Genomic DNA, 57671 nt, shown 5'->3' with positions numbered 1-57671 from the left:
ATAGAGTTAATAAAGATAGAGTGTAACCTACACAGAGTACTTCACTCCTGAGAGAGGTGTCCCTTAAGGAGGGGTAGCTAGCCCTATTTTATTTACCCTATATGTCAATAACAAGACCTGAATTGTGAATATGCATCGCAGTTTGTAGACGATATTGTAATTTGGAAGAGTGTACCAATCCAAGCAATAGTTGTCACCAATCTACGATTGAATGGAATAGTAGAATACTGTCAAATATACCGTATGAAAATAAATGTTCCTAAATATCAACTAGTAGTTTGTACAAAACTAACGAGACTCAGAAATATCTCTCTGAACTTTACACGAATGGTTCACTCTTCCAAACAACAACATAAGCTAAATCATTGGTCTTATCTACGATTAGAAGTTAATGTGGGTTAAATAAATTAATAACATCCAAACAAATGTTTGGCAGCGTAGAACTATATGAGGTGCCTAATAACCAAAAAGATGGAACATTAGCCAGCAATATACTCAAACTATACAAAACATACATCCGCCTAGTAACAAAATACGCATGCCCAGCTTGGATTAATGCAAAACAGATACACGTAAGAAGACTACAAACAATACAGAAGTCAGTACATACAGTATCTGACAGAGTACCAAGGTCCACATCGTCAGTCTTTATACATACATATGCAAACATACACACACTGTCTGATAGAGTCGTATATGGTTCTCTAAATTACTTTAAAAATGGCATACAAATTACCTGTTTTGTGAATTAGACCATTTTTGCATACAAAATGAAGTTAGTCGTAAGGACTCTCAGTATTTAACTTCTGTATTAGAAACAAAAACATGATTTAAGGCCATCTGTGTGTTTGTGTTTTTCTTATAGCAAAGCCACATCGGGCTATCTGCTCAGCCCACTGAGGGGAATCGAACCCCTGATTTTAGTGTTGTAAATCCGGAGACATACCGTTGTACTAGCGGGGGGCTTAAGGCCCTTTAGAGCTAATACTATATCCGTCCTTAGTTTGTTTAACTCTGAGAGCATTGAGAAGGATAATTTATGTATAATGTTCCCACAGTACTTAAACAAATGAGAAATATGTGAAACGGAACTGAAACTATTGGTGATGTGTGTGACTTTTATGCCGTAACAAACAAAATGAAAGTGTATTCTTCGTATACAAGACATGGATATGGCCTTGAAAGGAGTGAGAGTAGATGCAGTAGAATCATATCTGATTCTCATTTTAAAAAATCAGCTGTAAATTAACAAATGCAGGGGTGGGAAGAACCTGACCCTCCCAGACTTATATGGATACAAAAACTACCACGAGGTATTATTCTCAGGCCCTTTAATTTTCTTGACATCTTCTCAGAGTATTTTACAGCGGATACAGGTGTTAAAAAAGTTAACACTATTCTATTCATCATTATGTGTGAGTGAAATGACACTGTCTGATCGAAATTTGTGCTTCTGCTCCCAGTTTGTGGATGATGTGGCCATCTGGAAGAGCGCCTACACTCCAGCTAGAGCAGTGACAAATCTGCAATCATTGTTAAATGAAATGGAAAACTACTGTAACAAATGGAGAATCAAAATAAATGATCCTAAAACATAAGATATATTATTCAGAAAACCAAACAGCCTCCAAAATTATACCTCTAAGGAACTTTTATCCGGGTAACCACACACGATCCAAATTCTTGGGTGTAGCTTACGATTCTAAACTAAATTGGATTATTAAACATATAATTGAAATCATAAACAAAATTAGGCAAAAATCGAAATATGATTGGCAGCAATAGGGTTAAGATCGAAAACAAGCTTAAAAAAAAATGTAAAATCTGCATATGTCCAGTGACAGAGTTACGTCTGCCCAGCATGATTTAATGTAACTAAATTACACGTAAACAAGCTACAACCAATACAAAATTCAGTAATTACTGAAGCATATAAAGTTCCTAGATATACAAACACAACATTCTTATATAATTACCTAAACACCCGTAATTTGTTAGACAGACTCCAAAATGTATGAATAGAAAACTTTCGCAAAATTCTTAACAAAAATAAATCACTACGAACGATGAAAAATGTGATCATAATAGACTTAATTAAATCTAGTGAACTTCGTAAGTAACATATGGTCACTAGCTACTGGGCAATCCGGTAGCTAAATATAATGTTAATTTTATTTTAAAAGGGTTTATTTATGTGAAAATAGGGTTACTACTGTATGTTTTCAACTGATCTTTATGGAATTGTTTATGTGAACAAAATGTTATGTTCACAATCAGCAAAAGAAAAAGAATTATATCAAAGAACTCAAAAACTTGATGCCATACTTTCATGGACATGACTTGAATAGGGTCATTCGTGTGTGTGAAAGAACGTGTTTTTCTAGTACCGGATTATATCCTACGGAAGAATTAATATAAGCTTCAACTAACACTTAAGAAGTAAATCAATGGTCAAAAAGGGGGTTGAAGTTCCAGGTTTATTTGATCCTCCTAGGTCACATGACCAAACAATCAACGTGGAATGTCATTATAACAGACACTAATTTATAACCCATGTTGAAAGATATAGTAGAATATCACTGCACAAAGAAAATAATAAAAGTTAATACACCAAAACCAACAAACACAAACACTAGTGCTTACAAAATTAAACAAACTCCTTTAAACCAATCCCTAAACCTACTACCTCTATAGGATCCTTCTTCAGACTGTTACATTAGCAAAATTTCTAGGCTTCACATATGATACAAAATTAACATGGCAATCACACATTAGTGAAATTAAAAACAAAATTTGGAAATAATACAGGTATTTCACCCCAGTTCCCCTCTGGTACAGCGGTAAGTCTATGGATTTACAACTCTACAATCAGGGATGCGATTCCTCTCGGAGGATTTAGCAGATAGTCTGATGTGGCTCTGCTGTAAGAAAACACACAGACACATTTCATGCCAAAATACAATAAAAATCCACAGACAGTGACCAGTAGAGTATGCTTGTCCGGTATAGATTTAATGTATTACCTAATAAAATAAAAACCGAACTACAAAACTCAGTCCTTACTAGTGCACATGAAGTTCCTTGCAATAAAAACACATTTTTTTTACATAACTATACAAACGTACAGCCACTCTACAAGAGACTTCTAAATAGTTCATACACTTACTTCCCGAAAGTATTATTTGTGTACTATACATATTTTGTATTAAAGAAAAGGGCCTTATTGTCTCAATACATTCCAGATATATTACAAAATGAATAAGAATTGGGTATAATATGACTTTTATTGATATGTGAGACTGTAACACACCGATTGAAGCTCCGTGTATTCCAGTGTAACTGTCAAACATTGCTCATAAATAGACATAGCTCTGACAGGGTATTATAACCATGCAAGTGGCATTACATAAAAAAAAAACACCCTCATTTATGAAATGTTCAGTATTCAAAAATGCTACTAAATACTAGTGAGGTGGGAGAAAAAAGTGGAAGTATCAAACCTCACACTATAGATCCTGATGAATAAAGTACCTCTCTCCATTAAATCTTGTAGATTCGTTATTTAACCTATAGCTATCTACTATTAGCGTACCCCGCTGGAACAGCGGCAAATCTACGGATTTACAACGCTAAAATCAGGGGTTCGCTTCCTCTCTGTGGACTCAGCAGAAAACCCGATGTAGCATTTCTATAAGATAACACACGTGTACCCTAATATTGGATAAACATAGATATAGTGTTAATTTTATTGTAAAAGTTTTATGTAAAATTAATATTAGTAATTCATGTTTTTATATCGGTCCTTACGGAATTGTTTGTACGAACAAGACTGAATGTTTACAATGAACGAGAAAAGCAAAATACTTACTGGAAAAAATAATCAATATATGCACATCCATTTACATGGAGCGCATATAGTTCTCGTGTAGCTTTGCGCGAAATTAAAAACAAACAAACCATTTACAGGGCCTGAAATTGGTCCCTCGCGTGTGCGATAACTTAAGTACAATTGTAGCGTGCATTCAGTGGTTACGCGATGGTTAAACAGATGTTCCTATACACCGGAAGGAGCAATATATGAGAACTAATGTGCTACATTCAAGAATCAAAGCAACATTCAAGGAAAGAGTTAGAGGTCCAGGGTGTACTTGATCCAACGGGATCACATGACCAGAGAATCCATGTGGAATATCGTTTTTTCAAGTTTTATCTGAATCTGTTTATCATATCGGGACCAAAGAACGATTAGAGAATTCGTGTGAGATATCAGTTTACCAAGTTTGATATGACTGTGTCAATTTTCCATGTTCCAACTTACACTTACAACCGATAGACGAATCCGTAAAAATGAATTGAATTCCCAACAATCATGCTTACGAGGAAATACAAAACAAAACTTTCAAATAACGTAGAAATGCTGCTTGTTTGTTAAGTAGTTAATGAATGCAGAGCGTTTTGTAATTCTAACATAAATAAAACTATTTCCAACGTTCTGACTTGCAAATGACCGAATTTATTTAAATGTTTCCACAGCTTCTCTTGCTAGAGATGTCACAAGGTCGTGATACATACAGTTGAAAATTAAGTCATATAGTGAATAACAGACTATTATGGAAATAGTGTAATTACTTTTTTTATACGAAGACATAAAATATAAATAAAGAAACAAATAGCTTTTCATTAATTACAATTTAGGATTGAAAAATCGTTTTAGACTTTCATCTAACAATTTTGATTTTATTTTACGTAACTCTATCTGAATATAAGATATAAGCATACTTACAAAATGCAGAATCCAATTGCACTAAAAAATTCTAAAGTCATCAGACTATGTTAATTTCTAAACATTGATCAGATTGATCAAGTCCATTGATTTTTATTTGTAATAAGAAATTCGTAACGTTATCTAACGTAAACTGTTAACTGACAAAATTCCGTGTTCACTTATAACCAGTAAAATGCTAGATCGATTGTCACCAAACAATGCATGTATTTATAAGATACCCCAAGGAGTGACATGGGGGAGGTGGAGTCAATGATCTAATATGAACCTATTATGCTACCTCGGTGGTTTCTTTGTTTTCCTCGTGTTTTATATCCGCTAATAATTGTCGAATTGGTGAACCTATACATTATAACCAAATCTAGCATGCACCTTTAGATTGGTTTGGTTTGTTTTGAATTTCGTGCAAAGTTACACGAGTACTATTTGTGTTAGCCGTCCCTAATTTAGCAGTGTAAGACTAGAGGGAAAGTAGCTAGTCATCACCACCCACCGCCAACTCTTGGGCTACTCTTTTACCAACGAATAGTGGGATTGATCGAAACATTATAACGGCCCCACGGTTGAAAGGACGAGATTGTTTAATGTAATAGGGATTCGGGCCCGTGACCCTCGGATTAGGTGTCGAGCGCCTTAACCACTTGGCCATGCCGGGCCTGTTACCTACAGAACTCCCCTGAGGAATGTCGTAGGTGAGGGTCAGACGTCATCACGGAAGGTTTATAGGTCTTCTTCATACACTGAAAAAGAATACCAGTTAGTACTCATTATGCGGAGAACTGGATATAAAGAAGAAGAATGATAATAACTTCTCGATCCTATCGAGTTAGGACAAGACTTGAAACATGGTGGTTGATTTGTTCTGTACTGTACTCGAATTTCTACTTAATTCTTTTAGGTAAACGTGGATTTGTGTGGTTTATACAGAACGAATTAGTTTGCAGATTAAATCAATTTTCCTAGGAGTCTCGATAACGTAATATACATTCGTAGACTGACCTGATCCACATGTTTAGAAAATTTGCAGATGGCCATATTTACACACGATTTGTATTATTTAGAACACGCAAGGAGATGATCCATTCTTCTACAGTGTAATGCATGAACTTCGAATAATTACAGGAATCTATTATAGTTTGACAACTGCCAGTTCTTGTGTATTGTTTCAACCTGCTTGAAGACTAATACATAAGTAACAAATTTTATTTCTGCTGAATAATTATATTGTGCATATATTTAATTATTGTCCTCTGAAAAAGCTACGAGATTAATTAAGAAATGCAGATTCAAACAAAACATCTTTCAAATTTCCTCAGTGGAGGCATTGTTTTTAAAGTATAAATAATCACCCTTGACAGGAATTGGCTTCACAGTGTATGGAGTATGAAACTCAGTATCTACAAATTAATGGTTATTCTTCATGCATTATTCAGTTTGAACTTCCAAGTAGTATAATAAGTAACGGAACCCATTACCAGTTTCCTAAAAGAAAGTTACATTTCATTTCTGTCTTGAAATTTTAAAACGAACCAGAACTCAGTTACGGGTTGTACCATCCAGATTTCACTCATGCTTTAATCATTACTACCAAGGAAATAAAACATCAATTACTGTTGAAGTTATGGCTCACACTGCTATTATTCATTGTATAGAAACTGATATTCTACCATTCTTAAAATTATGCACTAATATACAATTATTTAATAAAGATTTGTTTTAAATTTCGTGCAAAGCTACACGAGGGCTATCTGCGCTAGGTGTCCCTAATTTTTCAGTGTAAGACTAGAAGGAAGGCAGCTAGTCATCACCACACACCGCCAACTCTTGGGCTACGCTTTTACCAACGAATAGTGGCACTGACTGTCACGTTTTATCGTCCCCACAGGTGTGTTTGGTGTGACGGGGATTCGAACCCGCGACCTTTGGATTACGAGTCGAGTGCCTTAATCACCTGGCCACGCTGGGCTATTTAATAAAGAAATGGGAGATACACGACTGTTGGTGCTGTAGCTTAATGTGCTACTGATGTTACTATTACAGGAACCACAAGTTAAAGCTAAAGCTTACTGTGCTGTTAGTATTAAAGCTGAAGCTTATTGTGCTCTTATTGTTAAAGCTAGAGCTTACTGTGTTCTTGTTGCTTCAATTAAGTTAATGAAATATTCTCACTGGATGGAAACACAATCAGGTGTGTGTTAACAATATTCAATTTAAATAACAGAATGGTTAAACAATTGTTTTGATAGTATGATGATAAATAAATATAACTGAGTAATTCTAAGCCATCTTTTAAAAGTAACTTTAATGGCCTAACTAAGGTTAACTTTAATATTGGAAGGTTAAGTATAAGCTTTTACTAATAATGACAACAACTTTTCTTACATAACGTTAACAACAACAGCATAGCGAAACTCATGTAACAGTAGATCATCTATATTATTCTGTTAATTGATCTATACGATTAAAATAGTAACGTGTGTATGTGTGCGAAGCTTTTTAAATTTCATTAAATTATAAGAGAATGAAGTACGGACGTCGTCACCATGTGTGTAAAGAAGGGGTTGGTCTACATTATATTATGCACTGCTGAAGGAAATATATTTGGGGAATAGATCTGACATACCTCAGAGAACCATCTCAGGCAACAGTGTATACCTGTTAAGATTTTGTGTGTGTATTCTTCATTTGTGAATAGACACTTAGAGTACTGACACTACTGTTCTGTTGAGTTTTAATACTTCCCACACCCAAGTTTTGAAAGTTTTGCTAGATCTGACATTTCTTACTTTGGTCAGTTTGTTATTTTTGATCAGGCCATTCTGCTCAAAATTCCTTTTGTGCTAGAGATGTTTGGTGGGATTATTGCATTGTGTAACAGGCTAAACTCATTTAGGTTTAAGCTATCAGTGATTGAAAACCCTCTTGCAGCAATTAGATTAGTTCATAACTCTGTTTTTCTAACTTCTTACGTCATTAGTCTAGGCAGGTCACTTAACTGTGTTAAGTGTTTTAATATTTTAAATACATAGCACCGCCGCATTTACATATTATAAACTTTGTGCACTGAAATATAAAATACGACAAAAAATGTTTTGAACTCAAAACATAAATTTTTTCCCTTGTATATAAATTGCAAGTGAAATGATGAATATGTTTGTTAGGCAGTAGCAGTTTACTGTTATTCCATAAATAGTTGATTGTTACAAAAGTTAAAATATATTGCATTGTTTTGTAGTACAATTATTTGTTGATTGCTATTTGAGCTGGACTATGGATCTCCTAGTTTAGTGTTTGAGTCCCGTTAACAAACTGAAATCTATGCTTTCTCGCTTGGGGTTCCTACACCAAATCCCATCATTTGGTCCAATAAGAGTAGTTTAAGAGTTGATGGTTGATGCTGTTGACTAGCTGTCTTCATTCTATTTCAAATTTAGGGACGATAGGTGCAAATAGCTCTTGAGTAGTTTTAGAACACCCTAAAAAACAAAACAAAAAAACCGATTTGAATTTATGTGATGTGTGTTTGGTTGAAAGTAACATTCCAGTGATACAATATGTGCATAATTAATATTTAGGTTAAAATGAACCACTTGTTAATATATAGAAGAGGTTATTATTTGGCAAGTTCTTGTTTGGATGGCACAACTGAGTTGCTAGAACTTATTTAGTTGTATTTCTTCAATAAACCATAATATGTGAGATTTTAATGGGCATGCTAGCTGTCTGTCAACTCTTTCCCTCAAAACACAACAATAAACAATTGTAACAGAAAACAATGTTAAATCCATTGTGGTAACATTTAAAGGCATATTTGTCAGGGAAGGTAGATATAAAAGGCAGTGTGGATCATTCCTGTTGTTATCACTGTGCTATGAACTGTCATCTGATGTGTAATACTGTCAAATGCTGCATGTTTTTCAGATATACACATCGTTCTAATTATTGATACGTGACATTATATAACAATATTAATTTGTAAGTTTACACAAGGCTAGCCTTAAATCTCGCAATGTTGCTTCTTTCTTCATTAATATCTATTAATGTGAACTACAGAAGCTAAACACGAGCCTCTATAATTAGGCATGACTGTAAGGTGAAAATGTTCTAAACATTTCTCTGTTATCTACCTCTTTTTCATTCGTTGCGTCAGTAAAATATGCACCTTTCTTAACAACTGGATAAAAACAACAACAACATATATTTCACGTCAAACTATGTGTTCTTAGTGTGACTGTACAATTTCAGTACGAACAAAAATCTTATTACCGGATTTTCGAGGTCGTTTATTAGGTTTGTTAAAAGCCGCACGTGCCAGTTGTTTTTTTTTTTTCTCATTCTGTAATGCATATAGAAATTAGTTACTATGGCGACGTTGCTACCTTACGGTTAACTACGAAAATTTTGATTTGCGCTATTCATTGATTAAAGGAAAATCTAGCTAGTTTTTCAAATATATTCAATCAGATTTAGAACTCAACGTTTTTTGTGATCACGACTGTAAGCAACGGTACACATTTGTATAAGATTAGTTAATAAACAAATTAGCTTGAGTTATAACTATCGTTTCATGTGGTTTTCCATGTAAAAGTGTGTTAATTATTTAATTAGAATCACTTGTTAGACAATGAACTGCAGTTAGACTGATGATTTGTAAATTGACTTTCCACAAGGCTTTTTGTTATACGTTGGCTAGCAGTGATTTAGTTGACAGTTTTATGTTTGCTGGTCGTGACATAATGGTTAGTTTTATGTTTGTTGGCCGTTACCTATTGATCAGTTTTATATTGGCTGGTTTTACGGGTTGTTGTGTATTAAATAGTTTGTAATTCGAGACTTGGTGATTGCACATAGTCTATAGCTTTTAGCCGTGAGCGCGTTACAACAGTGACAATGAATCCTATCATTCGGTTGAAAGAGCAAGACAAAACTACATATACTGTTTACTGGTTGCCTTCTATCTGGCCATTAGGGGCCTGGTAGCGAGGACACTCGATTCTCAATCTTCAGGATGCGCGTTAGAATTCCAATACCGAACACAGTTGCCCTTTCAGCCGTGGAGATGTTGTAATGTTAAGATCAATACCACTTTTTATTAATGGTGGATAGCGTTGAGTAGCAGCACTCCTTCTAGTCTATCACTTCTAAAGTAGGGACGGTTAGCGCAGATAGCCCTCGAATTTATTTGCTGAAATGCCACAAAACAAATAAACTAGTTATTTGTTAAAGGGACTTCTTGTCTGGTCGTTGAACCCATGCGCGCAAAACGTGATATTCGAGTTCACAATTTTAGTTCTTGTTTTATATTAAACAATTTCAGAAGTGAGAAATTTTGTTTTTCTAGTAGTTTGTTAAGCTGCTTTAGGCGTAACTAAGGTATTGCGTAATCAACATTACTAGCTATTTTGTTCTTTATAGAAGAGTTTAAATAGTTTTAATACTATCTGTAGAGTCCTTCATGAAGGAATCTGTTATACCGTTATCAAGTAGAGATAACACGTTTAAATCTGTTATACCGTTATCAAATAGAGTTAACACGTTTAAATCTGTGTATTACGCCACGCAACATTAGTTTAGTGATAAATCATGATACATGTTTGAATTTGTATTAACACTGATTTCAAATGGAAGAAGGCTACTTCCATATATAGATTATAATTAAATATCAATCCAGTAATAAGCATATCTGAATAAATGTATTATTCTTACGTACTTACATCAGATGTTGCAGCAGTTGGGTGCTCTCGTTAAACTAAAGAGCTCAACATATATTTATTGGGAAACATGATGCACTTATTGGATGTGCACATCTTCCTAATTATTGATACGTGACATTATATAAAACTAATAATCTCTAGCATTACACAAGACTAGCCTATACAATAGGCATGACCAGCTGGGAATGTATGACTTGCATAGGCGTCCGCAGTATATATTACAGAGGGGGCCAAATGATTATTTTGTTTGTTTTTGAATTTCGCAAAGCTACTCGAGGGCTATCTGCGCTAGCCGTCCCTAATTTAGCAGTGTAAGACTAGATGGAAGGCAGCTAGTCATCACCACCCACCGCCAACTCTTGGGCTACTCTTTTACCAACGAATACTGGGATTGACCGTACCATTATAACGTCCCCACAGCTGAAAAGGCGACGGGGATGCGAACCTGCGACCCTCAGATTACGAGTCGCACGCCTTAACCCACCTGGCCATGCCAGGCCGGTGCCAAATGACATCAAAATTATAACTAAGGAATGCAAAATTTCTAATCTAGGTAAAATGCCACCCCCACCATCTTTGCTGATGCCCACGCTGACGTGTATCTTTTCCGAGAACCGCAAATTCCGGCAGTTTCATTTAATGTTTCGTTTGCTTTGATGAATATCTATATAGAACACTATGTGTCTAAAGACTGTACGTGTTATTTTCAATTTTACTGAGTGGTCTGGTTCTGAAACATAAAATTTTATCAGTTACAAATCATTTTGAAAAGCCAGTTTTCAGTTGATTAATGTGTTTGTTTGTTTCTTTTGAATTTCGCGCAAAGCTACACGAGGGCTATCTGCGCTACGCATTCCTAATTTAGCAGTGTAAGACTAGAGCAAAGGTAGCTAGCTAGTCATTACCACCAACCGCCAACTCTTGGGCTACTCTTTTACCAACGAATAGTAGGATTGACTGTCACAGTATAACGCCCCCACGGCTGCAAGGGCGAGAATGTTTGGTGTGACGGGGACCCGCGACCCTCGGATTACGAGTCGAACGCCTTAACCCACCTGGCCATGCCGGACCTTTATTAAGGTGAGAAAGGTTGTTGGTGTAGAATATTCACAAGTCTAACCTGAAACACGTACTCGTCTTAGAAATTTTGTATAAGGACACAAATGTTAAAGAAAAATAGAATAATAAAAGTTTGTTCTTTAATTTGAAACACTGGTGCTAGTCCTTTCATTGGTTGATTACAAACATTTGTTCGTGAATAGCAAAAATGTCTCTCCTGTTTATAACTTTTGTTCCTTGCCACTTCGAGAACATAAATTTAAAATTAGAATAGTAAACTGATAAGATGTACAGTACACTGGTACGACTCTTGAATGCGACATCTTTACTGTTGTGTTACCGATCAATACGAAAGGACATCCCTTTCTGACATGTGAAGCAAGTTTGTGTTTTTAAAATTCTTCCAACCATACACGGCCCGGCATGGCCAAGCGTGTTAAGGCGTGCCACTCGTAATCTGAGGGTCGCGGGTTTGCATCCCTGTCGCGCCAAACATGCTCGCCCTCCCAGCCGTGGGGGCGCTATAATGTGACGGTCAATCCCACTATTCGTTGATAAAAAGAGTAGCCCAAGAGTTGGCGGTGGGTGGTGATGACTTGTTGCCTTCTCTCTAGTCTTACACTGCTAAATTAGGGACGGCTAGCACAGATAGCCCTCGAGCAGCTTTGTGCGAAATTCAAAAACAAACAAACAATCCAACCATACACATATATGTAAAACGGACGATGCGCTACTTTGATATTTAAGGGTGGGTTGGCAAAGGTTGTGATGAGTAGTAAAATTGAATCGGTTATAAGCGCACCTGGACTTGAGCGCACAAAAATCATAATCGTTGGGTGAAACTGCTCATAACGTTTGCTTGGTTGTCAATGGGACATAGTGTCACAACATCACCAAATGTTGTTTAGTCGGAATCTTCAGGCACAACTCTATAATAATCCGCATGTTTTACTCGCAGCACATTTAAATTTTGAAGAGGTCCAAATTAATGTGCGCTTCTTCAGCTTACCAGACTAAAAAAGCTAGAAGCAGGAATGCAATTCAAAGAAAAGACCAGAAATTCATAACAAAATTCACAATTCACTTCATAATTAATAATTTGCATGACCAAGTATGAATATGTCTTTTAGAATCAGTTTTTCACATGTTACAATGTAACATAAGGATTTATCAAAAGGAACATTTGAACTTAAAATTATAGAGAGATCAAGTAACACGTAAAGTAGATGACTAAATATACCTAAAAAATGCTGTTTTCGTGAAATACCAGAAATATGACAATTATTATACCTACATGTATTGTTACTAGATTATAATTTGGTTTGTTTTGAATTTCGCGCAAAGCTATACGAGGGCTAGTTGCGCTAGCAGTGTAAGACTAGAGGGAAAGCAACTGGTCATCACCACCCACTGCCAACTCTTGGGCTACTCTTTTACCAACGAATAATGGGATTGATCGTAACATTAAAGCTACCCACGGCTAAAAGGTTGAGCATCTTTGGTTCAAGGTGATTCGAGCCCGCGACCGTGGGATTAGGAGTTGATTGCCTTAACTTCCAACCATGTCAGGCCAGATTATGATTAATTTCCAAAAGCTATGTTTCTAAAAGATTTATTAAGATATGATTTTGAGAATAAAAATTGAAAACAAAATCATTGGATGACTGGCATTTAATTTGTTAGACATAAACTGCTGTAACGAAAAGAATCTGTATTTGAATATATTCTTATTTGAACTTTTTAATTTCCTCTTCCCATATAAGGAAGAATCTACATTAATTCTCCATATAAAAGTCGGTCTGACCCAACGGCTGACATGCAGAGCTTCGTATCGAAAGATCTATGGTTTGAGGCGTGTTATGCCTCTGATCACGTTTAAGATTTACGGCTTTGCAATTCTAGAAAGTTTCAAAGTGTTGTGTTGTTTATCCTCGTAGGCAACTAAAGTCATTTCTTACCACGTGGTTTTCATGAAGCGAATCTATCTGAACAACCACAAACTAGATAATTCAGCGGTTTTATCCACCTCTAAAATACTACGTGAAAATATTGAAAAGTTGTTGCTAAAAACTTTTTATTTAGTTTATTTTAAATCACAATACTTTATAAAAAGAAAAAGGAAAGTTGGCGCCATAGCATTGACACTTTTTTATCGACTTTTAATATGTGTTACCTTTTTCTCATTCAGAATATAGTGGAAGAAAATATAATCAGTACTTGTGTTCATTGTTGTGAATTTCAAATTTATAAAAGGTAAGATAAAAATTATTAATTAAATAACTAGTAATTAATGCTTCGAGAATATCCAGAATCTTACTCTATGCTGTGTATAAGTATTTGAAAAGTTAGGTTGTTTTCAGAGAGTTATAATATATCGGAAGTAATGGGCACATCTTGGGATCTGACATCATGCTTTAACTGAGAATTCCCGAGAAGGCCGAGTCCACTGCAGGAACAACTGCCACGTGTAGAGTGCCTTCAAGATTGTAAGGTTACTAAATTCATTTAGCTTTTGTCATTGATTTTCTGTTACACGGAGAGAGAGAGAAAAAAAAGAGATCTGTATGGGAAATGGTTGCTTTTGTTGTCCGTTATAGGCTGTAAATGTAGAGTAAACGGTTGGAGCTTTGAGGAATTATTCTCTGAGATGAAATAAACGTTAGGGTTCTTAAGAACAAAAAATTAGTTAATAAAACGGAAGAGAAAATGGCGTTATGATTGTTTTGTTGTTTTAAATTTACCTTAAACGTATTAAGTTTTATTGGTGTGTTGGAGAAAGAATATTATTTATAACATATTGATTTTCATTGGTGCGTTAGAGAAAGAACATTACTTATAAAGAAACTTTACACGTAGTAACAAATTATTTTGATTGGTACACAATTTTCACGTGTTAATTTTAATCTTCCATATTAGGTTAAATACGAGTTATATGTGAATATTTTAGACAATAATCGTATCCTTTGATCATGCCAGTAATTGTTTATGCCTTTATTAAATAATTAATTTCGTCTCTTCATAACAAGTTAATTACTGCTTCCGTGTGCTCATGATAAGTAAATAACGTGATCTCCCTGCGGCCCCTGGTGAGTCAATCATAAGTTTACGGACTAGCAGCACTGTAGAACAGGGTTCGATTTCTGATGCTGACAAAGTGAAACTAGTTCAATGTTTTATTTTGCGCTAAAATGCAGCATATATATGGTAAATAATATTCATTCTTGAATAGATTAGATTAATGATTACATTTCTGGACCGTATTAATATTTCTGCACTTGTTTTGATTTTGTTCAGTAATGTTCATATTAGGCTAAGCATTGCTTTGATTGTGTTAGAAAATATTGAATTGTCTTGATCAAGTACTAACGGTTCCAGTGTTTAAGTTGAATTAGAGAATTATGACGTGTTTTAATACGGATAGTGTTGATGACCGTAAGTTGCTTGCCTTCTATAAAGCAATTTTAGTGTTTCATGATTGTGTTAAAATATCCTCTTATGAAGTTATTAATTCTTTAAGCGCTTATGTAGCAGTAAGTAATGTTGAGGTGGTTAACATTGTTCACATCTTAGATTGTTTATGAGATCTCTGAAATTGATTGACTGGTTTTGTTTCTCTTCTGCAACAATGTTGAGCAGTTTTGGGTCACCTTTGTATTTTGGCAAAAAAACAAAACAATAACAGAGAAACGTTTTGTCTGCAACAAGGTTTACATGTATTTTTGTTAAGATTACACACTTTTAAGTAAGGATACTTTGATATTTAGATATTCGAGGATGTTAATATAAATATATAATAATACAAGTGATTCAAAGTGATAGCATAAAAATGTTCCCACAATTTCATAGCATTTCAAACATATCTCGTTTTTCGGAACATTTCAGTAGAAAAGTGTGGAAATTAATCAGTTCTAAAATGATTATTTTTATAACTTATTTCACCGAAAAGTGTGGAAATTAATCAGTTCTAAAATGATTATTTTTATAACTTATTTCACCGATAAGTGTGGAAATTAATCAGTTCTAAAATGATTATTTTTATAACTTATTTCACCGAAAAGTGTGGAAATCAATCAGTTCTAAAATGATTATTTTTATAACTTATTTCACCGAAAAGTGAAATGGAAATTATATATATATATATTTCTATGCAGCTAGTCACTATATTAGTACCGAACCTCAGATAATCAATAAACATATATTACTGAAACAGACCAATGGGAATGAAAACCAGGTTTTGTCTCTCCAGCCTCCAGCATGTGTATGTATGTTTATTTTAGCACAATATATCATGAAATGGACTGTCTGCGACCTATCCACCAGGAGAGAGCCTGGTATGGCCAGATGGTTAGGGTGCTCGATTTGCAATCTGCGGATCGAGGGTTCGAATCTCCTTCCCGCCGAACGTCATGCTTCTTCAGCTGTAGGAGTGTTATAATATGACGGTTAATCCCATTGGTTTCTAGTAAAAGAGTAGCCAAATAGTTGGTAGTGAGTAGCTGCCTTCCCTCTAGTATTTCACTGCTAAATTAAACACCCCTAGCGCAGATAGCCATCGTATAATTTTGCACGAAATTCAAACCAAACTGAGCCAAGTCACCCTGGGGAAATCGAACTCCGGATTTTAGTGTTATAAATCCGCAAGTTTATCCAATGGGGGAACACTGTATGGACTGCGTAAAGTAATATACGATGAAAGAGATTAATAAGTAATAACAGTTTAATAAATAACTGTACCACGCTGGGACAGCGCTAAGTCTTCGGATTTACCACGCTAAAATCAGGGATTCGATTCCTCTCGGTGAACACAACAGATAGCCCATTGTGGCTTTGCTATAAGAAAAACACATACATTAAGATAGAACTTCTAGTTGGAAGGACCACTCGCAATGTAAAACTCCGATATATAATAGAATTACAACAGATGTAATTAAATTAATACAGATTTGATAAATTCTGAAAATATAGTAAAAGTCCTATAATGTTAAATTCAAGAATTGCTGTTTTGTTTTTCCTTCCTTTTAGGAACAACTATCTTCTTACAACTGGTTGCATGCTCTAAATTTAGTCCTTCGTGAGCTTAAGCACCTATGTATACTTCTGCAATTTTTAAGTTTCAGTTTATTCAACATATTACGATTGGAAAAAAAATAAAAAACTACTTGACGGTTAGTTTCCATTACATAATTTGTCATGCTAGAAAACATTATATCATTCCCACTGCATAGTTTTTATAATAAGCTTGTCCGTCTTGTATGTGTGCGACGCTACATATGAATGGATATCTTTACATTGTGTTTATACTGAAATGCTCGGAATTCTGTAGTTGGACCTTAGGATCCACATAAGTGGATAAATACAACGTTTTATACAAAAAGACAATCCGTATACACGTCACAGATCAATATGTTTGATGGAATGTATTCTCACTTCTTCTCATGGTAACACTGCGTCTATTGAAAAATAGAAAGCTTTTATTTAATACAGTATCTATTTTTTCTACTTAATATTACAAAGTGCCAAAAATATTCATTCTCTTCCAGTCAACTAAAAAAAATCACATTCCATATAAATGTATCCACTAGAAAGTAATAAACAAGAAGTTTCATATGAATTTCTTTAACATTGAAAATTAATTAGTGAAAGATAAGTTTTTGTCTCCTTACGCCATTAGTTCTTTCAATTCGAATTTCCTTCCCTTTGAATTCTGATAGAAACATTATGTGAAATATCTATTTTTCAATTTTGGATTCTACCACGGTACCATAGTATAGGGAGTAGGTAGTCTACTTTGAAGAATACACATTTTATGGCATCTTCAAATAAATAAAACAACGAGTAAAAGGAAATGAACGAAACGCTACGTGCAATATTACAACCTGACTTTTGAACGGATGTAATACTGAAACATGAAAACATATCTGTTCATATTGGATAACAAATACCATATCGTGACTAACTGTGATGTAATTTCTAGCTGTGTAAGCTTTCATGAGCCAAACTGGATCGATGAGAGAGAACATTATCCAAGTTTTATATGTTTAGGTATGGAAAACGAAATCTACCACAAGGACGTAACATTACATTAGGAACTGATGGTTTGTTTGTTTGTTTTTTGAATTTCGCACAAAGCTACTCGAGGGCTATCTGTGCTAGCCGTCCCTAATTTAGCAGTGTAAGACTAGAGGGAAGGCAGCTAGTCATCACCACCCACCGCCAACTCTTGGGCTACTCTTTTACCAACGAATAGTGGGATTGACCGTCACATTATAACGCACTCACGGCTGAAAGGGCGAGCATGTTTAGCGCGACGGGATGCGAACCCGCGACCCTCGGATTACGAGTTGCACGCCTTAACACGCTTGGCCATGCCAGGCCCAGTAACTGATGGAAGTCCAGTTTTCTACTAACCTCATGATTGGTCTACAGTAGGTCTGCATACGTTGGACAACTAGTTCAGCCACCAGTCTTCTGTCCTCTTCTTGACTTTCTCCCAGAAAAGTCATACCAGAACCGTTAACCTAATCAAAACTTGCCATTAAAATACGTTAATTGAAAAACTTATACGAAAAGATAATATCTGGAAGAAACTTCATTTATACTATTTGACATTTCCCAAACTGAATATGTTTCTCGATTTCTATACGTTTGTTAATCAAAATCTTTCCTATACAGAGTTTTACGTACACGCTGTACTTTCACAAATCTTCTGGTACCCTAATTTCTTCCTTTAACCAACACGTTAGTTTTTCTCTGCGTATTCAAGAACTCTGGCAGAAACCGAATATTGGATTCAGGCGAGATAACAACATGGAACTTTTCTCCGTCAAAAATGACAAAAATAATTTCCTAACCGTGAATGGTGTTTTCATTGTAACGAACTAAAGTCGGATGAAAAAACTACTGAAACTACACCTTAACATCTACAAATAACAATCGTAGTTTGGAGGTTTTAATCCTTAATAAAGCTTCTTTTGTTTTCAATAAAATAGTAATATTACTCGATTTTACGGATGGTTTTTCTTTGGCAAGATCTTTAGTATCCATGAAGAAAAATAAGCAAATTACAGGAATATCTTACTCCTTTCCGCTAGTTAACCTGTCTACATCTTTAATAATCTTTATCAGGGTGGTTGCTAACCTACCTACATGTTTAATATATTAACTTCCTGGCCAACTTTCACGACGACTCTTTTTATCTAACAATTATCTTCCTGATAACTTCAATGATACGCTCTTAGTATCCTATCCTTGGGTGTCCCTCTATATCTTCTTTCCCCCCCCCCCTCTTTCTAAAGTGCAGCTGTTTTCTAATGACGTAAGTAGTATATTTTAACATTCTTTCTTAATACCGATTCATTTTTTTATTATTTCTCTTCGTTTTCACCATCCACCTTCCTGATGATAATCTAAAGGATATTCGTCCTCGTTTGACCTTTCTACTCCGCCCTTCATTCCTGTCAACCAACTTTCCTTCCCAGGAATTCTGTTGCATCGTGCTCTTTTCTTATACTAGATTCTATAATACGTTTATGGTCATATTCTCCCAGAGCGCTTCTACTGTGAACATTTTTCCCCGTCCTTCCCTGTGTATCTTATTACAAACCTCGATTATATATTCCCGCCCGTCTTTCCCTTGAATGGCTTCAACAGCACACATATCCAGTCCACCAAACAATTCCGAGACTGCGTCCACCCATTGCCTGTAACGGTCCGTCATCTGAATCTGTTCCAACATGGCGGATCCTGTGTTAGCCTTCAATTTCCAGAAATTGACTTCCTCCTGATTCGTCAAATATACAAAATATAAAGTTATATTCTGATATAGTAGTATATAACCATAATTATATTTAGACCGATTACTTCAAGGGCAAACTTAGGTGCGTGTATGTTTTCTAATAGCAAAGCTACATCAGGCTATCTGCTGTGTCCACAGAAGGAAATCGAACCCCTGATTTAGCGTTGTAAATCCCAAGACTTACCACTGTCCCACCAGGGGACAGGCAAGGTTAAGATCATTCACTGGGGCTCATTTTACTGAAGTCCTAGTAAAATACTGCCACCTACCGAGTAAAATACTTTAAAATCCTCATTAAATTTAGCATACATTGTGAAATTACATTTTCAGGCACTGAATGATATAAAATCAACACAAAACCACATTAGGCTACACCTTTTAGAAAGTTAAAACGGTATATTGTAAAAAACTCTATTATTTTTATAAATTGTATCATTAAATGTGCAATAAAAATTTGTCACAAAGATAATTTTGCTCCGTGGTGTAATATTTGCGCAAGATTTTATCAAACACAATGTCGTGAAATGTGCTAGTTCGTTCATACGAAGTCCAGATAAACATCTTATTGATCGCTTGTGGTTTTTTTTTTTATTTAGTTTTGTGTAACGTTCCCTCGGGCTTTTCGAGTTCACCCAGAACTGCCACATCAAAGCGTTCTTTAGTTCCCGTTTCACTTGCACTCACAGGTTAAAAAGAAATGTTGAAGGTATGTCAATTTCCAGCGTATATGAACCATTACGATTAGGGGCGCTGACAAAAGGCCGTTAAGCCCTTTTTAAAGAAGCTTTAAAGCAGTCTTGACACGCACGACTGTTCTCATTAAGAAAGATTTCAACTTCAGTATTTCTATCAACAAAAGCGTCGAAAAGGTGACATCTTCTAGTGTATACTCACTTTGATACTTTGACAAGTCTGCACTTAAAGAACACCGTCTGTCTACTTCCGGGTTAGAGATTATTATTATAGTTTGACAAATGAAAATCATCCAGTCTTAAGAAATAATTTTACCTCCTCTTGATAAAGTGTTTTTCTTTATTCATAAAAATGTCATTCTTTGTCAGTTTCTTGGCAAAAAAGCTGACGTTTGTCAAATGTTACAAGTTGCTATGAAAAATTAGTTTATTTATAAAATGCTAATGCGAAACACGAGAAATTGTTTAATAAGCTGTAGTTACATTAAACGCCAACGCAGATAGCCCTTGAGTAGCTTTGCGCGAAATTCAAAACAAACCAAACCAAACGCCATCTGTTGTCTCAAACAACTCAGACGCAGACTTGGTTTGAAAATTAAACAGTAAAAATTACGTTTAAATAATAGTAAATACAATCGTTAATAGTTAAACTTAATATACTTAATCAAGTTAATACCATAACAGTTGTTCTAAAACAACTATGACATGTCAGTTGTATATCAACATGGTAAGACCTGGTATTAAAACTATGACATGTCAGTTGTATATCAACATGGTAAGACCTGGTATTAAAACTATGACATGTCAGTTGTATATCAACATGGTGAGACCTGGTATTAAAACTATGACATTTCAGATGTATATCAACATGGTAAGACCTGGTATTAAAACTATGACATTTCAGATGTATATCAACATGGTAAGACCTGGTATTAAAACTATGACATGTCAGCTGTATATCAACATGGTGAGACCTGGTATTAAAACTGTCAGCTGTATATGAGATTTCTAGATGTATATCAACATGGTAAGACCTGGTATTAAAACTATGACATGTCAGCTGTATATCAACATGGTGAGACCTGGTATTAAAACTATGACATGCCAGTTGTATATCAACATGGTGAGACCTGGTATTAAATGAAATCTTTACCGACACTGGATAGGGCAGATATAATTTCGTTGACATATTATCATATTATTTCTCCTTTCTTATCTAAGATTTTAGAATTTATCCAAAGTTACTGTGCTATTAAATATATATGTATATATTTTAAAATACTAAAACTTTATAACAAAAATGGTGATCATTACCAAAGCCTCCCTCGTGGCTCACCAGTAATTTTACGGGCTTATAATTCAAATAATAGGGTTTTAATACCATAGTGGGCACGACAGAGGTAACCCACTATGCATCTTTGTACAAAGTTATTGCGGTAACACTGATCAAATATAATTATACGAATATTAAAGCCAAGTGATGTGTTTGAAAATTACGACTATAAAACTGGATTTCGATACCCGTAACGGGCACATCACAGATAGCCACTTGTGTAGTTTAGTACTTAATTACAAACAGCAAAAGTGGTAGTCGCGCAAGGTTACCATGACAACTGCGATTAGATATAATTTTAAATACTTGAAAATTCCTTCACTATATTTTCTCTCTAAATAGAAAACATACAAAGCATTTAAATATAATGTAAGTATTATTCTAATGCTCATTTTTCCTTAGGAAAACATAAGTTACAAAGGTTTTGTTTGATACGCAAAAGTAAAAAATTACTCTTGGAAATTAAAATCTCGAAAAGCCTTTCCTCACTAAGGTAAATCATAGAATTATCTCTCATTGTTTTGGTAGTCCCCCCAGTGGCTCAGCGGTATGTCTACGGACTTGCAACGCTAAAAACCGGGTTGCGATACCCGTGGTGGGCAGAGCACAGATAGCCCAGTGTGTAGCTTTGTGCTTAATTCAAAACAATAACAACAACTCATTGTTTTGAAACTCTAAAATAGTAATTTGCTCATCCATTTTATTACGTTTCTTTCTAAAGGAGTCAGAAAGATCTATAATTAAGGTAAACTCTTTTTAAATACTGGTAGTTTATTTAAAAATTGATTCTACCTTACCGAATGTTAATACTTTTGACCTATAATATAGGAATATTTATATTTGTGCATAGACTCTTGTAGCAGTTAAAGGTTGTATGGCTTGGTGATTAAGGGGAGCTTGATTCGCAATCTCTGGGTCGTTGGATTGAAATTGTATCCTAACACACTTGTTTTTTCAGCTGTGGAACGTAACGGTTAATCCCATCATTCGTTGGTAAAAGAGTTGACGATAGGTGGCGTTGAGTTCTTCCTTCAAAACTAGAAACATCTAGCGCAGTTATCCCACGAGTAACTTTGCGTCAAAATTCAACAAACTTCCAGTGGTTACACTCGAAACCATCGCTTAAAAATACTTGTTTTTGTTCAGAACGGTCTCTTTGTGTATTCTATGTTATATTTTCTTTATTTGATAGATGAACTGCCACAGTTTAACATACGTTTGTAACGGGTCCGGCATGGCCAAGTGATTAAGGGCTCGAATCCACGTCTCACCAAACATGCTCGCCCTTTCAGCCGTGAGGACGTTATAAGATGACTGTCAATCCCCCTATTCGTTGATAAAAGAGTAGCCCAAGAGTTGGCGGTGGGTGGTGATGACTAGCTGCTTTCCCTCTAGTCTTACGCTAAAAATTAGGGATGGCTAGCGCAGATAGCCCTCGTGTAGCTTTGCACAAAATTAAAAAAAAAACGGGTTTGTAATAATAAATTTTAATAACTCAAGTCTTCATACACTGCTGGCCAAAATCTTAAGGCCAAAAAACATAAAGACAAATATGCATTTTGCGTTATTAGACTCAACCACTTATTTGAGTAGAACTTCGAAAGATGAAAATAAGAAAAGGGAAAATAGAAAGAAAAAACGTTTATAGCATTTGATAGGGTAAATGTGAACACTATGAAATTAGCCTAAATACTAGCTGGTCAAAAGTTTAAGACCATACTGAAACAAAGGGTTAATCGGTAAACACGTAACAAAATTTAGTCATTTGTGTTCAAGCATTAGCGTTGTCAACATTTCCTACTGACATCTCCTGTGCTACATTGGGTAAAAACATGGCAAAGGCTAAAAAGTTGATAGAGTTTGAACATGGTATAATTGTTGAGCTGCAAAAGCAAGGTCTCTCTCAACGTGCCATCGCTGGTGAGATTGGGCGTAGTAAAACTGCTGTTGCAAATTTCTTAAAAGACCCTGAGGGATACGGAATGAGAATTTTAAGTGGTCGGCCCAAGAAAATTTCGCCGGCGTTGAGCAGGAGGGTTCAACGGGTGTCCGGCAAGACACCAGCCAGTCATCGAACCAGATTAAAGCCCTTACAGACGCAGAATGCAGCTCAAGAACAATAAGACGGCATCTACGAGAGAAAGGCTTTTAAAACCGTGAACGTCTTCAAAAGCCACGCCTCCTTCCACGCCACGAAACAGCTCGGTTAAATTTTGCTGAAAAGCACCAAACATGGGACGTAGAAAAGTGGAAGAAGGTTTTATTCTCTGATGAGAAAAAATTTAACCTGGATGGTCCAGATGGCTTCCAACGTACTGGCACGATAAGGATATCCTACCTGAGACATTTTCTACACGACACAGTGGAGGAGGTTCCATCATGATCTGGGGTGCTTTCTCCTTCCATGGAACAATGGAACTTCAGGCTATACAGAGTCGTCAAACAGCAGCTGGCTACATTGGCATGTTGGAGAGAGCATCCTTATTGACTGAAGGCCCTCGCTTGTGTGGAAATGACTAAATCTTTTAGCAGGACAACGCTGCAATCCACAATACTCGCAGGACAAAGGACTTTTTCATGGGGAATAACGTGATTCTTTTGGACCATCCAACGTGTTCGCCCGAAATGAACCCCATTGAAAATGCTTGGGGGTGGATAGCAAGGGAAGTCTATAGAAATGGACGTCAATCCCAAAAGTGCATGATCTTTGTGAAACCATCTTCAACACTTGGAATTGCATTCCAGCCAGCCTTCTGCAAATGCTTATATCGACCATGCCAAAGCAAATGTTTGCAGTTATTCGCAATGACAGCCATGCAACTCACTACTGAGACCTCTTGTTGCGCATTTCCTACGCTGTTTCGGACTTCTTTTTGGTATGGTCTAAAACTTTTGACCAGCTAGTAGTTAGGCTAATTTGTAGCGTTCACATTTTCCCTATTAAATGCTAAAAAGTTTTTTATTTTTATTTTCCCTTTTCTTATTTTCATCTTTCAAAGCTCTACTCAAATAAGTGGTTGAGTCTAAGAACACAAAATGCATATTTTTTCTTTATGTTCATTAGCCTTAAGATTTTGGCCAGCAGTGTATTTCTAGTCCCCCCCAACAGCACTGTGGAATGTCTACGGATGCTAGAAACTGAATTTCGATATCAGTGGTGAGCAAAGCATGAATAGCCCATTGTGTATCTTTATGATTAACTTCAAACAAACAGACATATTTTTAAATTTTCAATACCGAAATTCAAACAAAGTATTGATAACGAAAAATTATCTCTATTATATAAGACATGTGCGTGAATGCGTGGATGAATTTAAAATAATACAACACCAGACCGGTATTGACTTGTTAAGCTTTTACTGTGTAATTTGCAGGTTACTGATTTATCAATATACAACGTAATGTTAGGCTAAGAGCAAGCAAATCGAAACATGCATGAGTTTCTAGTTAACAAAATTTAGGTCTGATGTATACGAAATATGTTTCTTTCAAACAAAGAACAAAACAAACGTAGCGCCGAAATAAAGGAGGAAAACACGAATATTGAGTATTTTTGTTTGTTTTTTCTTAATTTCGCGCAAAGCTACACGAGGACTACATACGCTAGCCGTCCTTAATTTGGTAGTAAAGTACTACAGGGAAGGCAGTTAGTCATCACTACCCACCGCCAACTCTTAGGCTGCTCTTTTACCAACGAATATTATAACGCCCCCATGGCTGAAAGGGCAAGCATGTTTGGTGTGACAGAGATTCGAACCCGCGACCCTCAGATTATCAATCGAGTGTCCTAACTACCTGGCCATAATGGGTCGAATTTTAAGTGAGCGCAACCTGAATTACAATATTATCTGCATTTAATATAACTGTAAACAAGACAAGTGGAAACAAGTTGCTAGGTTAATTTATTTTTTAAACAAGTTGCTAGGTTAATTTATTTTTAAACAATTTGCTAGGTTAATTTATTTTTTAAACAAGTTGCTAGGTTAATTTATTTTTTAAACAAGTTGCTAGGTTAATTTATTTTTAAACAAGTTGCTAGGTTAATTTATTTTTTAAACAAGTTGCTAGGTTAATTTATTTTTAAACAAGTTGCTAGGTTAATTTATTTTTAAACAAGTTGCTAGGTTAATTTATTTTAAACAAGTTGCTAGGTTAATTTATTTTTAAACAAGTTGCTTGGTTAATTTATTTTTAAACAATTTGCTAGGTTAATTTATTTTTTAAACAAGTTGCTAAACAAGTTGCTAGGTTAATTTATTTTTAAACAAGTTGCTAGGTTAATTTATTTTTAAACAAGTTGCTAGGTTAATTTATTTTTTAAACAAGTTGCTAGGTTAATTTATTTTTAAACAAGTTGCTAGGTTAATTTATTTTTAAACAAGTTGCTAGGTTAATTTATTTTTTAAACAAGTTGCTAGGTTAATTTATTTTTAAACAAGTTGCTAGGTTAATTTATTTTTAAACAAGTTGCTAGGTTAATTTTTTATTTTGTATTTCAGAAGTATAATCACCTAATTGTGACTTCATGAAACTCGTCACTTATTAAAATAACTAGTGGTACAGAGGAATGTCTGCGAAATTACGATCCTAGAAATCGGGTTTCGATTTCCGTGGTTGAAAGAGCACAGATACTTTGTGTACATTGTGTAGCATTGTGCTTAACTGCAAACAAAGAAACAAATACTAAATATATTGTAATTTTTTGCACGATTGCGTATTGTTAACACAGCCTCCAATTTTTTTACAAAAACACATTAACTTAATTTCAAAATATATTGAAATCATAGGAAAAGCAGTATTATGTTTAAAACAGTAATCTTGGGACAGATTAGTTTGAATTTGATAGTTTTCATCTCATTATGTTATCTGAAGGTTCTTACATGAAAGCTTTGTAATTGCCTCCTATCTTCTGCACATGAACGTCATACTTGGCATCGATGAAAGGTTCTACGGTGCAGTAGTTTTTGATAACAGCTACGACACTAGCGACATCTTGATATTCATGATGTGAATTCACTTTCGCTTTGCCTTGTCCACCATGGGCATGACCTATTTTGACTACACAAGGGAACCTGGACACGGTTACCTAGAGAGTGTAGGATACATAGAATCAACAGTGTCATATATCCTTCTACAATTGGCAAATAAATTTATAAAATAATGTCAAAGACCTCTTTTTATTCACTTCTATACAACTCAGGCATCTGATGATCCGTCACGTGATCTGAGGTGCGAATGTCTGGTTATTCAGTCTACACTTATAAATAAAAAACAATGATTTAAAGTGACTGTTTTCAGCATGTAGTCACTATCTAGCTATGAATAGTATTACACTACCACTTACCAAATCAGTCAAGATGTTGCTAGGCGACAGAGGTAAGTTTATTACTGAAAATAAGGAAGTAATTTTATAGAGTGTAGCACTTAATATTCTATTTAAATTAATGTTTATAAGTCTCTTAACTGTAATAGTATTTTTTAAACTATCATGTAGTCAGAATCAGTGTTATTTCACAGGCTATAATGATAAAGGTTTTGGTTTTGGTTATTATTCATAGCATCGTGTTCATGAAAATAATAAATAAATTTATATTTTTTGTGGTACATATAGCTGGCACTGTTTCTAGTAAAGTGCAGCAATGTGTTCATTTTCAATCCGTACCGAACATATTAATAATAAGGGTATGGTGGTATCGGAGCTGTAATTCTAAAATTAGGAGCTAACATTTTGTTTTTATTCTATTATTGTTGCCAGCGTATTGGTTTTAATTTTTAACTAGGGTTGATAGAATGAACGTTAAAGCACTTTAATAATTTTACCATTATTCTCCGTGCCTATACATAATATAAAATAGAACGATCTTGGAGTTGTGTAAAATTGACTAATATAATGGTTGTGCGGAAATTTCCGGAGTATAAACACATAATATGAAACGTAGATTCAACTTGAAAATAGGGTTTGGCCAGTCATAAATGTGGTGTATTAGAAATCATCTTGTTGGCTGTTTTGAGCCTAATCATTGTGAATATACACAAACAACCCTAACAATGCATAATGAAATTATATCAGTTTTTTTGTTTATTTGTTTAACAACATCACAAACACTTAGTACTAGAATAATAACAACCCAAATCTAAACTCTAATTGCACAACAGATCTAAAAACTAAATAACAACCTAGTTTGAATTCCATGCCAAATAGAGTAATGGAAGCACATCTTGATTTCAGCTGTTGCCGACAACCTAACATCTATCATGTTTGTCTGTTCAACAGTGGCTAAAAAAAAAAAAAATCTTTTTCATCTGAGTTACGGTATTGTTGTGATAGCAAAGGAAGCTTTAGCCTCTTAATGACGAATGGTATGTGTCTCTAGGGGAAAATAAAAACAACTGCATGTGTCGAAAACTGTTTGGTTCCGGAAATAGTGACACAATTACACCCTAGGCTTCTTGGCATTTTTTTTTCTCTCTCTTTCCTACCGAGAGATTTATGAAGAGATGGGGCACTACGAGTTCATTTACTCTATGATATGGTTTCATTCTTCTGTTCTGACATTAGTGTGAATTTGTACGTGGCGAAATATTTCTTTTCTAGTTGGACTAACTAATTCGGCGCACTGGGTTTCTCGTTAAGAGTTGGGTAAAACAAACAAACACACGTGTGACTCACATAAAAGATCCCCCTTTTCATCCATACCCGAGGTTTGTGACAGTGGAATGGCGTAGGCCACCTAATGAGCATTTGTGACGTAACGAGATGACGTCATCACGGAAGTATGTGCCTGATGTCATTAGCGCGAAAATTCACTTGCATAATCCATAAACACATATATAATTGCCTATCCAATTCTTATTTTTCTTTTGAAAAAAATTCATGTAACTTCGACTAAAACATTAACAGTTTACGTTTACTCAGTGTGTTCTTACAATGTTATAAAGCCAAATATAGTTCGATGGCCCACAAGTTTCGCGTTCTTTAACACCTATTTCACTGAATAGTGTGACATGTTTGAACCACATTGAGCGAAATTTTAACTACACTCAATTACATCTCCAAATTTATAACTTCTTAAAAGTTCTTACATAGGAAAAAGACTTGTCATATATCACTTGCTTTACTTTCAAGAAGTACATTATACGAAACAGAAACTATAAATCTTCGAAACAGAAAATTTATTAATGACGAAAACATTACAAATGTGGGACTTTATGATTTATAAATTGGCAATAAGCTCCTACACGTAAAACACTGTAAGATGTATCCAAACAAAACAGTCAGTTGTATTTAACGTTTAACATGCTGTAACTATTAGTCATACTTGATGTTTAACTCACTGTAACTGTTAGTCACATTTGATGTTTAACGAACTGCGACTGTAAATAATGTGCACACATCATGTAATAACCATTACTAGAAGACAGTTTAAATTATATGGTAATAATTACAATTAATAATAAATAGTGTTAGTTATATGCAACATGTAAACTACAAAAAACTTCTATGAACACATTGCGCTAAATCTCTGGTTGAGTGTCCACGTTGTTAGCAACAATTTAGGCTGTCATCCATTTTTAATGTTTAACGAAGTGTAACTGTATAAGATTTATTAACGTTACATTGTAAGCTACATTTGCCATATATCACGGTGTATATATAGTTCGAGCACATTTCTTAGGGCACTTTATATACATCACGTTGTAAGTTGGAGATCTCTGGAAGGGTGGGGATTATTTGAAAACATTTTTCAATCATTTTTATGTAACTTGTTAGCTTTTAAAGGTTACTTAGAAATCTTTAACACAAACTAATTCACTATTTAACATGTTTGATTCACTTAACATGTTTAATTCACTGTTTAATATGTTTAATCTAAACTCGTGAATACCGGTGCAAAATCTTCTCTCTCTCTCTCGATTCTAAATGTAACAAGAATTTCACTGATCTGAAATTACGGAATGACAGAACTGCGAGTCCAAGGTTCAAATGATTGTTAGTTTTGTTTTGACCAATACATCTTACTAATAACATTCGAGTTAACTCATCCTTAGTTCAGCAGCATAAATCTAGTTTCACAGTTGAGTCGTGTTCGCTTCTATCGTTAGATGTTAGTAGTTATTTGTTACTGGGTTTAAGTACCGAGTTGAAGAAAAGCATTTTGAAAGTCGGAAAGAATAAGAAAATTGAAACCTTTAGATTGAAAGCAATTTTGTAAAAACTACTCGTATGACATTAGATTAAATTATCGTCAGCAAATGTTTTTATAGTTTAGATGTGGATTTCATGCCTGTAGCATCTGACGTGTGGTATAAAAAAGAAGAGTTCATTATTTTAATTGCAAGGCTTAAACTAAAATAGAAAATATATAAATTTTCATAACTGGACCCTCAACAAAACATTATAACCACTTCTTATCGGAAAACTTTTACCACAGACTCGTAATTCAGTGGACCTGGCGTGGCTTAGTGGTTAGCGTGCTGACTTGTTGGTGACTGATGTTGACCAGTTACCCTCATAAGTACATCAGCTCGAATTAAAAACGGCAGCTTAGATAACCCTTGTGTATCTGTGGACTTACAACACTAGAATCCGGGTTTCGATACCCATGATGAGCAGAGAACAGATAGTCCATTGTGTAGTTTTGTGCTTAACTTCAAATAAAGAAAACAGTGACCAAAAGCTCTCGGTTTTGTAAAACTTATCTTAGTGTTATTTTATTACAAATTACAGTTTTTACAGCAATGAATAATATTTTTATCTACCTAAGAATAAATGGGTTCCAAGATTATTTGTAAAGGCATCACCCCAAAGAAACTGAGAACTTCGAACAGACTGTAAAGCTGTAACTTGTATTAAAATAATACTTGTAAGCAGTAATTAACTGAAAACGAAACTATTAATGCATCTTAGAATAACAACCAGTGGCAGATTTAAGGTTATGTGAGCCCAGGAGCTAATAATTCTTGTGGGCCCTACATCCCATGCAAATTTACATAGAATAAAATTATCTACATATCCCCCCCCCATTAAAACCTGGGACTAAGTCCCCTCTAGCCCTTACCTACATATGCTAGTGATGACAACAATTCTATAGCAAGTCAACGTGGAATCTGGATCCGATAATTAGACAATAGGCCCAATATTTAATTTCTGTAGTGCACATTGGTGTGTAAAAATATTTTATTGCAGGAAATAAATACAAACAGTGTGTAACACTCCATAAGAATCTGTAAAGTGAAATGTTGAATGTTCAGTTGAAGAAAAGTGACAAATATTGTTATAACATCATTTATTTTCAGTATACACAAAAGTTTTTTTGTTGGTTTTTTTTGCCAGAATGCAGCATATTTGTCTAACGCAGATCTGTTTTCAGAAAATAGAAATTCAATATTTTTATGACACAACCAGTAAATGGTTACGGTTTTGTGAATGTAATGTTAACAAAGATTTCGTTGCTAAGCGTGTGCAATAATTTTATGTTTGAACAATGAATTTAAATCAACAATAGCATTTTGATCTGAAACATAGCAAACTGTAACAGTTCTTGTATTACTAGCCCTGATGAAGCTGTTATGTCGAAACGTTGGCTGAAGTGAAAAGATTTATTTTATTATCTTTATTGTCAAAATATAGTAAACGATAATCTCGTTTGTTTGTTGTTTTTTCACTCTGAGTTTACACAGGACAGGTTCTAAGAAATCCCTGAAATCATAACAACCTATGGAGCACGATGCTACTGTTACAAATATGAAGAACTGCACTTGTGTGAAATGTTGTTAAAAGTAAATAAATGAACGGGTTGTGGCGGTACCAAAGTTTTGTCGGAATCTGTTTTGTGTTAAATCTTATCGGAAAATGTCCACAACTTTTACCACAGACTCGTAATTCAGTGGACCTGGCGTGGTTTAGTGGTTAGCGTGCTGACTTGTTGGTGACTGATGTTGACCAGTTCCCTCGTAAATACACCAATTCAATTAAGAACGGCAGCTCAGATAACCCTTGTGCATCTTTGCGCGAATGTTTGAAACAAACAAATAAATGAACAAACGTTATTCAATAATTCCGTGGTCATCGTAAATGTTGTTCTGTGTTCGAACAAAGGAAAGTTCAACATATGTTGATGGTGAAATTATAAATAATTTAGAATGATGTTGAACTTCAACAAAAATACATTTTTATCTGAAAGTTAACAGTACCTCTAACACAAAACATCGATAATACCACAATAACGACACCGTTATTCAAGACCCCCTCCTCCGGTGGTATGGTCCAGCATGGCCAGGTGGTTCGGGCGCTCGATTCGTAATCTGAGGGTCTCGGGTTTGAATTTCCATCACACCAAACATGCTCGCCCTTTCAGCCATAGGGTCGTTATAATGTGACGTTTAATCCCATATTCATTGGTAAAAGAGTAGCTCAAGAGTTAGTCTTACTTTGCTAACTTAGGAACTGCTAGCGCAGATATCCCTCGTGCAGCTTTGCGCGAAATTCAAAAACAAAGAAACAAACAAATCCTCCGGTGGTAAGCATGAGGATTAATAAACCTAAAATTTGGAATTCGATTCTCGCGAAGGATTTAGCTGAAACAAAAATAAAAATTTACCCTTTCAAATTATTCGAAGACTGTATTTACAACACGTTACTACAAAATTAACCTTTTGTTATTGTTTGTTTGTTTTTGAATTTCTCACAAAGCTACTCGAGGGCTATCTGTGCTAGCCGTCCCTAATTTAGCAGTGTAAGACTAGAGGGAAGGCAGTTAGTCATCACCACCCACCGCCACCTCTTGGGCTTCTCTTTTACCAACGAAAAGTGGGATTGACCGTTACATTATAACGCCCCCACAGCTGAAAGGGCGAGCATGTTTGGCGCGACGGGGATGCGAACCCGCGACCCTCAGATTACGAGTCGCACGCCTTAACACGCTTGGCCATGCCGAGCCACTTTTGTTATTACTATAGGCGTTCTGGTAGCTTTTAAAACATACTGGTTTAAAATAGATTTTAAAATCACATCCGTCTTCGTACGTTGTTTAAATCATAAACGTTGGATGATTCACATGGATCTTTTAATTATGGATGTACACCTTCTTTGGATTATAAATACAGTTCGTTTACGCAATAATCTTCCTACCACATTTCTCTTGGTGACTCCTTCGGGTTGGTAACGCAGCCTGGCGTATGGCACGGTTTTATTACATCATCGTTTTGGAATTAATACTCGGGTTATTATTATTGTTATTTATACACTGACGTAATCTCTTTTTTGTGTACACATAAAAAGGTATGCTCGAAACAGCTTTCAATAAATGTTTTTTTTTCTCTAAAATCCTCGTGATACATTTCACGAAAAATAAAAAAGAATAAAACTTGTTCACTTGTATAAGAAGACATAATACTTGTAAGTGAACAGTTGCAATCAACACAACCTTAGACATACTGAAATGTTTAATATTGACAATACATTTACTGTAAAGCTAATTAGAGCTGAACACATTGAACTAATTTTTAAGCCTGTGACGTATTAAACAATTGAAGCTGGATAAATATTTATGGGGCGGGGGAGCTGCCGAAAACAACTGGACAAAATCGAAATCCCCGTATATGATAAGAACCACGCATAAGTATCACCTAAATACCTCAAACCAGGGGGCGTCTTCGTTCCTCTGTCTACAACGTGAATCAAACGATTGAAGAAACTTGAGAAGGTAGCAGAGTAGTTGGTAAAACAAGAATGTCCCCCAAGTTGTACGATGGAGTTATCTATTTCAAATTATTCTTTTAAGAGTTGTGCATGCCATTCTTTCTCTTATTAAGGATAAAGATAATTAAAATGTTAATTCTCAGAGATGTTTAGGTGTAAAATGAGAAAATAATATTGCAAATTTAGTATCAAGACTAGCGTTTCGACTAACCTTTAAAGGAACATCTAACTTGTGAGAGTTAACGTTAAGATAAAGTTCGTTCAAAACAACTTTGCATATGGTGGAGTTCTGAGTTCTCAGAAAAGAAAGATAAATTCCCTTCTGATATTACATTTCGTAGAAGTATTTTGCGGTGAAAACGTGTGTTAAGTGTAGATTTTTTTCTTCTGACGTCTTAACATGATAGCAAATGGACACAATGGACACATAAGAAACTCGCCACTGTCTCTACAAAACTTCGTCATCGTCATGTAGTTATCAACAAACGACATTACAGTGTTGCTAGACAAATATAAAGTGATGACAAACTTGTACTCTCCTTCATCTCTCTTACCGCTAGAGGGCACTACTCTTCCACGTGTCCGGTTTATCTTATCATTAGGATACTTACAACATAATAAACATGCCAAAATCAGCCTTATGTCAACATCCTGCATTTATTAAAATGTTAAACCATAAAAGGAACTTCTTCTTAGTCAGTTAGTAATACCCACCATGACAAGATGCTGAAATGTGTGTGTGAATGACTAGTGAAAAAAAAATGCAAAGATGATAGTTTGATACGCTGCGTTTATGAAGTGAATAGTTCAGCAGAAAAGTTAATGTATAAAGAATAATAAGACAAGATATCGAAACTTAAAAAAACAAACACGAAACAATTCACACTGCAAACACAACTGTACGGTACTTAGTTTCTTATTGTTTTTTTCTTTATAAATCTATCCGCCCTGTCAAGATTTGTTTTCCTTTTATGTACCTGTTAAGGCTAGGTGTGAGAAACATATAAACTCTGGATAATTAAGGTCACCGAAAATAAATTAAAGAATAAAACTGCAAGATAAATGGGCGTCGACGTTAAAGCTAGTGGGTGTCATTAAACGGTCAAACCTCTAGACTGTTCGTTCGTTGAGCATAAAAAGATCTTCACAGTTAATCATTATAAATGATGACATTACGTTTAAACCGAAGAACAGAACAGGACTTTCTGAATAACGCAAATCATAAAACACTCCAGTAAGCAGGAAATAGTGATATTTGCAAACATGGAAAAGAATACGAAGTCAGTTGCCATAGTAAACAAACAATAACAATCAGTTCAAAGCACGACGTCAGTAAAACGTAGAACGAGACATTAACGTAACAAAATAAACTTGAGAGATTTTAATTTTAACAAAAGTAGAGTTTCTCGGAAAATGTTGCCATTCAGTGAAAACGCGTTAAGGTTAATGTTTAATTAAGCAAAATTCATTGATGGTCTGAACGTTTTTTGAATGGAGCGAAAAGTATGAGAGAACAGAAATATTCACTTGGAAAAGGTTTGATAGGACAATAGATCTTTTCATTATACGACCGTGGCCTTCAAGTTCCAAGGTTCTCAGCTTTGCAAGTGGCTCTTTAATTTGATAAGTTTTTGTTTACATACATCTTGTACACCACATTGACACATACAGCATGGTGTTGTTATGACTGGTGTGTCGCAGATTTCTTATCTTCTTTCTTCATTCCTTCCATTCCTTTTGTTGTTGTTGTTTGTTGAGGTGGGGATTTCCAAGAACTAGACTCGTTACAAGAAATACCATCCATTCTGGTTAATGTCTTTTTCTTCCTTTGCGAGTACAAGCTCCAGTATCTGAATACCACTCGCTGAAGCAGCGACAGTCTCGCTAGCGGGAAGGAGTTGCCAGAGAATGACACCATACACCGCTCTTTGTGAGCTGTAGCATGGTGACCATTAGTTGTGAGCATTTATATTACGAGTAGGACAATTAATTATACCCGGGCAGACGCTTTAAGACACGTGAATTTCAAGCATAGTTCTCATGGTGATATTATTTCTGTTTTCTTAGAATTACAACTGTTAAATTCTTCAAACTAAATAGCATTAGAAATGACGACATATGACCTTCGTTTACTATATCTATATCAGAAATTTCTCTCTAAATACAAAGTAGAAGATCGTGGAAGTTAACCAACATTAGCGACCTGTTATGTTTGATTCACAGTACATGGGCTCCGACATGTTGCGTCGCGTTCAGTAATTTAATAGTTTTACCTGTTACAACACTCAGCGTAAAGAGCTAACCCCCCTCCCCCTCAAAAATGGTTGAAATAACGTATTTTGTTCATTTACAAAAAAAAACACTTGAAATTAATGGAATTAATTGTAATATTGACGATGTTTTGTTTTTCATTCTGTATGTTTGAGTCATATGTTATTAGAGATTTTAAAACCAATAAAGTCACTGATTCACAAGTATCTCGTGCATAATTATAGTCTTTAAGAACGTATTTAAAAAGTCGCTGGGGTTCAATGTGGGTAAGCGGTTTTCCTAGTCTTATATACTCTATTTTCAACGTCTTTAACGCCTACTACATTTGAAAAAAAAAATAATGATTTTTGGTATCTAGTTAATCTAACCTGTTTTGAGGGACTGTTCTGACCTGGTATTTTTTAAACTATGTGATTTACCTGGAGAAGAGCCTTTATGTTGGTAAAGCTATATTTTCTACATCATACTGGTACCCCAGTGGCATATCTGCGAACTTATACTACTAGAAAATGGCTATCAATAGACGTAGTGGGCAGAGTACAGATAGCCCTTTGTATAGCTTTGTGCTCAGTAAGAAACGATAGTTTTTTCAAGATAATTACACAGGGATTACTGTCGCTCTGTGCGTATAGATGTTAATTAAATTTTTAAACTACAGTCTGGACTAAAGCAATCCGTCGTAAATCAGTCAACTCGTGTTGGTACGTACGCATACCTACGGTGTTTCATTAAACGCTATGACGTCATGTTGTACACCTTTTAGTACCTCTTCAATATTTAATTACGGAAATAATGTGCTAAGTTTTAAAGCTTAATGACGTAATGATACTCACTTTTCAACCACGTCATTTTTTGTAACACCTATATTACTAATACCCCCTGAGCCACCCGGACGTGACGTCATTTTGGACTTCATTTGCGGTAATAAAAACTGTCGTCATTTTATACGTCATGCCCAAGATAGGAAGGAAGCTCATTGCAACCTATTTGTGTTGCCCTTAAACTGGGTAATATAGATGAGATACGTTAGTCATGGTTCAAAAACAATGATAATGAACATCAAAGGTACAAATATACAATGCATATACATATAACCTATAACATGTCACAGAACTGGTTAAAATGACTACTAATCCCAGGATCTCAAGTCAGTAAGGGCTTAAGTGGTGCGCTGTTTGTTTCGAATTTCTCGCAAAGCTACACGAAGGTTATCTGTGCTAGCCATTCCTAATTTAGCAGTGTAAGACTAGAGGGAAGGCAAATAGTCATCACCACCCACCGCCAACTCTTGGGCTACTCTTTTGTGTGTGTGTGTGTGTGTTTTCTTATAGCAAAGCCACGTCGGGCTATCTGCTGAGCTCACCGAGGGGAATCGAACCCCTGATTTTGCGTTGTAAATCCGAAGACATACCGCTGTACTAGCGGGGGACAGGGCTACTCTTTTACCAACGAATAGGCTTAAAGGCACATGATTATTACTTCTCCTCTTAATAATGAACATTTTACCATTATAAAATCGTATTTCGTGCCTTGGTTTTACATTTATGTCTGCTACGTGCTACACTTTCTATTTTTGTTCGAGATAAGAAGCAATGTCGTTTTTACGGATTTTTTTTTCCTTTTCAATTTGGAAATCCACATAATTGTTGTTGTGTTTTTATATTTACATGTTTTTATATATATTTTTTTTTTACTTAGCGTAAATTAAACAAGAAAAATAAACTATGATGACACACGTTATTGTTTCTAAGTGTGCATAATCTCTGTGTTTTACAGAAACTAATAACATTACGTTTCTGAGAATTACTAAACAAACAGCAAACCCACCGAGTCACCGAAACTGATTATATATTAACACCTGGCCTTTCACTTGATTGGTTCTCAGCATGCGTCTCAGTTCTCGCAACTTTCTTACAATGACACATATTTAGTAATATTCTGCAGAATAGCATTTCTGTTTGAAGACTTTCTTTTTATAAATCCATTTATACAGAACATTTTAAGAAGTCCTGAATACTAAAAAAAACACGTGAACTTATAATAATAATAATAACAATTAATGATAGCAAAGAATGTCTTTCTCTTTTTGATTAAACGGATCTCTAAATTTAGTATAGATGATATCTATACCTTGATTTCTATGAAGAAATGAAAGTGTTTTTGGAGGTATATATTCTGGCATCTTAAACAGGAAGATGTTTATTTCCTTACATTTGCAAAATCAACCGTCAGAAATATCAGTCATTACACTATATCTACATTAACACAGTCTCTGTTTTTTCACTGTCATGTGAGTTAATATATACATGTGTACTGCAAGACAATATGATGGTAACAAGTCTTAAAAAACAGGAGTATAAATAAACACAAAACACTGGGTGTGACACTATGGAAAAAGGGCACTTCATGCAATCTGTCTGTTAGTTGAACATGATACGTTTAGGAATGCATTTTGTTTTATCATAAGTTAGCTTTTCTCACGCTATTATCTAAGTAGTAATAACGACGTCTACTCTAAAACAGAGTTTGTGTTAAACAGTTAGCTTCGGCCTAACTGACCAACGAAAATATGAAGTTTAAACTTCACAGCTTAAAGAACGCTTTCACTGTAATGAATTTTAGTCTGCTATGACTAAATGACGTTCATCACGTTTTTTGTTTCTTTGTTTTTGAACTTCGTGCAAAGCTACACGAGAACTATCTGCGCTAACCGCCCCTAATTTAGCAGTGTAAGACTAGAGGGAAAGCAGCTAGTCATTATCACCCACCTCCAACTCGTCGGCTACTCCTTTATCAACGAATAGTGGGATTAACCGTCACTTTGTAATGCCCTTATGGCTAAAAAGGGCGAGCATGTTTGGTGTGACGGGGATTCGAACCCACGACCCTCAGGTTACGAGTCGAGTGCCTTAACCACCTGGCCATCACGTTTTATATTACATCATCAGTGATAACACTGATAACTAGACTTCTTCAATAAACGTTTTTATAATAGTATTTTGAATTAAGGCTCTGTCGATCAATTTGACCGCAGGTGGATTTTACTTCCTAGTCATCAAACGATTTTACATCCTAAAGGGTGCACTCTATATGGAAAGGAGGGAACTTCAAGTGTTTTCAGTACTAACACTTCTCTTCAACAAAATAAAAGTTTAACTGTTAACACTATTTTTCAATAAACTATTTGAGGTTTAACACTATTCTTCAATAAACTATTTACTGCGTTAACACTAATTTTTCACGAAACAAATGAATTGTTTGAAAGGTTAGTGTTGGTTTTGATCAGTTTTAATGTTTTATTCTTTGATAACAATGTCAAACGTTCTCTCTTAATTACAGTGGTAAGAAAGGACACACCCAGGGGAATTAGGAAAGCTATAGCCTCCCTCCCTCCCCTGAAGTCCTATACTTTAGATGAAAAAAAAACAAAATAAATATTAAACAAAGAACTGTTTCTGTTTGGCGACTTATCGAACAACCACCGCCAACTCTTGGGCTATTCTTTTGTGTGTGTGTGTTTTCTTATAGCAAAGCCACGTCGGGCTATCTGCTGAGCTCACCGAGGGGAATCGAACCCCTGATTTTGCGTTGTAAATCCGAAGACATACCGCTGTATGTATTTAAAGTATCTTTAAATGTTAAAATCGGCATTTTTCTGGAACATCCCTTAAATCTGTCTGAAGTGTTCCTGATAGAAAAAAAAAGGAAAACTGTTTGGTAATCTCATTTCTATCTGTACCAAAAAGCAGGTATGTATCATTTATTTTCTAATCTCTATTTTCTAAGGTATATTTTAGTGCTTTTGTTTAGCAGTGCAAAAAAAGCTAAAAAAATCTTATTTTTGCCTTAAATTTTTATGATTACTATGAGATATTTATAATAAATATAATTATAAGTTCGCTATAAATTCTACTTCACACTAATTGCGACAAATCTGTAATATTTGTTTTACAAGTTATATTGGCTTTCCCTCGAGATATAAAGTTATACTGGCTTTCCCTCGAGATATAACCTCTCTTAAAAAAAAAAAAAAAAGTGAACCCACATGGGATCATTAGTTAAGGAAAAGCATCTAGGTCTAAAGAATGAAATATTCAATTTCAAAACCATAAATTTAATTTATATAATTTACATTTTTAACGCTTACTTGTAATATAAATTCAAACATCTTAATTTAAAATGCAGATTCAGCTGATGTGTTTCTGTAAATTGTGGTACGTGGCTGATGGTTTTCAATTTTAAATAATATTTCAAATGATACATACACCAGGTGTCAGTTAATTGCATGTTTTAAAAAATGGATACAATGCTGGAATTTGTTTTAACGACTTCATCTCTCTCAGCCGCTTCTCTTTGTAACCCAATATCAAAAGACGTTTTGAGGGTTGCGTGGTTGGATTTATAAGAATGAAAGACCATTGTCATTTAAGACCCATTGTTAACAGAATACTATTTCAAGTTTCCCTTTAAATGCTGATGCCATTTTATTAGCATTGCTACTTGATAGTTAATGTATCTCAGAAAATATTTTAAGTCAAATAACTGGCACCTTTCTCCCTATAACCCGGTATTAAGGGGTACCCATTCACTGCCATATTGCGTCATTGTACAGTAATCGTTCTCTTTATTGTGTTCTACATGCTTGATGCATTTTACGCTATCAAACACGTCTCATTTGCCTCAGAGCTTCAAGACCATCCTAAAACCATGAACCCCATCTCTTATCATCACCTTTCAGCACGGAACTTAGTTCCTACCGAACCTCGTTATTTGTCCGCATTTCTGATGACAAATCGTGTGAATTGACTTAAATGATCAAATATGGAAAGGTATTGGATCTTCAATTACTACTGTTTTAAAAAATTAATTACTTGGTACAATCTTCATTCATTACTTAGGATCCAGTGAAGGTACACGCAAGCCTGGTGTGACCATTGAATAAAGAAGTTTGATGTGTGGTCAAACTTACCACTGTGAAGGTAGAGGGATGTTACAGGATACGGATACTCAACTTTGTGACACGTTAACTTGAATTATCAGTTTATAAAATTTATTCTTTCACTGCAATCACTAGTTGATTTCCAAGAAGACGATTTGCTCTCAATGATGGAATACTGAAAATCTGAGTGTATTTATTAGAAAGAGTGTTTTCTTATACCAAAGCCACATCGGATTATCTGCTGAGTCCACCGAGGGGAATGGAACGCCTGATTTTAGAGTTGTAAATCTGTAGACTTACCGCTGTACTAGCGGGTTGCTATTAGAATAACCTTCTACACGAACAAAAGCATCCTAATCACCTGACTACAGCAGATATAGCGTGACTTGCAATATGAGAGTCGCGGGTTCGAATCCCCGTCTCACCAAGCATGCATTCCTACCCTTTTAGCCGTGTGGGCGTTATAATATTACGGTCACTCACATTTTTTTGTTGATAAGAGATTCGCCAAAAGATTTGGCGGTGGGTGGTGATGACTATTTGCCTTCCCTCCAGTCTTTTGCTGCTAAATTAGAGGCGGCGAAACTCAAAACAAACACACAAGTATCTTCTATGCCCAGTATTTACAAATCACTACTTACACATCAATCAACTAAAACATTAACACTCATTCGACGAAATATTCGTATAGGAACGAAGTAGTTTATGCCACAGACAGAAGTCAGTTTTTCGTTTTGTTGATGAATAGCTACATTAATATTAGTTCATGATAATGTTCGTTGCGGAACTTTAATGCCGTCTATTGATTCGTTTTCTGAATAATGTTATTGACGGTATAAATACTTGAAGACAGCTCATTTTGCTCTTGTCGACTTCATTAGCTAAAGCTAACAATATAATGTTACAGACGAAAACAGAGCGAGTTAAAACGTATAGAAATATACGTAATCGCGCGCGCATACGTATATTATACACACGTGTGTACTTGACGAAATAATAATAAAAACATTAAGTGTAAATAAGCAAATTTCATCTCACCAGGCCCGTCCACAAAGGTAGCAAAGGGGGCCACCGCCTAGGGGCCTAGACAGATGAGAGATATACACTTTTTCTTATTTTTTAATCTCAAATTATGATTGGAGAAAAAATAATTACCTGTTTTCTGTTGTTATCAGTAGTATAAAAAAAAAGTGTCATAACAGTAAGTAGTCCCGTTCTAGTGGGATAATGACTTTTTTACCCTGGGGCCAGAAATCACTGTCAGTGGGCTCGTACATCAGTAACAAAAAACTTTTATCGGGTGAAGTTTCGAATTCTTTGTCAAGCTCTGATTAGACCTATTGGTGTAACAGTGAAATGTGTCCAATAAAACTTTTTACTCAAATAATATTATATTTATTTATTCTTCTAAACACACAGAGAGGGAAGAATAGAGAGTTAATGGAAATTCGCGTCTCCTCACGCAAGTTCACCATGACACGATTTCGTAGATTGGCTCCGATCTATTTAGAAATCGTGCATTCAACACAGATGAAACAACGCGTCCTGATTGGTTTGTTTTGTTATCTTATATTTGTATGTCTAGCAAACTTCTATTAAAAACAACTTAATGGGTTTTAATTATATTTACTAAAAACAGAACAGATATTTTATTCAGTTGAACCATTCCACTTAGTTTGGTTAATTTTAGGTTAAAGATGAACGTCCCTAAAATGGTCAATGACCTTCTTACCAACGTAATCTATGGTAGTGGCATATTATTTTGGGACAAAAAGTAGTTCTAAGACATGAAGAATAAACAAATTTGTATTAATTAATTAATAATTATTAATTTTCAAAGGTTAAATTTCTTGCGTTGCCCTCTTTCGTAATGTTGTTGAACTACCTGCTAATAGTACCTGTTAACAGGTGTTAATACCTGTGTGTAAATTCAGACACAATATGCTAGATATGCCTGCTGAGAGAAATCGATTAATTAATTTATTAAAATGTGATGTTTAAGCATCACAACTAGATTTAGAAAAATTCTAAATCTCGCTTTCATTTGTGGGTCAATATTTATTTAAAGTATCTGGATAATGAAGAGGGATAACATGTAAAAATACAACATAATTTACATTTAAGACGTGATGGTTTTGGTTTTCAAATAATTTTTTTTTTGGAACAAATATGTTGTAAAGTAAGCAATTAAAATACATTGTGTGAAAGGACACTTCTGGTCTACTACTGTGATACATTTAAAAATTATTGACAAGTAACTGGTATTTTTAACCCGAATGGCGCCTTATGGAAGACATTAGCTAAACAGACATGTCAGAGACCCCCTGATTCTGAACTGCTTACCAAAGGAAGGGCAGCTTAAAATCATGGGGTCAGAAGCATCAGCTACATGCATGGCTCGCCTTAATCGATCGACTATCACGGTTATAGCGTCACCCCCCTCCCTTCAACACAAACACAACTGAAAGTACGGGTGGGTTCAGCGAACCTTGGACTTTTCAATACGCGACAGGCTTGGCCCTTCTTGACAGGAATACTAACTTTTTTTTTTCAACACTACAAATTATTTAATTCAAAATAATTTTGTAGGGCTTGATGACGCTTGTAAACTGACTTCATGAAAAACTACAGTTATTAACTATTATACATAAAACGACACAATTCTTTATATATCTATTAGCAAGTTATTCCTTTTTTGTTATTGATGCAGACTTGACTAGAGTGAACTAAAAATAGCCTGTTGCTCTAAAGACATATTTACCCCACTCGCATAACCCTGATAGGGTAGGGCGTGGCCTAATAGTTAGTGCTGGACAGTGGAATCTGAGGGCCAATGATTCGTGTTCTATTACCGCAAAATCGCGATCCCTAGTTTAGGGTCTTAAGTTTGTTATAAGAGGACAGCCAACTCCCATTATTCGATCATTTAAGAGTAACCCAAGAGCTGGAAGTGTAGACTGATGAAAAAATTCATCCTCATCGTAATACTTCGGAATATTTTTCAAGAAGAATGTGATATAAAGCGATGCAAGTAGGCTTAGCGAAGATAAGTGGGGTCTTCTGGAATGTGGCAAGAAAGTCCGAAGTCGGATGGTCTTCTGTGCAACAATGAAATACCACCCTTAAAAGATCACGTGATTTCTATACTCTAAACTGACAAACGCATACTTAAGTTACGTAGTTGGTTTAACTTAAGAATCGTCTTTAAATGGTCGAGCTCTGTACTTTGTTCGCCATTTTCCGGTAGGGACATCTCCACTTGTAAATAATCTAAGATATGTTTCTATGTGACCATGCATAGAAATGCAAACAACAACAACTAAACAGCAACCAATAACAGTTATAAAACTAAAATAAGTAAAGTATTTAAAACTAAAGTCAAATTATTCTTGCGTCATCGGAAATTGTTATTTACAAACTTATAGAATACTTGCAGGTTTGATTACTATAAGTGAGAGTTTCAATAAAAATAAAGATCACACGTTACTCTTTTACCATAATTACGAAACTCACTTCAAAATGTGTAGAGTCAGAACCACTTTTGTTTTGTTTTGTTTGTTTCTTTGTTCTTTTTAATTTTGCGTAAACCTACACGAGAGCTATCTGCTCTAACCATCCTTAATGTAGCAGTGTAAGACTAGAGGGAAGATAGCTAGTTATCACCACCCACCGCCAACTCTTAAGCCACTTTTTTTACCAATGAATAGTGGGATTTATCATCATATTATAACGCCCCGCGACCCTCAATATTACGAGTCGAGCGCAATAACTACCTAGCCGTAAGTTAGTTGGACTAATCTAAATAACATACGAGTTAACTTGCTCGAACTGTGAATTCGAAGATTTATAGTTAAAGTCCAATTGTCTCTGACCTGCTCTTCGAACCTTGGGTAGTCGTGGCTGCGCTGTAAGAGTGACAGTCAAATCTCACAGTTCGATGAATCAAAAGTAGATAAATAGTTGGCGGGAAGGTGCCATTGACTAGTTACTTTATCATTAACTTTCAAATATAAATAATGTAAATCTGATGGGGTCACATTGTTCACATTACCAAAATCTGATGGGGTCACATTGTTCGCGTTACCAAAATGATGTAAGAGTACAGCTCTGTGGATATATGCTGAAAGAGACGCCTAGTGACCACTGCAGCTTATGGTGTGATTTTCTGTAACATCTTTTCAGCCACAGTCTTTCACTTTTGCATATACACCACCTAGTGCATGAAAAGTAAAACGATTATAAACATGAATGATGAAAAGTAAGATTGATTTATGTTAAGAACCCGATGATATAAAATGACTCGGTATAAAAATGATAAAATTATCCATTTCTTGTATTTTTAGAAAGGTCCAGTGTCTAATGAACAGTTAATAGCAGTATTAAGAAGAAGAAACAAAAATATATGACAATAACTAAAATTCCTTCATAGAAAGTTTCATCAGTCAAATAAAACTGTTTAATCGTTGTCAGGAAACGAAAGCAGTCGTATTCGACTTCAATAATAACGTTGTATATTCGTTGTCATGGAAACGGAATAAACCTTGTTCTATCTTGAGCATAACGCTTTACAGTCCTTGCCAAGGAAATGGAAGCAGCCTTGTTCTATGTTCATCGTAATGATGTATAGTGTTGCCGTGGAAACGGAAGCGGTCTTGCATTCTCTCTTGTCAACCGTGAACGGCGTAAACAAACTATTCATTTGAGTGCAGGGAAATTTGTTAAGTAATCAAAAAAGTTCTTATTGACCACTTCGTGGCACGTGCTTGCCAACGATTGAACTTTCCGTGAAGGGTTAATGACACTATCTTGTCTCCCTGTGGACTTACGTAATGCGCGTGTTGTGGTTTAGTAATACTCCACGCGGTTCTTGCTCACATCGTGCCAAAATCTACCAACTTCCTTCCTCGTGCAGGTTTGTTCTTTCTTAATGATTCAAATTGCAATATTAGGTATCCAATCTCAAGCATTGAGCTACAAATTTTGTTCCAGCAGGTGATTTAAATATATAATTGGTTATTTAGTCTAATTAACCACCAAACATTAATAAACTTGACAGTATAACAACCGCTTTTGCATTAATTCCCAAGAACTATAATATCAACAGTATGAAAAATAGCTCTATGAGTAATAACCATAGCAACCTACTTAAGATATAGAGTTGCTACTTAAAGCAGTTCCGGCTTCCGGCTATATAGCTGTCACTAGAGTGAAATTAAATACGCTTGTTCTATACAGTATATGACTAACCACGTTCAAATCTGTAAAAATAATTTCTCTGTTGCAACTTAGTAAACATCTGTACATCTATCGATTCTATGCACTTCATGGCAACTTACACAACTTCAACAAGCACACTTTTTTTGTAAGGAGAAAAGCTTTGGGTCACTACAACCTTAGACAGGCAAGTTAATGTTAATTGGCTTTTTCACATAACAGTCGACCAAATTCTTGTTTCCTAAAGTTATATTTAAAACTTAAGATAACTTTTTTGAACAAATTTCAATATACGGGCTTTGATACTTTTTTTTTTTAATTTCGCGCAAAGCTATACGAGGGGCTATCTGTGCTAGCCGTCCCTAAGTGTAAGACTAGAGGGAATGCAGCTAGTCATCATCACCTACCGCCAACTCTTGGACTACTCTTTTACCAACGAATAATGGGATTGACCGTTATATTATAACGCCCCCACGGCTGAAAGGGCGAGCATGTTTGGTGTGAGGGGGATTCGAACTCGCGATCCTCGGATTACGAGTCGAGTGCCTTAACCACCTGGCCATGCCGGGCCTTGATACTGTAGTCTTAGCGATAGTATCTTATGATACGAGCAAAAAAATTAAATAAAATCAGATATCTATAAATTAGAATTTACTAATTAGAACTACAAACAGCCAATTAATTTTTAATTTTGAAGCATACTGTAGATACTTGATACATCTCTGTACATTATTTTAATGCTTATATGAAAAGTAAAGAAATAAAAAATACTCTGAATTCCTTTTGGCGCTCCTGGCGGCAAATAGATAAACTAAATTTTCTGTTACCTAAAATACATCTGTTTAAAGCACTTGTGGTTTTATGCTTCCGGTTGTATCTCAATAATTATATACTTTACATACAACACAACTAAAGAAATATCACATTTCGAGGACCAATCAGTGTATACATATTTATATTTATATACATATAAACACATTTATTTATTTCTATATATTGTTACTATGAAGTTATTTAACAGAAATAACCAGGCAATAACAATCATAGTTTCTTTGTGTGAAAGTTTCAAAAAGCTTGGATGAAATAAATGATTAATTGATACTGTTTATCGCTCAAGCGATTTGCCTAAAGACATTGCAGTATTTAAATTACTGTTTTCAATTGTTATATCTGTAGGTAAAGTTGCTAAGGTTCGCTAGGTCACAACAAGGTATTTATGATAAGGAAGGCAACATATGTATATGAAAGAGGGGGAATCTGCTGGGAATGTTATTCTTCAAAGTGAGATAAGAACATAGTTTTACTCCGTTGATAAACAAACTAAAAGTAGATCGTTACACGTTTAATGTGTTACACGTTTCGAGGGTCACGGAATTAGTAACAGTATTAGAAACAAGCTTCTAGTTTTTATGTGTCTTGTAGTTAATAATATATTCCACTCTCTCTTTTTAATGTTAGTGTTATTAACAACGTTAGATAGACTCTTTAATACATATAATGTTTATTACATTTGTTATTACTTACGCTTATGAACATTAAATATATTAAAGAGTCAATCTAATGTTGTTAATAAAACTAACATTAAAGAGAGAGTGGAATGGAATGTTATCTCCAAGATACATGAAAAGTAGAAACTTGTTTTTAATACTGTTACTGATGTTAGTTTTATTAACAACGTCAGATGGACTCTTTAATACATATTTTCGGTAGGTAATGATGACTAGTTGCCTTTCCTCTAGTCTTACACTGCTAAATTAGGGACTGCTAGCGCAGAAAGCCCTCGTGTAGCTTTTCGCGAAATACAAAAACAAACAAAACATTTCTGGTATTGAAATTTGAGGTAGCATCGTGTAAAAACCTATGTAAGATAATCAGTGGCGGATGTAAGGGTCAGGGGTAATAATTTCTGTGGGTCTTACATCCCATGTAATTTTACATAAAATAAAATTATCAATGGGCTCCCATTAAGACCGTGGGCCCTGGGGCTGAGCCCCCTCTAGCCCCTACCTAAATACGCCACTGAAAATAATATGGTAAAAATATATTACAAAAATGATAAACGTAGAACTAAATAAAGTGATATATTAAACTTGTCGTATTGTTTGCGTATCCAAATATACACATTTGTACAAAATTTTGTGGCTCGAAAAATTTTAATATATTACTTCTGGTTATTTAAATTTCTAGATAAGGTTTAGTTCCTTAACATACTTTGGGTATTGTATACACCCACACACAGAGTTGTCGCCAGAAATATATAAAGTCAATCTCACCGGATTCCTAGTGTGACCAAAAAACCTCAGTGTTATTAACATAACCTGTACTGCTCCGAAATTTTAAAATAATATAGGTCTGATTAACAAAACAAGTTATACATATAAGAAGGTTATAAGTTTAGTATAACACGATAAGAAGCTTAGAAACTTTCAAGTTTCGGTTATCTTGCTTTTTTGTTTTGTTTTTTTCGCTTTTTGACAGCAGTCTTATCAGTGGTCTAGTTAAAAAAAACAACAAAGAAAAAAAACTTAAAATGTTAACATAACCTGTGATCTAGAACTATCACACGAAATGAGAGCAAACTTTAACAATTTTCATGTCCTAATACTATCTGATAAACAAGTAAGTCTTTTAGCAAAGGCATGAGCGTGTATATGAACAAAACTGTGACAATTCAAAAATACTGTTACACAAACAATAAAAACAAATAGCAAAGACACAGACGTGGGAGTGAACATAAACTGTGACAAAAACGAACGATAATAATTATAACACCTTACATAAAACACTGTCACACGAACAAATAATGCAAGTTGCAAAGACAAGCGTGTAAGTGAACAAAACTGTGACAAGAATAAACGAAAATTATTATAACTTTCTTTTTTGGAAATAGATCGTGAACCGAATTCACGCGGACCTGTTACAGAGTCGTTCAAATTGCTTAATGTTCAATAAGTAGATGAATATCAAGGCTGTTTTAAAGCAAAACTACATTGGGTAAAAAAAATCCAACCCTGAATTTATGCGTTGTAAGTTCGTAAACTCATTGCCGTTTCGAGAAACAAAAATGAATGCGATGTAATACTTAGAATATTTACGTTCTCAATCTCTCGAAACATGTATGTTTGTGGATTAGGTAAGAATACACATAAAAAAGTAGTTTGATTAAGGTAATATACAAAAAAAGTAGCGCTATTTATATTACATTTCTATTTTATATTGATGTCTTCAGTATTATCTCTAGGACAGCGCATGAGGGACTACAGAGCTGAGATTTCGTGGTTCAGTTTGGTTGTCACAACAACAAATAAACAACGACAAAAGAAGTACACATGTTCTGCACCTTGGGGCTGTAGGTGCGACATAAGAATAACTGTCAACTCTCACTAGTCGGTCTGATAAGAGTTGACAAGTTGTTTTCCCTCTTGTTAGCCTTGTTCAAATTAGAGGCAAGTACCGCTCGTGTAGCTTCGCGCGAAATTCAAAGAGCAACGTAAAATATTACTTCAAATAATGTTAAATGTAAACAGCTGAAAAGGCCTTCTAGTTGAAAACTGAACTTTTCTTTTGCAACATATCAATGAAAACAACGTTTCAGGGTAAAGAAACCTCGTTAGAAACGACGTCTCTTCGGTCGTCATTGTTTGTTGTTTTCGTTTAATAAGTGCCTTTCTTCTTAACATATTTAAAATGGGAAGAACGGTTTTCCTTAATCAGATCTTAAAACACGAACATTATATCTACGATTCAGCAATGACCAAAAAAATCACTTTCTTTCTCCCTCAAGTGAAAATAACGAACGATAAGGTTCTTACACTAACTTTAAAAAGTCGTTGTTTCATTTATTCATATTTTTAGGTTTATCCATTATAAAAATATTTTATTTTTCAATAGTTTGAAACTACTATTATTCATCCGTCATTATTTTTTCCTCTGTTCTTTATTTTGTTTAGTTTTTTGCCTCACGTTTATTTCCACCTTTACCTTTTGTCCTGATCTTCGATTCTTTTAAACGTTCCAACCGTGAAGAATTTTATGACAATTGAGTTAAAAACCAATAGCGTATATAACCGATGTAAAGATCACTAGCATACATAACCGATGTAAAAACCACCAGAGTACGTGACTGATGTAAAAACGATTAATACATAATTGATATGAAAACCACAAGCTTTCAAAACGAATTTAAAAACAACCAGCGTACGCAACTGATGTTGCTATTGTTTGTTGTTTGCTTGTTAATGAATTTCACGCAATGCTACACGAGGGTTATCCGCGCTAGTCGTCCTTATCTTAGCAGTGTAAGACTCGAGGAAGACAACTAGTCATCACCACCCACCGCCAACTCTTGGGCTACTCTTTCACCAACGAATAGTGGGATTGACCGTCACATTATAACGTCCCTACGGCTGAAAGGGTGAGCATGTTTTGGTGTAAAAGGGATTCATGCCGAGTCTTGTTGTTAATTACAAGACTTCAAAAAGAACTATCTGTGCTCTTCCAATCATGTCTATCGAAACTCAGTTTCTATCATTAAAAGTACAAAGACTTACCATTGAACAACCAGGGAAATCATAACTGATATGAAAACCACTATCGTACGTAACTGGCGTACAAAACTAACATTGTTGATGTTACGAACAGAGCTACGCAAAAGTATATCTGTACTCTGTCCTCTACAGGTATAATAACCCAATATTTAGCGTTATAAGCCCACGCATAGACTTACTGCTAAATCATCAGGGGTCATAATTGGTGTTTAAAGCCATTGTCTTATAGAGACAGTTAAATATAAAACGTAAGACAAAAACTCATTGTAGTTTTACTGATTAAACTTACTTAAACTGAAAAAAAAAATATATTGTTAACAAGTTTTCAGTGGCTTTTAGTAACCCAGACAGTTTAACAGTCTTATCTTCAAAGAAATCGTGTTTGACAGAATAAGCGTTATAGTTAGAACGTAATCTATCATTAACATGTATTCACGTCAAGCGTTTCGTTATCTGTCTGACGGATCAGTTTTATTGAGGGACGGATTTCAATGCGAGGCATTTGAAACTCTAGAAACATTTCAATATATATATATATATCTTAACATAGCGAAAGCTTATTATGTTACAACATCTAACCCCTGTTTTCGTAATGTGGGAATACAATACATATTGCAGAACTTGTTACATGGGTAAATAACTGACACTTCACATATTACGCTGTAATAGTTGCGAGTTCGGTGATTAAATAATTTTAGCAGCCTAAAATTCGCTGCGATTATATATTGATTACGATACGTACTTCTCCAGCTTCACTTTTAGTACACGCGCAGGCTTGCTATTGGCCCTATGGTGTGAGAAGGAGGATTTTCAGTTTAACTTTTCATGTAACCCACGTGAAAAGTTAGTGTTTTAGAATAATAGTCATAATTTTGTTTGAACCACCCGTGCCGCAGGGTTACTTCAGCAATGCCCCAATAGGTAATAAGCAACTGAGTGGGATATTTTTGAGGTTAGTTACAAGTTTTACAAAGTTAATAATAACATGTTTGAAAAGAGTATAACGGATTTTAAATAACCGTTTGACTTCTGGAAAGTCACAGAGACTAACTTATAACTAACCCCTTTCTTTGAAAACGCTGTTAATGTTTAACAATAAAGCTACTGAAAAATTATAGCAGATCATTAAACCACGTGCCTAATTCAAGATCAAGCTTATGTTATGGCACTCAATTTAAGTAGGCCTATGAATCATTTTGAACGTGGGAAGTGAGGAGAGGAATAATAATATATTAAGGCGAAATAAATATAAATAATTGCACGTTTAAACGATAGATTGATGTTTAATATCTTTATCTGATATCCAGGTGTACAAGTAATGTCAAGATTCATTAGGGTTAGATTAATGGTGTTTCTAAACGTGATTACATCAAGCGCCATCTTGGGTCCTCTTCAACTTGCAACTCAGCAATTTCTAGCTGGTTTTACTTGCCATTAAAGCATTAAGTCTTTTTCTTTCTTTTTTTACCATTGCATTTTAAGTGTAAGAGACACATAAAAATTCACTTATTTCTTACGTTTTTTAACATTAATAAAAATTGAATTATTCATTATTTTTTTTCATTTTCATGGTATGGCCGTTTTTGGCACGTTATTTGTCGTTTTGCTTTACAACTCTATATAAAGAGAATTCATTAACGACTTAACAGATATCGATCCAATGATCATTTCTATCACTGTTTATGTCTTTAGTTATTCTTTATGGCCAGTTATTATATCCACAGATGTTCATATTCTTAGTTCGTCTACTTTTGTTTTCTATCAAAGCTGCTTTTAATACTACTTAAATATTCGTTCATTCTAAGATTAGAATTGATTATTTAATTATTTATGGCACAATAATTTAATAAAAATATTTAAAATTATGTTGACAAAACAAAGTTCTTCTTATGAGTTCAGTAGCACTTTCTTAAGCAAAAAAGTATACCAGCAGCACTTTCTTAAGCAGCAAAGTATACCAGCAAATCGATGTTAAAGTAGAACTGGTAAGAGGTAAACAAGATATACTTTTATAAAAAGTACGAGAAATAAATAGATTCAATAAAGGTCAAACTAGATAGCTATATAGTAAAGATAAAGGTCAGGATAAGAAATGGTTGTAGTCGAGATCAGATAAAGATGAAGGTCAGTAGGGTAAATAGGAAGAGTCCATAGATGATTCATAAGACAGTAATAACATCAAGGATAATTAGTCTAAAGTTACCAGAAGCAAGATATGAAAGCAAATAAAATAACACCCCAAATCATTAAAAACAATAACCAATGTCAAATAACAATCAATAAAGATCAAAGTGTTAACAAAAATGGGTTTTCAGAAACAATAAAAATAACAACAAATCCAAGTACAAGAAAAACAGCAAAGCCAATAAAACCAAACTTGCATCGTAAATAAGGATAGTGTTAAAAATGGATAGCAAAAAGGGTTAAACGTTAATAAAGGGCTGATTCTTCGAATTATGGGGTGACCAGTTTCTACCATGACCGTTTACGTCTCTCAGTCATTGAGTGATGCTATGTTTTCTTAGAAGACTCGTTGAGTTGTTTTGTTTTATTCTTCTGTGTTGTAGTTGACGTAAGATGTTAATTACACCAGGAGATAAGTCGATGGTGTACTATGGTAGCTAATGTAAGATCAAATATAACGAACATGGCAAACTGTGAAGCACACACGTGTGGCTACATGACCATTTAAAGTATTGATATTACCTCATGCAGATTAAATGTTAAGTGTATCAGGAGAAAAATCAGCCGCTGGTTTTTACATGGCTTCACTTGGAACTACACGTCACAGTTAAAAAACAAACAAAATGTTATGACATTAAAACTACATTTAATTTTCACAGATCCTCTTCACTAACAGGAGGAACTGTAAGTGGAGCTCACGACTTTTCTTCCAGCTTTTTCTGGTATAACGAAACGAATCAAACTTGTTTTCTGATAAACAGAAAGTACCACACTGCACTTGTTGCTCTTGATGCTCTGTTCGAAGTATCTTGCAAACTATTTTTTAATAAAATATTCTAGTGGTTATTTTATAAAATCAAAACAGAGTCATAGAAAACATGACGTGTTTATTTTGAAAATATCTTTTAAAATAATAAAATAATTCCATATAAAATTACCAAATAACTTTCCAAAATATTCTTTCCTGATTTTTTTTTTTAACTTTTCTAATCACCTTTAGTTTGTTTGAATTAAACATAAGACTACGCAATGGGCTATCTGTGCTCTGCCCACCTCGAATATCGATGCCTGGTTTCTAGCGGCGCAAGTTCCCAGGCACACTGCTGGCCACTTGGGAACTCTAATTACCTTAATTGGAATTATTTGTTTGTTTGTTTTGGAATTTCGCACAAAGCTACTCGAGGGCTATCTGTGCTAGCCGTCCCTAATTTAGCAGTGTAAGACTAGAGGGAAGGCAGCTAGTCATCACCACCCACCGCCAACTCTTGGGTTACTTTTACCAACGAATAGTGGGATTGACTGTCACATTATACGCCCCCACGGCTGGGAGGGCGAGCATGTTTAGCGCGACGCGGGCAGCGAACGCGCGACCCTCGGATTACGAGTCGCACGCCTTACGCGCTTGGCCATGTAATTGGAATTAACTAATTTTGTTAAGTTTACTATGAACTGGTTTATAATTTTTGCGGTTTCTTAGATAAACTTTTGTACAGTACATTTCTAGATAGTGGCATGACACTCGGTGTAATAGTCTAGAAAAATCGAGTTCGAGTAGATCGTTTGTTTCTTTTTAAATTTTCATAAAAAAATAAAGATGATATTGATGTAGAGGGCGTCATCAGTTTGAGAAGGTTAACATAACGCCAGTTAAAGCTTTAAAGTTATTCTTTAAAAATATAATATTAAAAAAGTTAGATCATGGCGAGCAAGGTAATGTGATGACAAAATAATTATTCTATGTCGAAAATAGCAGTTAGTGACTGTTCTAGTGTTGATTCCTGAAAAATATCGTATTATTTAGTTTACTGAAAGCTGTGCTGATAAGTCACTCGTAAAATGGAAAAATGCAGTACCATTAATGTTTTTGTTTTACCAATGAGATCATTTCAACCACAATCTTTCAAATGTTTTTTTTTATGAGTTTTCTTTTATTTCATTTCCTGTAAAAATTAAGCTTATTTTTTTCTTCACACATCGTCATCTTTTTAACACATTTCGTTAAGAAAACGATCATTGTTAACCCTAAATAAACAAAACTCAGATGACAATCCGTGGAGATGTTCACCTATTCTCACATCTTCTGCGATCATGGTCTTTGTTCAACACGCAGAGATTCATTTCGAGTAGATAAGAAAGAATATATATACCATATGTGATTTAAAAAGAAATTAAAAGAGATGGTACTGACAGTTCTATCCATAACGCAGCGGCTGCTCTCAGTGTTTGTAGTAAGGAATCAGACCTCGAGAAAGCGGTTCCCAATAATTATTTTTATCCTATCCAAGTGTTAAAGAAATATCAGCCAGTAAGATGGACAGTTTCTGTCACACACAAAGACTAACACATTCCACCAACAAGGAAGACCCTCATCTAGTCACTTGAAAAGGGCATTGAACATTCCAGAAAAAGAACTTCAGCCTGTGGTAACGTAAATTTGGGGCACTTTTGACATTATATTGAGCATTTCTGACGAGCTAGTTAGTCAAAAATGGTAAGAGACAAGAAAAAAACAGTTGAAATATGCATGTTAGTAATGTACCGATTTAGATATGTTCCCTCAATACTCAGTAGTAAGTCCACTTTTAACTCTAGGAGTTGGAGGCTTTCCAAGAATGTGGATTATTTTGTAAGCAGTCAAGGAAGTGGGAGGAACACAAGCTTTTAGATGTTCTTTAAAAATGAACAGTTTTAAACTTTCAGTGAGACAGGATGTACTGAATATATGAACTGGCGTGGAGGAATGACAGAAAATAAAGACAATTTTGTTGAGATGGAGAAATAGGACTTGAGCAACTTAATATTATGATTTTCACATACGTAAGCAAATTCGGAAAATTCTGCTTGGGAAATAATGCTGGTTGGTCGCATGGGACAAAACTACAGAATCCTAAAATAAGTCATTGCTTCGTGACAGCTATTCTAGTAAACATCTGCTTTGCCACCTGTCAAAGAATTCTTACAGAAACAGGCATGTTTTTCTTACTACTAACCGAGTTTTTCTTAGATTTCATGATCTAATATAATCAGGGTGCTAAGTTTACGAGCTAAAGATTCCGTGGGAAATCGTGGGATTTGTTTAGATCAAGATTCTGGATCCTGGAAGACAGTGCTTGTAAACTTCCTGCGTCTAACGAGCCCAGGTTAGATGGTGGTCGAATTGATGGCTTAAAGTAGCAACGAAAGCTTTTATCATACCAGCTGTGGTAAATCGTGAACCACATGGTCACTGGAATTCGCAAGGTCACGTGGAAGTGTATAGTTCGACGCCCACGCTCGCATTCCGAGCACCTTTAGTAACAATGTTAACACTTGTTCATCACTGCGAAGACACGTGCTTTCACAATAACACTCTAGATGGCGTTAAGTCACTTGTGAATAAAGTGTGTTTTTTCCTGAAAAAAACCTTAGCCTGGTACATTGGTATATGTGTGTGTGTTACATGCACATATCAACACTTCTTCTAAACATTTATGTATTAAATTAGAACGTAGAGACACCGCACAAACGTTGGTTTATATTAAAGAAAATATCAAACACATTAATTAGACTTTCCGTAAATTACAACAGGGATAACATGAAACTGATTATTTTATATTAAGTCATTTGAAAGGAAAATTTAAGCCAAAACAATGTCACGACGACTGAGATTTTATTTAGAAATAAGATTATGGTAAGTATTTTTAAATAAATTACCTTTGGAAAGTCTTTGAAATAATGCTTTTAAGTTTCTACTATATTCCAGTAGATGTGTAGCAATAATCAATCTCAATAACTTTAGTAACCAACTTTACTCCGAATATTAACATATATTTAGAAACATAAAGAGAAATGAATGAAACTTCGAAGATTTTTCACACAATACTCAGACGAATTGAAAGTATTCCATTATTTATTATTTTGATCGTTCAAAATATTTAGCCATTTTTCAACAAAGTTACAAATAGTAGAAACATAAACCTTGTTTCATGTGTGAAGCATTAATCAGTAGAAAAGAGAATGTTAATTATTGTTAGAAACATAAACGATTATTATTCAGTACATCTTTGTTTGGAGAAGTCCATTGTGGAGTTAAGATACAGACACATTTCTAGCATAAAACCTTGTTGTTTTATAACCCCGATACCAAGTAGAAGTTTAATTTGGGAGTATTGAAGGGGCGTTATTGATCTAGTGGTTAGCGTATCCGGCTACAGGTAGAATGATCTAAGCAGTGACAGTTCTGAAGTTGCTTAATAGTTTCTAGTATGGGCGCGTTATAAAAGTGACAGTCAATCAAATTATTTAGTTCAAAGAACCAGACAAAGCCTTTGTAGTGGAGGACGCTCATAAATTACGATGAAGGTTGAGTACTACAGTTCCAGAAAACTCGATATCCCGAGGTGTTTCGAATGTAGACATTCTTTCATTTCTGATAAAAAAAAAACGTGCTGAGGTTAACATGTTATTTCCTAATAAAGGAAAGTTAATGTTTTGGAAGTGATCAGGTTGTTAGATTCTTATTTAATAAACGAAGGTTTATCTTTTAAAGAGGTCAGGTTATCAGGTTCTTCCCTAATAAACGAATGTTTACCTTCTGACAGTGCTCAAATTTCTGGATTATTCAGAAGGAGTTAATTCATATTATGGTTCTACGAGGTGAGAGGTATCATTAGTTCATCACTAATGACCATTCTTTTTTGTTTATGACTACTTATGACCCTTAGCAAAGCCAAGGATCGAGAAATAGTTTAATAAAACCCTAATTAGGTAGAGTCAAGCGTAAACAGTCCTTGCTCAGAAAACAAGAAGGTTACTCATTTGACTCTTTTAAGAGTCTTCAGAGAACATCCCAGTAAATAACGCAAGAACGGTCTCATTGTTGACTTCAAAATAATATTTTAAATAGGTTTCGCTTTCTGTCAGCGGTGAAATAGTGACTGTTTAAAGTCAAGCCCATGATGGATTAAAACGAGTTAAATTAGATCAACAGGGTGGATTGTCTTTCTGAATAGCCGTAAAGACAGATATTACCTCAAAACTTAATGTTTAGTGAGTGTAGGGCTTATAACGCTACAATTTTGGGCTTTATACCTGTGGCAGACTTGCGCAGATAAAACATTGTGCATTTTTATGCTTTAATAACAATAACAAAAAAAAATTACCTAAAGATATAACGGTTCAGATACTGTTTGGAATCGGTTTCCATCACGTCGATTGTTTTTGTTAATGAAAATCAACACGTGTAAACCCCTGTGTTTAAACGGAGATGAAGACAGATTACCACATTAATATGGAAAATTCATTTACCGAGCTTGATAAACGTAAAATCGAGGTAATACAGACTAATACCAATATAAAAACTAGTCATCCTAAACTTCGTCTTAACTAGTATAATATACCAGTATAAAACTAGTCATCCTAAACTTTGTCTTAGCTAGTATAATATACCAGTATAACACT

General features: G+C 34.9%; 1 protein-coding gene across 1 annotated transcript; it reads right to left on the bottom strand.

The window, feature by feature from the left end:
- Positions 1–16954: 16954 nt before the first annotated feature.
- On the bottom strand, positions 16955–26462 carry LOC143245587 (synapsin-like; the record flags this gene model as incomplete). Its single annotated transcript, XM_076491944.1, is given in 5 exon segments — positions 16955–17006; positions 17965–18074; positions 19160–19314; positions 19317–19336; positions 26257–26462. Coding segments are annotated over 5 exon segments (543 nt in total), but the record flags the coding sequence as incomplete, so codon positions are not given.
- Between the last annotated feature and the right edge of the window lie 31209 nt (positions 26463–57671).

The sequence above is a fragment of the Tachypleus tridentatus genome, chromosome 2, assembly GCF_004210375.1.
Source record: "Tachypleus tridentatus isolate NWPU-2018 chromosome 2, ASM421037v1, whole genome shotgun sequence".
Taxonomy (NCBI): domain Eukaryota; kingdom Metazoa; phylum Arthropoda; class Merostomata; order Xiphosura; family Limulidae; genus Tachypleus; species Tachypleus tridentatus.
The sequence above is the reverse complement of the archived record's forward strand: the minus strand, read 5'-3'. Positions and strand labels throughout refer to the sequence as shown.